The sequence below is a fragment of the Echiichthys vipera genome (assembly GCF_963691815.1).
Source record: "Echiichthys vipera genome assembly, chromosome: 3".
NCBI classification, from domain to species: Eukaryota; Metazoa; Chordata; class Actinopteri; order Perciformes; family Trachinidae; genus Echiichthys; species Echiichthys vipera.
The window spans coordinates 32,493,106-32,565,194 of NC_139828.1; the positions used below are offsets into that span (position 1 = coordinate 32,493,106).

A 72,089-nucleotide genomic window follows, 5' to 3' on the forward strand; every position below is an offset into this window, starting at 1 on the left:
GTAGTGTTCTTTAAAAATTTTAAAAACATTCATTGTTTTATTATCTCATCAGAATCAGAATCAGAAATACTTTAATAATCCCAGGGGTAAATTATTTCGAGCAGTAACAGGCAGCGTGCAACTTTCACACACGTGCACTGATCATGAAGGAATTCCAATGCAACATGCAGCTGATAGATCTCTTTTACAGCACGGTAGACAAGGGAACACATGACAATCCTACAAACAGTAATTATTTATCAGTATTCAAGTTTATTCCCTTTTTTCAGCTTATGCCTACCTTAAAGTTTAATATTTTATCGCTCATATCCTTGGGTCAGAGATGGGATGTGTGTGTCAATGAGGACTATGTAATGATCAAAAGCTCCAGAAATAACTATGGTATGCTTTGAAAAATCAGCCGTGATGCTAAACAAAACATTTGTCTGTATGAAAATCCACAACTAGTGCTGCAAATTAAATGGCAAAATACGTCCTAACGTATGTAATATGTCTCTGCCCTCTAGAAGAGTTACATTCACTTGAGTTGAGTTTTGTTTTTACCTTGACTTGAGCATAAAGGGGGTGGATAATTAATTAAGTAACCAGGGTTATGGCAAAATTGGTTCATCATAAGATCTGTGGATAGTACTACTCAGTTAATGTGAAAGTGTCACACCGTGGTGAGAGGTGTCCTGTCTTTGGTTTTTGTCTCGTGAGATTCATGTTTTATTTTGAAAAGTACTCTTCCTCTTGTTTCCGGTCACTTGACCTTCCTCCTGTGTCACCGCTCTGCTGTGTTCCCTGATTACCTGATTGTGTCCACCTGTGTCACCCTCCCTCATTTGTATATAGTCCTCGTCTTCCCTGGTCTTGTTGTCAGAGTATAGTGTCTTGCCATGAACCACCAGCCATTACCACAGACTTGTCTTTTCTCGTCTCTAAGTGCTGCGTCGCATATATTTCTGTTTCCTGGTTTACCCCTGAAGAAGAGTAATTTTTTTGTTTCTTAAAGTTTTTAGGTCAGCTTTAGTAGCTAGTTTATTTTCATTGTGCCCTTGTTTTTCCTCCTTTTGGAGTGTTTTTGATTTGTAGTGTCATTAGCTCTGTCCAGCATGGGTTTTGTTTGTAGCCTTTTGTTTTCCCCTCATTGTGAGTTATTTACTTTTGTGTAACTTTTCATAAATAGTATTTCAGATCAGTGTAGTTATGGCCTGTTGTCTTTTTATCCCTTTGGAGTGATTTTCAGTTTATTTGTGTGGTGTTTCTTCTGTGTTTATTCCCTTGTCCAGTGGCCCTGGAGTAGATGGAATCGAAACAAAATCAAACAAATCAATCTGGGGCCGTATTCAACAAGCGTCTTAGAGTTTCATTTTACACTTAAGTCCTGAGAATTTGTGAAATTTAGTCCTACTCTCAAACTTAAGAATAAAAGCTATTTATCAACTTTCTTAAGTCTAAGAATCACTCCCGCTCTCCAAGATATTTAAGAGACCTCCAGAGGTGTCCTAAGTGGTTAGGAGTTGCCAGCAGGGGATGGCACTGAGGCGAGAGGGACACGTGCGTGAACGTTTAGGGAGCGGAAGGATGTCCTGGCTTTGTTTGATGACGAGCAGCTGATCACGGTATCGTTTAGACAGAGCGGGTATTATATTTGACACAGATAAAAGTTAATAAATTAATAAGGGCGTCATCTCATCAGCAACATCCCACAGCAGAGCTTTCACAGCAGAACTAAAGGTCATCACAATGCTTCGATATCTCGCTACTCGGAAAATGCAACAGTGTAATGCTGATGATTTGGGGCCATCTCTCCACCATCTCTCTAGTATTTGTACTTTGTTACCTGACACCTCTGGTCTGTTCTATCTCGCTCATCATCATTATGGCATGTGCAATACTGCACAACATTTGTTAATTTCCAGCTTAATTTTTTGTCTCCGCAGTGCCTGCAGATCATCTGTCTCTTCTGCTAAGTCGCTGAATCACTCACCTTGGCCTGAAAAACAAAAGAGATGGCATGCTCAAGATGTGATAAACTTAAGTTGATGTCTTCTTTTTCTTTTTCAAGAATGCGCTGCACAACTTCCGCAACTGCGCTCAAGTCTTTGCCAGGTGGTCCTCAGAATAGAAGAAGAATATACAAATTAATTTATTAGATATGAGCGAATAAGGTGGCATGCAAGCAAATGAAAAAGAAGCACTACATACCAGTGTGCATGGAGCAGGCCGATTTCACTTCTGTTTTTCAAGAGAACGTTATACCACTTCTCACAGTCAGCTGGTGACCAATGGCTGAAGGTTTGAGAGGCGTTTAGTTGATTTGATATGTCTTCCCATGCCTGTTTTTTGTCATGGCTGGTAAGCGTCGGGCTGAACTTGCCTTTAATGATGAGCTTCCTTTCCTCGACTAGCTCTACTAACAACAGTGTCTCCGCCTCTCGCCAGTTTGGTTTTCTTTTCGATTCCATGTTGATTGCTGCATGTGGCTGCAGTGGGCTAGTATCTGGTCTCACTTTTAAACAACAAATAGATCACCTTATTAAAAAAAGTTAACTTTGGTTTTGGTATTTTGTAACATTCCAGGCACAGCTTTACCTCAAATGTAAAAAAACGACTTGTTTCACAACTCATCCTTCCTATCATTGACCGCTTAATATTATTTATAATAAGCTATGTAGATTAATCTTAGGTTGTTTATTTTTTACCCATCACTTGTACTCTCTTTAACAGACTTGGATGGCTTCCCTTCGACAAAAGATGCCCCCGTCCGAACTACGAGTGGCAGATCTAGAGGATCAATACATCGACAACGCCACCTTAGGACTTGCACCTAAAGAGTATACTTTAACTTTAATTTCTCTGAGGGTTTCCAAAAACCACCCATACACAGGTCCCTACACAAATGAATACAGGCATGATGTAAAATAATTTAACAACCTTTATTAGAAAACAATAAAACAATTTCATTTATCAAGTTCTGTCTAAAACATTTATATCATTTAATTTAATTTAATCTTTAACACCAGTGATGTTCCGCCTACACCAATACAGTCAGTCAGGAAGTGGAAGGCAGTACACCCCAGCTAGCTCTGGCAGAGGTCCCTGCACTCAAATAATTCAAAAGAGAAACAAAACAATATATTAAACAAATCACTGCAACTCAAAAGCAAAAGGGGAAAAACCATACAAGAAAAGGTATAAACGTGGCAGGTCCTCAACTATAGGCGCTGCGGTAACCCCTCCCACCCCAACTGACGTCTCGCTATGGGATTGGGGTGGCGCACAGGTGAACTCACCTACACTTAGCGAGAGAGATTGAGTGTCAATGCAAAGACTTAACTGATTACTATTGAGCAAGGCAAGGCAAAAGAAAGAAAGAGAACTTTGAGCAAGTTAGAGGCACGTTAGAGGCAACGTTAGAGGCACGTTAGAGGCAACGTTAGAGGCAAGTTAGAGACAAGTTAGAGGCAAGTTAGAGGCAAGTTAGAGGCAAGTTAGAAGCAAGTTAGAGGCAAGGCAGGGCAAACAGCAGCCCAACGCCAAACAACTTCAGAAGAAAACAAAGTAAACCGTAAACTAGCAGACAATGGCATTTAGCCCACAGCACTGGTTACCTGGATCCTGCACACATCAGTGCTGGTAGCTTCTAGGGGCTACGGCGGCAACAAAAGCTAACCAGACGAGGACGCACACGGCACATACACACCAACCCAAGCCCGACGCGTCAACCTGCAGGACGCACACACATCACTCCGGCCTGACGCTTCAACCTACAACACAGGACTGTCAGCACAGCATCGTATTACCTCTTCACATCATGAGACTACACTACATACCTGTAAGATGCACACGGCACACACACCACCCTGGCCCGATGAGTCAACCCGCAGGACGCACAGCGCATACACCCGTGGACGCTACGGCGTGGCGGAGCTGCAAGCTGGCCGCGCTTGCTTCGGCAGAGGAAAGAGAAAGACTAAACTACCGGGGGGGGGGGGGGGGGTGTATATAAACCCCCCCGCATTAGCGGTTGAGAACTCAGCTGCACTACAAACAAACAAGACTGTGGGACACCAGATAACTGAAAATGCAAACATAATATAAACCATCCGGTTACATTCCTCCCCCCCTTAATTTTATCAGTGACCCACTGATAACCTACACACTGAGACTACTCGTATTAAGACCACGGTCTAAAAATGGCTGCAGCCATACTACTAGAACCCACAACCTGAGAAGCAGTAGCCCTGTCTGCCTCACCCCTTACAGGCCCTGGAAGGTGGTGGAGGTTTGAGTGTTGGCCTGCAGTGGTCCGGGAAGACTTCCTGGGAGCAGCTGAGCCCATGCTGGATGCTCCTGTTGGCACAGGGGAAGGGACAGAGGCCTCTCTTGCCACTGGAGGTGAAGTTGCGTACTCTCTTGGTGGGGAGCTTGGCTGCACTGAAGTGGGTGGATGCTGGCCTGGCCTTCTCAGAACCACCCACAGTCCGTCATCCTCACCGATGTCCGACGCACTTTCGGAGGAATCCTGCAGCTCCTTCTCAGGACACTCAGGAGGCAGGGTCAAAGCCGGCTTCAACATCGTCCGGTGCACAGTCCGCACCCGAGTCAAATCATGCACTGGAGCAATGGAATAGACAACCCCACCTGGCTCTGGCGCTCTCACCACTTGGTAGGTTGTCGAGCTCCACACATCCTGGATCTTACGGCGCCCTCTAACGCCATGGTCCTGCAGGAAGACCCTTTGACCAAATTCCAGTGGCTCACTCAGTGCTCCTTGATCATGCCGCTCCTTCCTCCGTCTGGCGCAGTTTCCATCCGTCCCCTGGCACAGTCGAAGGCCAGGTTGAGAAGTCGTTGATGCTCTGCCACCCAGTCACACACTTTCCCTGCTGTCAGCTCAGGGAGATGGCCCAGCAGGAAATCAACAGGTAAATGAGGTTCTTGACCAAACGTAAGAAAATGGGGGGACTCACCCGTTGACTGATGAGGGGTGGTGTTGTAATGAAACACCAAATGGGAAAGATGGTTGGGCCATTGGCGTTTCTGGTCAGATGGGAGGGTGCGCAGTAGATTATGCAGTGTCCGATTAAATCTCTCACACTGTCCGTTGCCCTGGAGATGGTATGGGGTGGTCCGGGTCTTCTGTATTCCATACAGTTCACACAGCTGTTGAACCAAAGGACTTTCAAAGCTCCTCCCCTGGTCAGAGTGGAGGCGCGCTGGAACTCCATAGCGATGAAAACACTCTCACCAATATCTCAGCCACGGTAGTAGCCTTCTGGTCCCGGGTCGGCACCGCTTGGGTGAACTTGGAAAATACATCTGTCATTACCATAACGAGTTCCCGTCCATCCTGGGCCGGTTCCAGCAGAGTGAAATCAATGGCAAGGACTTGGTTGGGCTCTGCGGCTAATAGATGACCCATAGGAGCCCGGGTCTGGGGCTGTGTGCACTTCGCCAGGATACAGCGCTCACACTGTTGACACCAGTTCCTGATGTCTTGATCCATCCTCGGCCAGTAACACCGCTGCCTCACCAGCTGAGATGTCCGCTCAATCCCCTGGTGCCCATGGTTTTGATGAAGCTGTTGGAGTATTTCCTCTTTCAGACACTCAGGAAGGAGAAGCTGGAGGGTCTCTTCCCCACCATCAGGACGGAAGAGCCGGCGATACAGCAAGCCACCTCTCTGAACAATACGGTCCCACTGCCGCACCAGACCACGCACCTGAGGGCTTAGATGTTCTTTTTCTGCACGACTCGGCACCCGCTTGTCACTCCAGAAATGGCGGAAGGCCCCAATAGCTGCATCGCCTGCTTGGAGTGCCTGGAGATCAGCTGGAGACCGTGAGGGGAGGGCAACGACCGCTGCCTGAATACCTATATGCTGATGCTCTCCAGCGGCTCCCTGGATATCCGGTGGTACAGCGGTACCAGGCAGCATCTGCTCGAAGATCTGGACCCCAGCGGCTGGCTGCCTCGAGAGGGCATCGGCGTTCTTGTTAGTGCGACCTGGTCGGTACCAGACACAATAGCCAAATGCCGATAGCTCGGCCACCCAGCGCTGCTCTGTAGCGCCTAGTTTAGCTGTCTCTAGATGGCTCAAGGGGTTATTATCAGTCCACACAACACACTTATGACCGCACAGATATTCCTTGAACTTCTCCACCATCGCCCATTTCATGGCGAGGAACTCCAGTTTCATGGAGCTATAGTTCTTCTCAGCTGGGTGCAGGCTGCGGCTGGCGTAGGCAACCGGCCTCACTCGTCCCTCCTGCTCCTGTGACAGGACAGCTCCCAACCCAATGTGACTGGCATCGACTTCTAAAATAAAAGGCACGGAAAAATTAGCAAAGGCCAAGATGGGTGCATTTACTAGGCGCGCCTTTAATTCAGAAAAAGCTCCCCTCACGGTCCGCCGACCATGCCTCTCCATACAGCGGCCCCCGTCCTCTTCGTGGCTTACTCCCAGCCAACTCAGCAACCAGTCTGTGCAGCGGGGCAGCCAGCTTAGCAAAACCCTTGATGAATCGTTGATAATAACTTGCAAAGCCGATGAATGACCTCAGCTCCGTGACAGTGGTGGGACGTGGCCAGTCAGCCACAGCAGAGACCTTACTGGGTTCGGTGGACACTCCCTCTCGAGAGATGAGGTGGCCCAGGTATTGCATCTCCTTCTTGAAGAACCTACATTTCTCCAGTTTCACTTTGAGCCCTTCCTGGCCCAGACGGCTCAGCACAACATCCATTCGGCTCAGGTGCTCCTCTATAGAGGAAGAGAAGACAATTATATCGTCCAGATACAACAGGAGAGTCTGACAGTGCTGTGCCCCGAACATTCGCTCCATGAGACGTTGGAATGTCCCAGGGGCATTACATAATCCAAAAGGCATACGATTAAACTCAAACAACCCAAATGGTGTGCAAAATGCAGTCTTTAACTTGTCTTTCTCTGCCACAGGTACCTGGCAAGATCCATTGTGGAAAACCACTTAGCTCCAGACAATGCATCCAAAGATTCCTCAATGCGGGGAAGGGGGAAAGCATCCTTCCTTGTTTTCTTATTAAGCAGGCGATAATCAACACAGAGCCGCAGGCTGCCATCTTTCTTCTTCACCAAAACAATGGGTGAGGCATAGGGGCTACTGCTCTCCCTAATTACCTGGGTTTCCAGAAGCTGATGTATGTGTGCCTTTACCGCCTCATACTCCGAAGGGGGGATACGCCTGTACCACTGCCGCACAGGTGTGTCGTCTACAAGAGGAATGTCATGACATATTAAAGTGGTACAACCAAGGTCACCTTCAAATGCAGAAAACACTGGTTCATGTTTTAATAACAAGGCTCTAACCCTACACTGCTCTGCCTCCGAGAGTACAGATGGATCAAGGTCCCTGATCTCCTTCTGGATGGCGCTTACCCCTGCAGTCTGCGACATTATGGTTGCAGTAACACACCCTTCCTCGCCCTGTACCTTACTCAGCCCTGGAGGAAGACTCACCACCTCTGCTGACACCAACAGGCCTATGGGACAGCGGGGCTTAAGGCTAACTGCAGTCACCCCCACATTAACTACTGGTATGTAGGCAGTGCCTCGAACAACACGTACCAGGGCAGAAGACACCAACAGGCCAGCAGGCAGACAATAGTCAGGACTCAATGGCTCAACCAAAATGGACCTCGGGGTACCAAACAGGTAGCAGCTACAAACCTAGTTGAGCCTGCAGGTATACAAACCCGCTTTCTACCCCTCAACCTGGCTAAACAAGGGCGTGAAGGAGAAGACTGAACCTCTGCTTGCTGACAGAACTGAAAAGCCGGCAGCCAGGGCCCAGATGGCTCCACCACCGCAGAGAGGTCAAACTACTCGGGGCCACACTGACAGATGAGCCCCTGGTAACATCCTTTTATAATGTTCATGCCCAAGATGCCTGGCACTTCAGGGGGGGTTACTTGTGCAGGTGGATCTTTAACCACCAAAACGCCACGCCTGGGGATTAGACAGCCGAGGACCTCAACATCTGGTTCCAAATAACCCAAATATGGAATTTCCAACCCGTTAGCAGCTCTGAGCTCTAACCAGTGGCAGGACTTCAACTTATCCTGAAAGTTCTGTCTGAAGAAGCTCTCTGAGATGGTGGAAACCATGGACCCTGTATCAAGAATACAGTTAACATTCACACCTGCCAACTTAATGACTACCCGGGGAGAGGGAGCAATCAGGCGTTCTTTTACTACAGCATCAATTACACCATGGTCTGAGCCTTGTATGTCCCCACCTAATGTCTGGCTCTGCACATTAGGGGGTGCTAGTTTTCCATCTGTGGGGGGGCTAGTGGATGCTACCTGAGAGGCGCTGACACTGGAAGGGGGACGAGGGTGAACACGCGCATTCTCACAGTCCCTAGCATAATGGCCTGGGCGCTGACATCGTCTACATACAACACTATTTAGGCGGCTGATGTGGGGCGCTGGAGGTTTCTGCATGGCTGCTAGTGTCTGGGTGATTTGGTTTAGCTGCTCCTGCTGCTTGTGTACTAAAGCTGTTAACGCTGCCAGTTGTGAAGAAGTGGAGCTAACCTGTGAACAGTCAAATTGAGGCTGCAGGCTGGTGGTCTGAGTAGCACAGAAAGCAGACATAGGGTGACCATTACCCTTACTAACTGGCCCTCCCTCCCGTTCCCACCTAATGACCCTGACCTAACGTCCAGCAAGGTACGGTCAGGGTCATTACGGACCAGTCTCTTCAACTCTCTACGCAGGTCAGAGTTATTGACATGTTCTACAAAGTGGTCACGTAACAGAACATCAGAATTAGGAACTCTAGTGGGAGAGCTTGCAACAACTTTTGCCATTAAACATTGCAACGCATGAGAAAATTCTTGGAGTGATTCACCTGCCAACTGTTTCCTGGAGAAAAAGTCTTGCTGTAATGAAATATAAGACTTAGGGCATCCATACAATTCTTTCAAGATAGCAAAGACACATTCCGGATCTTCTCGTTCGGCACGGGGCTGGTATTTGATCTCATCCCGAGCCTCACTCTCTAAATGATCATATGAAACATGCTTGGTCGCTGGTTCCCAAATGTCTAGCCCTCATGCTGAATTGAACTTCTTCAATCCACTCATCAATATTAATACCATGACTGCCCCTGAAAACAGGACATCGTCTCTCACGTGGGAGATACACAACACGCTCAGTGGGGGCAGAGTTCACAGACAGTCCTCTTGAACTTGACCCCCGTCCGAACTACGAGTGGCAGATCTAGAGGATCAATACATCGACAACGCCACCCTAAGAGTATACTTTAACATTAATTTCTCTGAGGGTTTCCCAAAAACCACCCATACACAGGTCCCTACACAAATGAATACAGGCACGATGTAAAATAATTTAACAACCTTTATTAGAAAACAATAAAACAATTTCATTTATCAAGTTCTGTCTAAAACATTTATATCATTTAATTTAATCTTTCACACCAGTGATGTTCCGCCTACACTAATACAGTCAGTCAGGAAGTGGAAGGCAGTACACCCCAGCTAGCTCTGGCAGAGGCCCCTGCACTCAAATAATTCAAAAGAGAAACAAAACAATATATTAAACAAATCACTGCAACTCAAAAGCAAAAGGGGAAAAACCATACAAGAAAAGGTATAAACGTGGCAGGTCCTCAACTATAGGCGCTGCGGTAACCCCTCCCACCCCAACTGACGTCTCGCTATGGGATTGGGGTGGCGCACAGGTGAACTCACCTACACTTAGCGAGAGAGATTGAGTGTCAATGCAAAGACTTAACTGATTACTATTAAGCAAGTCATGGCAAAAGAAAGAAAGAGAACTTTGAGCAAGTTAGAGGCACGTTAGAGGCAACGTTAGAGGCACGTTAGAGGCAAAGTTAGAGGCAAAGCAGGGCAAACAGCAGCCCAACGCCAAACAACTTCAGAAGAAAACAAAGTATACCGTTAGTGACAACATCCAACCAAACTAGCAGACAATGGCATTTAGCCCACAGCACTGGTTACCTGGATCCTGCACACATCAGTGCTGGTAGCTTCTAGCGGCTACGGCGGCAACAACAGCTAACCAGACGAGGACGCACACGGCACATACACACCAACCCAAGCCCGACGCGTCAACCTGCAGGACGCACACACACCACTCCGGCCCGACGCTTCAACCTACAACACAGGACTGTCAGCACAGCATCGTATTACCTCTTCACATCATGAGACTACACTACAGACCTGTAAGATGCACACGGCACACACACCACCCTGGCCCGATGAGTCAACCCGCAGGACGCACAGCGCATACACCCGCGGACGCTACGGCGTGGTGGAGCTGCGAGCTGGCCGCGCTTGCTTCGGCAGAGGAAAGAGAAAGACTAAACTACCGGGGGGGTGTATATAAACCCCCCCGCATTAGTGGGTGAGGACTCAGCTGCACTACAGGTGCCGGTACGGGGCGTGTCACACACCTGCCGCGATCGCCATGCCAGCTGTAAAACAAACAGACTGTGGGACACCAGATAACTGAAATGCAAACATAATATAAACCATCCGTTACACATGGACTAGTTTTTCTGCATCTTTCTTAGACACAATGTTCCTAATTTTCACAATATGACGCAGGTGAAAATATGCAGTTCTTGTCGTTAGTTTTATGTGAGAACCAAAGGACATATCCAACATCATTCAGGGTAACACTATCTTTAGATATAGAGTTTCGGAGGCCTCCGGGTCAAGTACAATAACTTCAGTTGTATCTGAGTTTAACATCAGAAAACTGCAGGTCATCCAGTTTTTTATTTCCTTAATGCACATTTGAAGTTTAGCTAACTGATCGGTTTCTTCTGGTTTGATCGACAAATATAATTGTGTATCATCGGCATAACAATGAAAATGTATGGAGTGCTTTCTTATAATATTTCCTAAGGGAAGCATATATAAGGTGAAAAGAATCGGTCCAAGGACAGAACCCTGTGGGACTCTGTGGCTACCTTTAGTGTACATGGAGAATTTGTCATTACAGTTTTTTTTTATTGCTTTGACCTGTTTGAAGAAACTGGTAAGCTCTCAGTCTTCATCATCACTCTCTCAGCAGAGCAAAAGACACCTCTTGCAAAGGAGTTAACCCATTGTCATGGTTTTGACACACTTCCCGCACCCTTTTGCAAATCAGTTAACGCAGATGTCATTCAAGCAGTCCAAACTCCATTGCTTTAGCTGTGGTAACCAAACAGAAAATATATGTTCCCATCTCTTAGAAAGTTCTTGACCAGTATGAAATCACTGAAGCACCTGTTTGACACTGCTTCACACAACTTTTCAATTTGCAATCAGTATTCCCATGATATAGATGCAGAGGCATGCCAAGGCTGGATCAGGCATGCAAGAAGATTTTTCCCAAGGTGCATCGCAAAAGAAAATATTGAGTGTGATGTAGATGAGGCCATGTGGCCTATTTGTCAAGAGAGAATTGACTAGAAGAGATTTTTTTCTTTATATTATATTATTTTCTTTATATTTTCGTTAGATGTGGTTTCTGTTGGAATATTTCATTTCTTAGCCACAATCTCAAAAAAAAAAGAATGAATACTGCATTCAATAAAATTTAAAAAATCATTGTATATGATTCTGGATCTATTTTTTGCAAGAAAGCAAATTGGCACTGATATGTAAGCTGCTGACCAGTAGTGCAGCAATGATTCACAATGAGAGCTGAATTTTGTATATTGATGCCCCTTGTCTAATGACTGATTGAAAGCGCTTATGCACTTGTGTGCAAGTTGTGTTGTTTGAGGGCAAAATTTGATTTTGGTCCATATTTTAAATGTTTTGGCGGAGGTAGAGCCTTTTGCAGGCAAAATGAGTAATTTTGACCGTTGGTGCCACTGTTTAGGCCTTTGCGTTAACATTTTTGAAAAATGTGAATTTTGAGTCGACTACTGCGTAAAAGCAATCAAAAAAAACTGTAACATGTATGGCAAAGAGATCTATCGGATAAATAAGACTTAAACCAGCTTAACACGGTTCCTTTAATGCCAATTAGATGCTCCAGTCTCTGTAGCAGGATGCGATGGTCAATAGTGTCGAAGGCAGCACTAAGATCTAGTTAAACAAGTGCAGAGACAAGTCATTTATCTGAAGCTATTAGAAGGTAATTTTTACCAGTATAGGAGTGCTAACTAAAGGTTACATTTCTTTAAGTAACCTCGCTGGAATAGAGTCTAGGAGACAAGTAGAAGGCGTTGATGTCAAAATAGTCGTCACTGATTGGATGCCGTGGCGTGATATCGCCACGTGTGGCGGCTGCTGGTCTTTCAAGGAGGGGGATGCTCATTTTTCCGGCCTACATCATAAATGTGTTTATCTATTTATATGTAAATTCTACCCTTCGTTCCTTTTCAAGAAAATGATCTGTGACCTTGTCATACCAACTAGGCGTCTTCTCCAGGGAATTTACCAGTGTCCTCTCAATTGCCAGCAGAGCTAGTGTAGAGGCTTGAAAACAGCTAACTGTATAAATAAGTTAATGGAGAAAAAAGGCAGTCACCCCCCTATTTTTCTAATTATTATTTTTATTATTCATAATTCATTTTCTATCTCTTGTTTCATCTTTTCAATTCAATGTAATTGACTCCTCACCCATATAATTTAACTGCAGATAAGCCCACACCATTCATGGTTGTACTGACAACATTTCACATCCAGGCCGCTAGCAGGCGCATTGCGCTTGGGCCGAGAATAGCATTCCTGGCATGCACAGGGGAAGAATAAATCCTCCTGCCGTGAAGTTAACACCAGCTCCTGTGTGTCTCTGTTATTTTCACTACAGGTCAGTAAACATGTCTTAAAATGAGTGGACATGCAATATTTCAACAGTTGAAACATGTAACTTATGAGATCGTTTGCACAGCTAGCCTTGGCCCAGCTGGAGCTGCCGCGCCAGGCTACTGTGAAGTGTGACCGCCTGTGAGTGTGGGGAAAGAAACCGCAGAGGGACAGAACGGAGTCGCCCAACACAATGCTAGTCGTTTTAACAAAGACAAAGTTGCTGGGGATTGGTAAAGTCTCCGGATCAGTTCAAAACAACGGAATGAAAAACTTGGAAAATGTTCTGTCCGGTTGATGTTTATTCTTACAGATTGCTGATTCGCTCATTTAGCTTCAATCAAAAAAGGATTCGGCCTCAGACAGCTCATCCAATCATCATGCAGAAGCCGAGGGTCCGGGCCAGCCCACTGTCCCATAGACCCCCAGAGACGCTGAGCATCCGATGGGCGGGACAAAGCCCAGCATTTATCCAATAAGCGTCTAGTTTGGCTGCAGTGGAACAACCCGCTCTACGCTTCCCCATTGAAGTCAGTAGAAGCTGAGCGTCCGACTATCTAAAGCGCTGTGGTGCTGTGGGGATGAATTAGAAGGACGTTGACCTGGTTACCTGTGATAAGGAGCTGATTCTGAAAAAAAGATGAAGGCTTTCTAGCGCGTATTTAGTCAATGAAATGTCCACACAGCAGTACATATTTCACCACTTTTTTCTTTTTTTTGGAAAAAGAGCTGTCTCACTGATCCGCTGATCATCAGCGAACATTCAGAGTGATACATCTCCTCTGGAGCTTCCTAAATCCCTCGGGGGCCTTTGTGAACGGCCATTTGAGAGGGAATGCCCTTTACTAGCAGACAGATTTTACCCTAATGGAAACGCACGTTATGTGTGTTGTTTTGTTTTTTTTTGCTCTTTTTTTTCAATTTTTTTCATTTATTTTAGCAGACCTTAACAGAGAAACAGGTAAAACACATGTACAGCACATCTGCTTTAAGGTGAAAAAAAAAAGAAAACCACATACAAAAACAGAAAACCCCTAAAATGAATCCCGCTATGCCTCCCAACAACCCACCTCGGACACGGTCACAATAACAAAAAACAAGTAACCAGTTAACATGTAACAAAAGTAGATAACGTAAGGTAAAGTAAAAAATAAATTAATAATAATAATAAAAAAATAAAAAGGAAAAAAAAGAGAAAAACACACTAAAACTAATAGCAAAAATAATTAACGTAATTCAAGAAACAGAAAGACAACAATACAATAAATGGGGGGGGGGGGGGGGGGGGGGGTCTCTCTCCTTCCAGCACTATGAAGTGTCCTCAACATCATCAGGAACAACAGTGATTCTATTGCTAATAAAAGCCAGCAGTGGGTCCCAGGTTTCGTGGAATGCCTCCAAGGATCCCCTGTGAAAACCTCAACCTCTCCAACCGGAGACACTGTAAAATTTCATGCATCCAACTATTATGAGTCAGTGGAGAAACATGTTTTCATTTAAGGAGAATTTTAGGTCTGGTTTGCAGGGTGGTAAAGGCCACGACACGTTGTGTAGCTTACAGCGGTTACAAGCGTCACTGTGACTGGGGTATATCTTAGCCAGTTTAGCGTTGGTGAAATGGGCTCTATGAAGCACCTTCCACTGTAACAGGCCGTGCCTGGCAAAAATCGAGGATGAGTGGACCAGTTTCAGAATGTCCCTCCATTGGTCATCAGTAATGTCCACCCCCAAATTGTTTTCCCCTGCATTTTTAGGTGAGGCAGTGGGGACTGGGCTTAGAAGAGCAATCATAATATAAATGACAGATATCATTCGTTTGTGTTGTATGTCGAGAGACAGGAATTGGTCCATCTCAGCTTCAGGGGGGCGGTTCGGAAAATGTGGGAATTGCTTTTGGATAAAATGTCTCATTTGACGGTACCGAAAAAAGTGGCTATTAGGTAGGCTGTATTTATCAGACATAGAGGCAAAGGACGCAAAAACCCCTTAGTCATACAGGTCCTTAAGAGTTTTTTGGCCCTTATCTGACCATATGCGGAATGCAGGGTCGGTGCAGGAAGGGAGAAACGCATGATTTTTCAAAACTGGGGAAAGGACCGAAGCCCTTTGCAAGCCGTACTGCTTTCTGAACTGGATCCTCATTTTAATGGCATTAACAACAACCGGATTGGATGAGACCTTGTGGACAGTTATGGGGAGCTGTGAGCAAATCGTAGAGTGCAAAGAGCAGGATGAAAATGCTATCTCAGTATGAGCCCATGGTGGGCAGGAGTCTGCCACTTCACCGCAGAGCCAATATAAAAGTTTATTAATGTTGCAAGCCTAGAAGTAGTGGCGGGAACTAGGGAGTGCTCCTTCGGGTCTATGGGGTTGAAGAATATGTTTTTTGATACGGGCTGGTTTATATTGCCAGATAAAGGCGTTAAGTTGTTGGTCCAGGTTAGTGAAGAACGATTTGTTAAGACAAATTGGGAGGTGTTGAAAAAGGTACAGAAACTTTGGTAAAATGACCATTTTAATAAGATTAAACTGGCCTGCAAGGGACAGGGGGAGGCCTGCCCATCTAGACAAGTCTGACTTGCATTTATTCAATAGTGGCTGGAGGTTCTTTTGAAAAAGGTCCCTGAGGGAGCTGGTGACAAAAAAACCCAAATACTTGAACCCCTCGTCAGCTGTTTTATAGGGGAATATGGATTGTGGGAGTGATCTCGCCAAGTTGTTGACAAAGAATAACTCACTTTTCTGAATATTCAATTTATTCCCCGATAGGTGTCCAAACTGATTAAGAATTCATGAAACTGGGGGGAGGGACGTTGTGGGGTTTGAAATTAATAAGGGAGGGTCATAGGCATATAAGGAGAGTTTGTGGACCAGGCCAAAACGAGTGATGCCTTCAAACTCATTCTGGGTTCTAAGCCTGATGGCTAATGGCTCGATGGCTATGTTGAACAACAAAGCCAAATTTCTCCAAAATATAAAATAGGAAGCCCCACTCTACCCGGTCGAAGGCTTTCTCCGCATCTAGCGCCACTACGACCTCAGGAGTGTCCGATCCATGTGAGAATATGATGTTGAGTAGCCTTCTGGTGTTGAAGAATGGATGTCTCCCTCATATGAAGCCTGTCTGGTCTTGTGAAATTATCGATGACATCACACTTTGGAGGCGAAAAAAAACCAACATAAAACAAGACAGTAACAATGTGACCAATCTAAGGGGTTCCCCCATAGAAAAAACACATTCTGAACTCTCCAGCTCAAACTAACCACTAAACTGAACTTCCGGGGTCTCCTCCCTTATCAAACAGTGTTTGACCCCTTAAAGTCACATGAGAATAATAGTAAAGATTAAAACAGAAATAGTATTAATAATTATGCCAGAACAGACATTAAATTAGTCAGCAGAGTGTACCAAGATGCCCTGGGGCATGAGGGTATTTTTCTACCTCAGCTCAGATGAATAGGATACATTTATAAAGCCCTCCGCTTTGCATTAGAATGCACGCCGTATCGATACAGGTCACCTCTGCACATCAGACTATAAAAAGTGTCAGGCTTCAGTAAAGCCCTTTAACCAAACAGAGAACAAGAATACTTCAGATAACACTGTGGCGGTGGGTGATAAAAAGTTTGAATAAAATAAAGAAATATATAATAATGAACAAAAATCCACATGCAGAAGAGCTTCCAGTGCTTGGCATGAAGGCTGACTAAAGAAAATATATGAACTACGGTCAGTCATAGCACAGCTACACAGTCAGCACCACACCAACTCATGGTTATCCAGACAACATTATAGCGGCTCGTCTGCGGTGAAATCAACAGCTCTCATCAGGGCTCCTCTGTGGTAGATGTTATGAAGGTTTTCGCCTCGGTGACCGTGGAGAGCCTTTTCCTGGCTCCGTCCTTCATTGTGATGACCAGACTCGCGGGCCACAGCAGCGTGTGTCTGAAGCCCAGGTTGTAAAGCTCCAACATCACCTCTCTGTATTTCTGGCGCTGCTCCACCACCTCCGCAGCGTAGTCCTCGTAGACGGCGATGGGAGACCCTCTGTATTGTAGCTGGTCTCTCCTGGCTTGGGCTTCGCGTATGATTTTCTCCTTCACCTGGTACCTGTGCAACCTGATGATGACAGCCCGTGGTCTCTGTCCTGGCTTCGATTTCTCAGCTAGTGTGCGGTGAGCCCTGTCACACTCTGGCGGTGATTCCAGAAAGCCTTCCCCGAAAACCTCCATGAGCAGCTCTGCGAAGAAGGCTGTGGGCCGCGGACCTTCAACAGATTCTGGTAATCCAATCATTTTGATTATCACCGGCTCCGGGCCTCCGGGTTGCTGACTTTAGCCAGCAGCTTAGCGTTGCTCTCTTTTAGCACGGCACAGGAGGCCTCCAGCGTTAGCAGACGCTCGTCCTGTAAATTTGCATTTACCTCGAGGGAGCCTATCTTCTGAGCGTGGTTGGACACTGTGGCGTAGATGTGGTCTAGCTTTGCTTTGAGCGTTGAAATGGAGGCTTTGAGCTCGGCAGAGAGGGCTTTGATCTCGGCGCAGAGGGCTTTCATGCTAATCTTGCCACCTGCCTCCTTTGCGGAGCTAGCCTTCGCCCACTGGTCTTTTACAGTATGTCTGTTCTGATGTGTCGCATATTTAGGTGGTGTATCCGTTAAACGAGACAAATATTTATATTGTTGTGACTTTCAGGGTCCTGAAATTATCAAAAGTCGCGAGAGCAAGACTCGACCCGTGTCTACTCCATCTCAGCCAAACCGGAAGTCCTTTTTTTGCTCTTTTGTTAACTTAATTGACACACAGTCACCTCTCTACTTCAGGTCCGTCCAGTATATGTTCCCTTCTTAAATCCATAAACAAACATTGTATGTTCTTATTACACTTCTGTCCTTACTACAAATCTGACTCAGAAGTTGGATATATACGATTTCTGATTATAAGTGAACGCAGCATAAGCATTGGTGACGATCTGGGCCGACAGACCAACCGCTTTCACCAGTGTCATTAACATGGCGGCTTATTTACATCTAGCCTTGGAATGTCATCACAGACACACATTGTACATGTTTATTTTGATGGTGAGAGGTAGGTTCTATATGAACATGGTTTGTATGTTTGCAGGAAAGGATCAAATGTCTTATCAAGCTGCATGCACATAAAATCCCCCTTATAAATTGTCTGGTGCTTCATTGGGACCTAGAAAAGCAATCCCATGCTCCGCAAGAAAGGCTTTAAAGCTCTTCGAACACATCACTGAGGCCTTGTACATGCTTCCTAAAATAATCAAATGCTCTCTTGTAGTTTGTGTAACCTGTGGTGGTGAGTCTATCCTTTTGATCTCTCGCTTGTTTTGGTTTGCCATATAATCTGCACATGAAGTAGAATTCTGCTTTGTCTGTGTGCATGATTGCATGTGTGTGTGTGTGTGTGTGTGTGTGTCATCATGGCAAATTGTGGTCCTGGAGATACCACTGTAGAAGGAACAAGTTTCGAAGAGGTGTGTCCGTCTGTCTGGGCAGAATTTGTCACCACAATAGCGTTGCAACATTACGAAATACAGTCTTGAAGTTAGTGTGGGGGCCGGAAGGAGGGAAGCACTGTTTTTATAAAGCCTACTTTTAATTTACAATTAGTTAGTATTTCCATGTCTATATGGTCCTTCATATTGGAGGGTATAGATGTGGTCTGGTTTTGTTAAGATTCCAATTTGGTGTTTACTTCAAATTAATTGTTTTTTGAGAAGGTTTATTCTGCTGTTCATGTGATCTTCTTCTTTCCTTCAGGGTGTGTTCTTACTCAAACACCAAACACTGTAATAGTTTGACATTCTACCAAGCCATTTGCTGCCTAAAAAGTGAAATATTTGTTGTATACAATAAAACTATATTTGCATGCCCTCAGGCAGACAGAGATGAAAATAAAACCCTTGCTGACTTGAAGTGTTCGATACAAAAGATTTTATTAAAGTAAGCAAGCGTGAGATAAATGCTTCCCATAAGACATCACGGAGACAGACATAATGTCAAAATGTATTCACAAACACAAGCATTTGTCTCCATTGTAATAATAAGAAACCCCTGCAGACATTCATGCTTATGAACGTGTGCACACAATTTTAAGAATTTTTGTTCAACACAAACATTTTGTCTATTTCATGTTCTGAAAAGGGTTGAATAACAGTGACTAAGCATTCGTTCACATTAAAACATTAAATGAATTTAGTTGAAGAGCAACAATCAAAACCTATAAAAATAAGAATTATGTAAAAGTAGATCAACATTAACTCACTGTCCCATGCATTTTCCATTATTAGGAAAAAAACAAATCCAGAACTGATCATGTTGAAAGAAATGTAAACATACTTGCAAGGTTCATGATCAACCTGAAGTTGTTATTTTAATGCAGTTAGATGTGTATTAGCTATTTGCAGAAATGTTGTGTTCTAAGGAAAAACAAGGTCAGATACAGAACAAGACTAAAGGTGCTTTTAGACAGCCAACAGTATAATACTGTTTTTCTAAACAGGCTAATCCTAACTTTGTATAAATGTGTACATGATGCTGTGGATAGCCCACTGAATAGTTTAGGCAGTAGGATCGAAGTTGTTGCGATGTTGCTGCTGCAAATTCAAAATACAGAACACTGACTCGCTATTCCGCAGGGATATGTTGTTTTTCACCGGAAAAAATCCATACTGTCAGACTCCTAGTTACCATCTTTGAGCCTGTTGTCTTGACCCAGAAACGACTGTTATTTATAATACTGTATTTGGCTGGATAAAAATCACCAAAATTACTGCAAAATCTGTGCACATCCATCTGTCAGATTTTTAAATATTTAAAAGGTGAAAGGGTGGCAGGGGGATCACTAACGTCATTGTCTTGGGTGAATGTCTGTGCAGAATTACATGACAGTCCATCCAGTAATTGTTGAGACAATTCAGTCCAAATTGATGGACTGGTAGACTGACATTGCCATTCCTACAGCCCTGCTAACATAGCAAAAAAAACTAAATTCATATGCAGTCAAAGCAAACAAGACCAAAACAAAACCAATGACCCATGTGTTCAAGAATGATGTCAAACTGCAGCATCCTTGATTGTTGGGTCTTACAGATTCCAATGTCATGATATAATGTTATTGTAGTTCAACGTACATTTGAAAATGCAAGACATCTAGTTTGTTGAGGTGAACTGAGCCATCTTAACTTTTATGAAGACTGAACTGTCTACTGTCAGCAACTTTAACTGGCCAATGAGAACAAATTATAACAAATATTAACATTCTCTTGAATAAATTAACTGGGCCTACACTGCATGCCAAATTACAGATATAATGGATTATTAGTCCAGAATATGTTCACAAACATATACGTTTGCATAAACAGTCCAAACAGTGGACAAAAAAGAGCCTAGATTGTAACATTTTATCTAACAAAAGTGAGGATATAAATGTATTCTTCAATCAAATAGCCAGATTTTGCAGTGCACTAACATAATGGTTGCTTGGGTGCAATGCATATGTTGGTGTCAAGTAGAAACTGTGGTTTGAACATGCAGCTACATGTCAAACTGCTATAGCACACCATAAACTGACATAAACATGCAGTGTCTCTCATAAAAAAACTTGAAAAGTTGCATTGCCAGAAGTTTGAACTGCATTTAAAAATGTTACCCACATTACAATTCATTGAATTTCTCTTGCATCACCATCTTGTGGTAAGTAGATGTTGTGCTAATATTGGTACTTTCAGTTTAATTAAAGGCATTGATTCAGTTATTACAGTGTTGAAGGAAAATACATTGTCATGGAGAGTTAGGCTATTTTTCGACAGTGGGGGTGTTGGTGGGCTTGCCATACTTTGGGGATATGTTGCTTTCTTACCGCAGTAAGAAAAAAATCACAGCTCTAGTGACATCCAGACTCTATAGACATGTGAGGTGGTACTTAGACCTTAGACTGTTTAGAAGAGGAGTCAGCCACAGTGACGTCACCCATAAGTTTGTGGACTACTGTTTTGAAGCGTTGAGTTTGGTAGAGGAACCCACCATGCTGCTCTGAGAGCCAGCATATGTGCTGCCCTTGCTGTAGAGGAATCTTTGAGAGCCAGAGACGCCACTCTTCTGGGACAGACCTCCTGCCTCCTGGACCAACTGCCCTTCATTGCTTGTTTGCCCTCCAACCACCAGGACCCTCTGAGATCCTGAAAGCCCTCCTAGCTGCAGAGTGCCCCCCTGCAAGAGGCTGGTCTGGCTCCCTTTCAGGCCTCTCATTGTCCCTGCAGGGACCTTGCCCTCCACAACCATCATGGTCTGGGAGCCAGAGAAGTTTCCGGTGTGGATCAAGTTGGCACCGCCCCCCTGGACCCCGCTGAACACCATCTGGGGCCCCTGGACTTGTCCGCTGGACATCACTGTCTGCCCCTGAACAACCATGCCTTGGGCAGGTCCAGTTTGGGTGCCGTTAAGCAGCACCATGCCTTGCAAGTTGGAGGTTGGTACCTCAGCCAGGAGCACGCTGTTCTGAGCCTGGGGCTGGACTATGTACTGCATCGGCTGCATCACAGGGGCGGTGGTGTAGTAGACAGGCTGTGGCTGCGGCTGTAGCAGGAGCATCTGGCCTTGATTTGCTGTCCCTTCCCTCACCGTGGTCATCCCTTCCCTCACTGTGGTCATCCCTTCCCTCACTGTGGTCATCCCTTCCCTCACTGGTGTCATCCCTTCCCTCACTGTGGCCGTGCTTTCCTTCACCACCTGAGAACTCTCAGATGTCTCCCTGATCACAGTCTGAGGGGCGGTCGGCTGCAGCTTGGGTGGAGGCGGCAGCTTGACACTTGATACTGAGGTCTGAGTGTTGATGGAGGCACTGGGCAGAGGAGTGAACACTTGTTTGACTTCAGTTGGAATCTTCTTGCCTCCGCACACCTCAGCAAGAGTCTTGAACTTTGTCCCGAGGTCATCTAGGAAGTGCAGGTCATTGTCAGACTCCAGCAGGCTGCAGCAGCCCACTGAGCCAGCAGGGGAGCCCTGGCCCTCGTAATCATAAACCAAAAGACCATCCTTCCCTCCAAGGTTCTCGTTCTCACTCGTCACCTTCTGTTAAAAAAGAAATAGGAAATTATTAATAAGGTTACCTAATACAGGCCCAAGTACACATCATGTTTTTTTTATGGCACTTGAGCTATTACAAGTATACCTATTTTTTTCTAGGTTTATTTATTTTTCCAATATTTAAAAAATATCAAATATAATTATGTCCAGAATGACAAAATCTCGCCCTGAGTTACAGAAAGGAAACGAGTAGAAATATTTCAATGACTCCTCACCTGACTGTAGTAATGTCTCAGGAAATGGTCTGGCAGAGCCATGCCATCATACATTCCTCCAGATACTCCTAATTCTCTGCCCTCAAACTCAGAGTAGAAGCCACTGCCACCCCGCTGGTTCATCATTCCCCATGTATGGTCTCTGTTGCCATACTTGGCAAAATCTTCTTCATAGACAGCCGTGTTCATCCCATCCAAACCTGCCGTGGGTCTTATTGCTGAAGTATTGTTAGCCATGCCAATGGTCATATTTCCATCCACTTGTGTTGGCATATTCAGTAGTGGTACCTCCTATAACAGCCCAGCGATCCAAATGTTAGAACAAAGTTAACAGTTATCCTGCTGCCTAGAATGAAAAATTCACTTAATCATCAACATCGTCATCAACTCAATGGCAAGCAACTAGTATGCATGCCAGTATTCCTGTTCTCAACAGTGAAGGTGTGTGTGTTTCAGAGGTGAATATGTTGGTCTTACCGTGTTCTCTCCCTGGCCCTCAGTGCGGTAGTTAATAAGGTGTGATTTGGTGTCGAAAGGCATCTCAGCAAAGCCTCCTGGCAGATCCCCAGCCCCTCCACATCGGCAGAAGAGCAGCATCAGAAGAAAGACTGTAAAAACAACAACACTCCTAAAGTGTGGTGGTGGTGGTGGTGTGGGGATTACAGCAGGGGTCTGAGATCTTCCAAAAAGAAGGTGCAGTTTCAGGTTACATGGCACAATAAAATTTGGTTATGTTTTCTTTTCAAAAAGGTGACCACATATTTCTTAATTAATTATTACTGACAAGTGTAAGTTGCAAGTCGTAATGTGTCTGGTTGCCTGAGTGTGAGATTTGGCTTCTGCTGCCACCTGTTGGACACACCAATCCATCTAAAAGTACAAAACTGGACTGTTGAAGACTGAGATTTTTTACTTTAATTGAGGGGAGGAAGTCCTTTATGTTGCATTTCAGTTAATCCCTTCCAGTGTCCCAACATTAATATGATGCCAGAGCGTTTATTTATTTTAGTGCTCGGAGGCAAATGAGAGACGGAGAAGGATTTGTGGAGTGGAGACCTGGAAGTGCTGACCAATCAGAGCAGACTGGGCTTAAGTGGGGCTTAAAGGGGACCCATTATGCTGTGTAAAAAAAATACCAGTCTTCATTTCAGTGTTATTTCAACCCTTATACATCCACACCGTCTTTGACCTAGTTTTGCTCTTGTTTGTCTTGAGCACAGCAAAGGTATTACGTGTTTGATTACATCACATCATACTTACGTAGTAACAGCAGCAGGCCCAGGAATAGTAGACCGATACCTGCAGGTCCAAACTCTGCTCCTTTTCTGGGCTGACCCTTGCCGTCTCGTTTTCCACACACCACCCCATCCTCACAGGTACATACTTGGACGGTCACTTTCTGTGGTTCTGGACAGGCCTCTCCCTGCTGGTCCCTCACCTCAAATTCCACCTCATAGACACCAGGCCACATGTGCTCCTGGGCCCTCAGGATAGCTGCAGTGTCTGCCGGCAACAAAACAAACATACGAAAAGTGTAGCTAGCCAAAATGCTTTACAGTCGGCAAGATTTTGAAGCATTGCGGCCCCACAATTTCATCTGGTAAAATAAGGTATTTATCTTAATCCTTTTTAAGCAGATTGTACTCGTTTTTTACACAGTTCTGTGCTCTTCACAGCTGTGCTGTGGGCATTTGTGTCGCGCTGCATACACATCCCATGTTTGGCTGTAAGATGCATGCCAGGTACCCGAGTCAAAACAAGCATAATGCTAGTTTTGAGCTCATAAACTGCTATTTGTGAATCTTACAGCATGGTCTTTTTTGGCAAATTCAGTCATCTAATAAGCCATTGAGACAATTTTTTGCGTGTATGAACGGAGAAATACGGTACAGTTGGATGTGGCTATCACTGATTAGCTCGGGCAGCACGGTGAAGGCAATAAAACGTCTTTTTTAAACTCTAATACTGCTCAAAATAACACCAAACCTCTGCAGTAGCATGATAAGTTGATTACTGCGATGGCATTAACAGATGGTCTCGTCCTACTGAAAAGCTCTTGAGAAGGCATGGTTGTCAACACAGCCATTCTCAAGACTTTCTATGAGCTTACTGGGATGAAGGTTCAGCACAGTAAGTGCCATGGATTCTGGATTGAAAAGCTGTGTGGTCTTTCTCAATCAACAACTGCAAATCGTGGAGGTAGTTGGTTGGATTTGTCCGGATGGGCCTTCTAAGTACCTTGGGGTCAGTACATGGACAGGGATGGTCCATGGAGATATGGTGGGAAAGATCCAGAAATGGTTTGTTGCAATCCGGCAGTCACCTTTGAATCCAACTGAGAAGCTGATGTTGTTGTGTGACTACCAAAGGGGGATAGCTTTGCAAATCACTGCATGCTGTTGACGGAGGCCCTGACAGAAATGTTTGGTTGCATAAAGTAGGCAGTGAAACTGAAGCTTCACCTGCCAACTTGCACAACAATTTGCTTTACTCAAGCACAGTAAGTAGAAGCCTTGGCATGCCGAAGTTGGCAAGGATTGTACCATCGATACCAGCCTGGAGGATCAATGGCCTGTTCCATTTTAGTGATGCAACGGTTAATTGGATGCTTTGTCAAACGATCAGTAGGACAGTATTCAAGTGGCTGAGGGCTGGCAGGGCTCTGGATAATATCCAAAGTCTACACCCTCCTGCTTGAGTTTCCCTTTTCATCTTATTTTGTCAACCCCATTTCACGTTATTATCTTCTCTTCCTTTTCCTCTTACATGTCCCCACTTTCTTTTGTTTAGTGAGAGTTCTAGTTTGAAATACCCAGATTTCATTGTTAGTTCATATAATAAATAATACATTTAAGAAAGAGACTGCTACAGTGTGAAATTTAATTAACAAAAAATAAGGAATAGTTCTCTCAAGCTACACTTTATATTTAATTATAATAATTAACTTTTTCAAAAAGCTCTGTAATGTTTTTTTTCTTAAATGTAGCCCTTATTACTTGAAATGTGAAAATAAAATGTATTTATTTTCTGAGTACTTATTATGTATAATTCCCTCATTTCAATGGGAAAATGTAGCGACAGAAGAGAGAGCCCAACGACAGAAGAGCTACTGAAACTGTCTCTTCTTTCAAATTAATCAAACTTATCATGCTCCAAAACCAACCAAACTTACAGCTCACTAAATATTGTTAAAAGTTGCAATGAATATTGTGGAAAGAAAATTAAATTGTACTTTCTTTATTTGATACAGATGTTGATACTACTACAATGCCACTTTAATGCATATATATGGCACTGAATCATAACACAGGCAGTAATTAAGGCATTATGATTTTCTCTAGCTAGTTATCTTTTTAGTGTAGGCCATGTGAAATTACTTTTCTCTTACTGTTTTTCTTTTTTTTAAGATTATTTTTTGGCAGTTTTTTTTTTTTTTATTATTTTATAGGACCGACAGGAAATGGGGTGAGAGAGAGAGGGGGAGACATGCAGCAAAGGGCCGTAGGTCAGAGTTGAACATGCGGCCGCTGCCTCGAGGACCTTGTGGCTCTTTACATGGGGCAACTGCTCTAACCACTGTTCCACAGGTCGCCCCCTCTTACTGTTTTTCTGACTGTTGTGATATTGTGATAGTGCGCACACACACACACACATATGCCCAACCCTGTAAATAGTCATATTTTAAGTATTTGGCAGTTTTCTCCTCACCATTCAAATGCTCCACCTTCCATTTGCCCTGAGTGCCCTCTGGGATGATGACGAAGTCAAATGGAGGCCCATTAGGGAACAAATCCTCATCTTTAGCATTCACAACAACAGCATCACTGGGTGTACACATAGTCTGGATGTTACTTGTCAGGGTGGGGCAGTTGTCATTAAAATCTTCCACCTGTATGGCAACTGTGCCGGTGGCTGTTTTAGATGGCATGTCTGTGGAAAAAAAACAGAAATAAAAACAGATCATTCAGTATTTCCTTTGTTTCTTAGTGAACAGGTTGTAATATAACTTAAATATATACCTTCCTTGACTTTCTCAGTTGCCTTTAAAATCATGTAGACTGACTTTTATGTGAAGAACCAACGTTCTGGGAAAATCAAAAGGATGGGATGTTTTTGTGCGCTCTCAAGTCCCTTGTCTCTCTACAGCTCCTCTACAGCGAACAGTGTGCAACACTAGCTAACGTTTGATAAGAAACGTTAGCATACAACCAACCCACCACAACAGTCCACATGCAGTTTTTATAAATTTTGCAGCAGCGGCCCGGAGATTGTCCAGCAACTGTTTGCTAATCTGCTAGGATTTATACTGGCTGAGGGTCTGTGCAGAGCCAAATTGCACATCCCTTTGGGTAAGGTTTTGAAGAAAATGGCTCTCCATAAGTGTGTGTAGGGGAGGTACAGCATATATTGCTGTGTTGTGGTGCTACAACAAAACCCTTTTCACCCGGTGCTGATAAAAATCTTAGACAAAACACTCACAAATATAATACGGTGTTTGCTTGCTTGCAACAAATTGCTAGCTAGCTGACAGAAAAAAAAATTCTTGAGTGGAAAATGTCAGCTAATTCATCCAGACTCCCGGGCTAATCCGGCTGACTTGCCCTTTGCAAATAATTTTTTCAGCTAATGTTACAACGCACACCAGAACCATGCAGCATAGCTAAGTTACAGCTAGCTAGCTAGCCTTAGCTTGCTTGCTCACTAATTTTAGCTCAACAAAACTTAAGCTAAGGTTGGCCCCCGGCTGTATCTTGGCTGTTTGGGATGACTCCGCTGTCGGTTGCTTCGTGCTACTGCCTGATAGAGTGATATGTATGATCAACATCTATCAACCTGATGCTGTTCAATCATCATGGGCCACCAGTGTCACTAATAACGAGGGTTTTCTGAACGTTACACAGATAACCTTAATGTTTCATACCTTCCAAGAGCTACTTTTCTCTAAGTATTATTCAGTAGTATTACAGTTAAACCATCTGAAGCTGGAGCAGAAACAGAGTGGAGTAGAGTGTACCTTCTGAAATGCAGAGTACTTTAGCCATATATGTCCCATTGACCAGGAATGTAGACTCTCTATCAGGCATCTTGTTCAGTTTGATCTCAGCTGTCACTGGGTCGATGGTCAGCCAGTTGTCAGGGTCTGAGCCCTTAATATACCTACAGCAGAAATGGGCTGTCAGTTATCAGTGAGTTAAAAAAAAAATGAAGCTCGTGTATGTGAGATTGTGTATGAACTGACCTGACGTTCTCAGCTGGTTTCCCCGTGTCTTCATCTATTGCCTGGTAGCGGGCAATGACGTCTTTAATGTTGATGGAGCTGCCTCCCTCTGAGACAGGAATAGCTTTGACTTTGGGGTCAAACGCTGGCCCCTCAGGCTGGTTCTTCACATTGATTTTGATTGGATAGGTTTTAAATGTGGTCCCGCCTTGCCATGATGATCCTCCAGACCAACTTCCTGCACCAGCACCACTTCCGCCCCCTGCCCCACCTCCTCCACTTCCTCCCCCTGCCCCACCTCCTCCCCCTGCCCCCCCTCCTCCACCTCCCCCTCCTGCCCCACCTCCTCCCCCTGCTCCGCCTCCTCCACCTGCTCCCCCTCCAAAACCTATGCCACCTCCAGAACTTTCCCATGATCCACCATACAGTGGAGCCTTGTTCCTCACAGCTAGTTGTAGGTCAAGGTCCTTCACGTCCTCATAATCTACAGCCTGTGAAATGGCACACACAAGCACAATAAACACAGATTATTATTATTATAATAAATATCAACAGTTTTCAATACTAACTCTACAAAAACTGAGTAAAATGAGGACTGAATGGCAGCAACATGTGCTGGTTAGCGCAACAATCTGTGAGTCAGGCACACTATGGCGAGCACAGATGAAAGAACAGAGCTGAAATATCTGCCTGCAGTTTCCTGGTCTACTACAACAGTAACGGAAAGAGACTTGTGTATAATATGTATTGATGTTGTAGAGGATATTAATGGAAACACACCCAACGTGCTAATGTACATTCAACAGCATCCTTATCCCTGCTGCTTTCAAGCTGCCTTTAGATGCAAGAGGTGGCGAAATAAAGGTTAAAAAACAAGGCAAAGGCTATTTACTGCCCGGAAAAATATCAATGTATACTATTTATATCTGGGTGTCGGTTTCCAACAACAGTATTTTCACCCAATTTTTTATTTATTTTTTGCATAACCCTAACCATGTAAGCCTGTGAATATTCTCATTTGTCCAGGTCATCGTTATCTCCAGAGCAATTTAAGTCAAAAGCAACTGGACTTGATTATTTGTCCAGGAAGACGTTTCACCTCTCATCCTAGAGGCTCCCTCAGTTCAGGAAGCCTCTTGGATTCAGGCTGGGACTGGTCCAACTATCTGGTGGCCAATGGACGACCCTTTCTGCTCCAAGTGCCAACGACTGTCGTTGGAGTGACAGTCGTTGGTGGGAAGTTGGTTTCGACTTAGTTAGTGCTCTACAGTTACAACGACAGTCGTTGGAGTCACTGGAGGCCCTTGGAGAAGAGGCCTGGTGTCCAGGCCTGAGGAGTTAGCTCTCCTGTGTTGGGCCATGTGTTTATGCATGGTTGTTTTGTTTCACCAATGTATAGATCTTTGCATTCCTCATTGCATTGGACAGCATAAACCAGATTGCTTTTGTGGGTGTGTGGTGTACTGGGTTTGAAAACCAATGGATGCAGTGTTTGTTAAAGATCCTCATGAGTTTCCCTGATACCCCAGCCACATACGGGATGACTATGTTGTTTCTCTTGTTTTCTTTTTTCAACCCCTTTGGTTTTCTTACTGGAAGCAGCTGCTGTTTTCACAAAGGTCCAGCTGGGGTAACCACAATTTGTTAGGGCGCCTCTCAGGTGCTTGCGTTCTTCCCCTTGGGCCTGTGAGCTGGTGGGAAAGTTATCACCTTTGTGTTGCAGTGTTCTGATAACTCCAAGCTTGTGTACCAGGGGGTGTTGAGAGTCAAACAGTAGATATTGATCTGTGTGAGTGGGTTTTCTGTATTCCCCAAAGTGGAGGCTTCTGTCATCCTCCATATGGATGTCACAGTCTAAGAAAGGCAAACTGTTGTCCTTAACTTCTTCTCTGGTGAACTTGATGTTTCTGTTCACTGAGTTTATATGTGTCGTCCACATATCTGAACAAGGCTTTGAAATCCTTTAAAGGAATAACACAGAGCCATTGGCCCCAGAAACTCAGGAGGATCTTCAACAAACACTGCAGCCATGTGTATTTCAAACCCAGTAACACACTCAGACAGAGACTAGTACATCCCAAGGACAGAACACCACACACCCACAAAAGCAATCTGGTTTAAGCTGTCCAATGCAACGAGGAATGCTAAGATTTATACATTGGAGAAACAAAACAACCAATGCATAAACGCATGGCCCAACACAGGAGAGTTAACTCCTCAGGCCTGGACACCAGGCCTCTTCTCCAAGGGCCACCAGTAGAGCACTAACAAAGTCGAAACCAACTTCCCTGCGACTGTGTCTCCAACGACGGTTGTTGGCCCATGGAGCACAAAGGGTTCTAGTGACATCATCAGCCTTGTGAGAGGTTAAATACCTGGATCTCCACACCAGATAGTTGGACCAGTCCCAGCCTGGTCAGATGTGTACATGAACTGATGAAGCCTCTTGGATGAGAGGTGAAACGTCTTCCTAGACAAATAACCAAGTCTAGTTGCTTTTGACTGAAATCGCTTTGGGGGGCCTAATTGTGTAGGTTTGTTGACTAAATCTAATCAAATAAATCAACAAAACTTTGAATTGCATCCCAGACTGGATTCAAACCATAGATGAAAGTCCAATGTTTAACTCACTCACCCACAGTTAGCTACCATATTCAATTCAATTCAATTCAATTCATTTTTATTTATAGTGCCAAATCATAACAAAAGTTATCTCAGGACACTTTACAGAGTAGGTATACACCACACTGACTTATTTATGATTTACATAGACCCAACAATTCCACCATAGAGTATGGTGGCAACGAAAACCTTCCCTTTAACAGGCAGGAACGTCAGACAGACCCAGCTCTATGGAGGACAGACATCTGTCTGCACCGGTTGGGGAGGAAGAAAAGGAGAGAGAAAGAGAGAAAAGACGAACAGATGGACAGAGAGAGACAAAGAAAGAGACAGACACACTTTGTCGCTCTTTGGGGCGGTGGATTAGGGGTCAGGTGTAAATAGCCAGATTGCGCAGTAAAGGCTATTTTCACCTGAGTGTAAATAGACACTCCGACTAAATAAATAAATAAATAAAATAAATCACTGCATTTACCATGTTTATCCCACAAAAAAAGACCGACTTTATTTCCTCTCAGTTGAAATTGTAGGAACAGTACCTTGTCGAGCATCAGAATACCCTCGTTGGTCTTGGGGTCTGTTCTAATGCTGAAGTACCCGGCCTCATTGCCTTTGACAATGTCAAACACAGCTTCCCAGTTGTCTGTGTCCTTCAGGTCCAAGTCCTTTGCTTTAATCCTCATCACCTCCACATTCTTTGTGTTCTCCTCGATGTTGCCTTCATACTGTAGGACGATCACATTAAGAGATGAATAGTAACAGGCTTCATTTCCGCAGTATTTGTTTAAACAACATGTTTTTTCGTTAGCATTTCTTTGACTATGATGTGTGGTCTGGGACATGAGCATGTCAACATTTCTACACATTATTTTTTTCCTCAAAAGATACATTGAAACCATTAAACTATTAAATCCGTCATGAAAACCATTTTTGGCACCAATATACAGTTACACCTGTTGATTTATAGAAGAGTGTGAGAAAGAAAACTACCTGCTCTTTTTCCAGAGTGGGAAGGTTGTCATTCACATCTCGGACATTAATGACAACACTCTTGGTTGCACTGTTTCCCCCTGGTTTGCCATTTAGGTCTTGACCTCTCACCGTGAGAGTGTATTGATCTGTTCTCTAAAAATAGAAAACAGTCATAAATACTTAAACAGACTGTATCACATTGCTGCGAGATGGGACTAATGTAAAAGGTGTCAATTCTGAAAAGTGAACTTATTGAGTCTGGTGAATATGAATGTATATTTTGCATGCAAAATACATTTGTTGCAAGATACCCCATTAACTGATAGTGTAAGGGAAGGAGATTATGTAGTGCTGTCGGTTTGAAGTTGGAGAACATTAGCTGTATTTTCTTTGTAAGCCTTTATGAATATTTGGATCAAGCCTTGTTGCCAGATAAACACTGACATGAATTTATACAGGGGTAGAGAATGATCTCTCTAAAGATAAGTCTAGTTAAACTTAAGCTAGTGATGGGCAAATTAAACTTAAATTAAAGCTACACTATATGAAACATTATCTTTATTTTCTAAGCCCTCTAGAGGGCACTTTATGTTCAACAAAAGGTTGAAAGCATACTGAATCACCATTCATTGAGCCATTTTCTTTAAATCAAGAGCTCCATCTAGTGGGTTCATGAAGCCGGATTTACCAATCACTAACTTCAGCTAAAGCAAATGATCAGTTAATGGAAATAAGTCTCAAACAGTGTAGCACATATGAGTTATACTCTGATATTTGAATCCTACAAAACATCTCATCTCATCTCATCTTCAACCGCTTATCTGGGGTCCGGTCGCAGGGGCAGCAGCTTTAGCAGGGGACCCCAAACTTGCCTTTCCCGGGCCATATTAACCAGCTCTAACTGGGGGATCCCGAGGCGTTCCCAGGCCAGTGTGGAGATATAATCTCTCTACCTGGTCCTGGGTCTTCCCCGAGGCCTCCTCCCAGCTGGACGTGCCTGGAACACCTCCCTAGGGAGGCGCCCGGGGGGCCTCCTTACTAGATGCCCGAACCACCTCAACTGGCTCCTTTCAACGCAAAGGAGCAGTAATTAATGTTGCCTTAAAGATGCATTCATTTAACTCTGGGGCACCGTGACAAGCTGTAAACTAGGGCTGCGTATTGGGGAAAAAAAGCCTGACACTGCAAAATATTCTGCAATATGCATTGCATTGTGAAAAAATAGCCAATTTTTAATTTTATTTTGTATTATAAAGTTAAATACATCATTATGGTGCACTTTGTGCTCTTGTAACCCATTTTAATTTGTGTTCAAGTAAACAATTTAATCATAAACACATTAGATGTATAGATATGAATGTTGATGACACGGCAAAAATGTCACACTGACAAAGCATGGTAAAAATGAGGTCCGGCGGTACTGTCATCATCGATGAAAACCGTTTGTGTTTCCTTGTCGAATATGAGTGTGGTGTGTCAAACAACATATTCAAAGGGGAAACATCACCAGCTGCGGCTGATGAAGGTACCCGGGGCAGCTGCGAGCATCTGTGGCTGCTGTTGGGTTCGGTGCTCTGCCCATAAGCAGGACTGGAGAAGCAGACCTGCTTCTATCTGTAGCAGTTAGCAGCTACTGGGGTCTGCTGCAGCCCAATGGAGCTGCGACTGCAGTTTAAGGAGGCGATGTGTTTTCCTCCTTTGTGGGCTAGAGACCCCCTGTAACGGCTTGCTTCCTCGGTCCTGCTGATAAGTCAGAGCCATCATCCTGTTGCCTAAGGCAGAGCTCAGTTTTACTTGTGACTTTAAACTTCACTTTGAATCAGAAACTAACCAGTGTAACACGAAAGCATGGTGGATCATAGATTATTATGTTTATATATCTATAGCATGTGGTGGAATTAGCCAACTAGCAGCCACTCTTGTCAAAGCTCTCCTCCTCCACCACATACACCTGACCGATTATCTAGAAACGACTGCTTTTCCTTGGGTTCCCAGATGTTAACACTGAATTTTATACATTGAATTTAAATTTGGCCTGTTCAATTTTTTAACATTTAATTTTTTAATATTTATTTTTTTAAAGTTGAATTTTTAACTCTGTATTTTATACATTGTATTTTGCATCTGAATTTGGTATATTGAAATTTTAAAGTTTAATTCTTAAACGTTGAATAAAGAGTTAAACTCGGAGTCAAACCATTCAGATACATCATTTCATTGCATAAATATTCAGTGCCAGAAATTCAATGGCTTTTTAATTTCAAAACCGATGTCACAGATTTACTTCCATAGTCTGGGCTATTAAATAAGCAACACAACGCAGAAGTGGCTCAGTCTGCCCCAGTCTCAGTGTTTTTACAGCTCAGAGTGGGTCTATCAGAGGGGAGCTCCAGAGTCGGGTGATAATTCATTTTCAGCAACACCTTTCACATTACACAAAGTCATTTGATACGCTGGTGAGTGAAAATGTTGCTTTGTGCAGCTTACATAAGTATAGGTCACCATGTCCTGATTTAGCAGTAATAAAAGTCATGATGGCAATAATGTAAAGTAAATTAGAAGAGGGGAAGGACTCCTTGTTACCAACTTTGATCGATTGATTGATAGAATGTGAATTGGTTATTGGATTAGCTGACATTGATCTTCTTCTTGAGCTGATGGAGTGCAGGATTTCAGGCCTCTGGAATTTGCCCTGTGTTGGCAATTCATACTGTACCTCTCTGTCCAAGGCAGAACTTCTGACATGGATGGTCCCATCCTTAGTAATGTAGAACATGTCATGAGATGGGTTCTGTTCTACGATGGTATAGGCGATCTGAGAGTTCTCTTTTCCTGGTTCATCAGCATCAGTTGCAGTTATTTTCATAACTGAAGTTCCTGTAAAAAAAGCATTTAATGAAACAATCACCACACTTATAGTCCCGTGTAGTTTTGTTTTAAACAAACAAAAGTTATGTTTACATCCAGTGTTTTTCATCAAAGATTGAGACCTGAAAAAAAATGCATTGTTTCAATTTCAAGGGGGCTCAAATGACCTTGCACAATCGCAAATCCCTCCCCTCTGTGGTACAGAGAAAACCCTACAGTATGAGCACCTTTATTAAAAACGTCTAATATAAAGGTCCAACAATCTTCAAAAACCCCACATTACCTATTTTTATGGCTGCCACTATTCCCCAGGAATTCCCCAAAGGAAGTTGCCTAAACAATGTAGGTGAACTACTTACATACCAGCTACACCAAATGGTGACATTATACACATTATTGTCAATGACTGCAAAATATTCCACTGAAGGACAGGTGGTGGTGATGGCCCGAGAAACACAGCAATGTGCCTACAAAGGAGAAGAAGTTAGTAATCATTGATGTAAAGAATCCATCCATTATCTATAACCGCTTATTCTTAGAGGGTTGCAGAGGGATGGAGGCGATGCCAGCTGACACTGGGCGAGAGGTACTGGTGTAAACAATGCAAGATTTAAAATACTTTCAAAATCGGTTTTGTTTTAAGAGGAATGAAATATGTTTGTTATATCCAGTAGGCAATTTGTTAAGTTTTAGAATATAAAATAATAGAATCACATAGAAATACTTTATTGATTTATATTTTATACATAATATTTTAATATGGAAGATGGCCCAGTGGAAGCATCTTGGTGAAGAGAAGTCTGGTTTCATTTAAGTAAACTGCTGTGTAAGCTATAGTTTATGGGATGGAGAGGTGGATGTACGGTTAACTCCCACCGTAGACCCATTTTTGTCTTTTTAAGGGGTTACAGGGGATATTTAGGGGGAGATGACAGGTCAATAGTAAATGCTACATGGAAGTATACACCAACCGAAAGCTAAGAGATTCATTCTCCTCAAGTGTATAAGGGCTGTTAGCTAATCATAACTACATGTCAATCCACAAACGGTGAAGTGTGGTTTTATATGACCGCTGTAGCTAGCTAGATGCCAAAAGTGACATTTGATTGGATTCATTTTTGTAAACGCTCCTGAATGCACGATGAGTGATCACACATTTTGTTTTACTTGGTTTTACAGGAAGAGAGAAGACAGGTATTTAAATTTATGAACACGAAACATTATTAAACATGTTTTTTGCATATATTTTGCATGCATCGAGAGATAACACAGAGACACTGGAATAAAAATGTGAAAATGTATTTTTCATTTCACTTATAGGATGAAAAGGTTCTCTAGGGCACTTATCAATAACCAATTTTTCTACCAAACTGGGGCCTTACGGTGAAGGCACCAAACTCTCTAAAACACTCTAAAACAGACCCTGCTACTGCCTTTTAAAGACAATTATCTCGACTGAACTTTTAAGATGTAAATTATATATTATAAATGTGTTATAAAATTTAGTGAATGAGGAATAACTAAAGTAAAGTTAACGAGTCAAGAGAGAATGAGAGAGACTGAACAGAAAAAAAACTATGACAGATTTTGCTGTCATTGCTGCTCACACTGCTTCTTCCCTCTGGTCTGCCATGTGTGAGAGTTTCACTGTGTGCGAGGCTCAGGCAGCTCCTATACAGTGAGGATGAAGTTAGCAGCAACATTATAGCTGAACGTAGCAGTACAGTGTGTGCACAGTTTAGAGTTGTTGCATTTATCCACAGACAAAAAGCTTAAACATTCAAGTCCCAAGCCAAGTTCCTGTGTGATTAGTGATTTTTAAAACATTTAAATCACTATCAATTGATTGCGTTCACATAACAGGATAGAGAATTGTGGGAACTGTACAGAAAAGCAGAAAGACTAACCTGCAGCACTGAGCTCATTCACTTCGCCAGGCTTGATGACTCCAAACACTGGAGCGTTGTCGTTCTGATCTTTGATCTTGAATTTTATGTCAACATTTTTCTCTGCAAGTATGCCATTCCTGTACCTCGCAACACCTGACAGCTGAAACAGAGAAGTCAAATGTTTTTGTCTTCAACATCTTTTTAGCAGGTACATTCGCAAATATTTTAATATTTAATAAGCAGAAGAGAATCTGTCCTCGCTCACATTGTACGTATCGATGAGCTCCCTGTCGAGGATCTTGGTTACACGAATCTTTCCACTTCTAGGGTCGACTACAAACACATTGAAGGGAGATTGGTTTGCACCAATGCCTTCTAGAGAGTAGACAATATTCCCAGTGCCATCATCAAAATCTGAATGAATCTGAAACATAGTGCACAGAGCTAGTTAAGCTAAACAGTCTAATTCACACAGGAAACAAGAGAGAACATTGACACCAGGAAAACAAGAGCAGAGTTTGAAAATTGATTGATTTAATAAGGAGAAAAACAACAAAACTCTAAACCATCATTTCAACATCTCAGCATTTTATAGTCTCTCCAAATTGTCTGGCCTCCACCCTACAGATAGATCTTTGGTAGTCCCCTCTTTGCTGAGGATGCTGAAAATGCTCCAGAGGTCTCTTCTTCTGACTGATTAAGGATGGGGTTAAGAACTGGTTCCAATCGAGAACAAGTAACAAATTTAAATTGTATGTCTAATAATTTATCAGTTCCTGTTATCAACACCGGCATGTTTTTCTGACAGTTGTGCATGGCAAAACAACGACATCAAGCAGCAAGGAGTCATGGTGGAGAGGAAGACATGACCCAAAGTGTGCTGTTTAACGTTAGACAGACAGACAGACTTTAAAAAAAAAAAAACTTAAACAAAAAAAAACAATTCTGTACATTTCATTTACACTGTGCCCAAACTCAGAGATACTAAAATAGTTGCATTGACGCTGAAAACCAGTGTAGGACAACCTTTCCCACAAAAAATGCTCAGGAATCAATAGGGGAATCGAAAAAGAATTGGACTGATAAGTAGAATTGGTATCATTAAAATCCCATCCCTATGACTGAGTGACTTTTTAATTTCTTATTGCAGATTTTGTCAACCAAATATTGGTAACTCACAGAATTTACACTCCAAACCTAGTGGAAATGATGTTTATGTTTTTATATGTGTGGCCATGAAACCTGATATGGATCTGCAGTTTCAATTCAATTCAATTTTATTTATAGTGCCAAATCATCGACAAAAGTTATCTCAGGACACTTTACAGAGTAGGTAAAGACCACACTCTATGACTTATTTATGATTATGATTTACATAGACCCAACAATTCCCCCGTAGAGTACGATGGCAACGAAAACCTTCCCTATTACAGGCAGGAACGTCAGACAGACCCAGCTCTATGAAGGACTGACATCTGTTTCGTCTCCTGCTTAGAGAAAGCATGTTGTGTGTACAGAGGGAAGGAGTACTGAACATTTGCTAAAATTGATCCGACAATAGCAGACATTGTTAGACTAAAAAAGAATCACACATGGTTTATTCATGACCAAATTACCTGAGTCTGACCCTCATCTCATTCAGGGGTTTGCCCTAATTTGGTACTTGGTGGGAGGTTTTAGTTATTTAGAGATCAGAGATAAAACTGGAAACTAAAAAACAAACAAAAACAAACAAATAACATAATTATTGACTTGATAAAAAATAAACAAAAAGATCTGAAATCAATTCCTTCATATAAACCTAAATATACTGTTGCTTCAAGTTCGTGCACACACATTATCCCAGCCTGAAATAGAAAGTTAGAAATAAATACAAATAAATAGTTTAACGCATCCCAAACCTTCCATTCTTATACGTGAAATACACACAAAATCAATACGTGAAAATGCATAAATTACTGCACATTAGTCATTGTTTTCATACATACGAAAAATGCTTGAGAACAGCCTGCAGAGAAACACCTTTAGGCCCATATAAAAACAAAAACATGGGAAAACAAGATCATGGTGGTTTTACAGTTGATACAATTATGAATATAAAAAGAAATGCTGTTGTTTCTTGACTTGCTCTTGGCATTGGAGCATAGATTACATTGAAGCACCTGTCTAGAACATAAGACTATTTTTTTCCTTTTAATAGTCAGATGCTTTTTTTATTGGGGTGCTGAGTATGCAGCATAGACTGTAAAAAAAGATGGATCTGAAAACTTAAGCCAATGCAGAAGTGCCTTTAACCTGCATTCTTTTCAATGTCCAGCAGGGGGCAGCTTCTTCAATACAGCATGGTCTTATATTGGTTTAGTTTTTTTCTGGTTTCTGGTTTTATTTTGAAACCCACTCTCCTCTTGTGTCTTGTTGTCTTTGTGTTTTACTGTCTGTTTTCCTCCACACCTGTGTTCCATTAGTTTGTTAGTCCTTTTGTAATTTGTATAAAAGTTTAGTTTAGTTTTAGCCTGTGAAGTTTTTATCTGCTTTGCATTGCTTTTCAGTTTGTATCTGTATCCCTGCAGCATGTCTTCTCGTGTACACCAGATTTGTGTCTGCCCTTGTCAGCCAACCTCCCTATGAATTCCCTTTCCCTGCCCACTTCATCTGTGTCTTGTTCTTGTGACTTGTCCTCTATCTACGAATACCTGTGTCCCCATCCTTGTCAGTTTGTCTGCAGTTGTTTCTATGTTAAAGTTTATATTTGACCTTCATAATAAGCCTGTATTTTCCCCCGTGTTTACGTACAGTGTGGATGACTTGTTTGAGGTATTTTTTAATCCTGTCTGCTGTCTGTGCATTTTGGTTCAACTGCCTGCCTCAGCCTTGACAATATGATGTTGATGATGGTCCCATTTAAAAACTTGCAAATAAAGCAAGACATGCTTTAAGTGAGCGGTTACACGACCTGTCAATCAGGATAAATTCTTAGCCATACATACTCACTGCACAAAAATACAATTTGTACAAAAAAAAAGCTGTGAAGTTGCTTTTAGGTGGTTTTAGTGTTATCATTTTTAAAATCGCCCCTCTCACAGTATGTTTTACTTTTATCAGTTGATTGTAACAATTTTGTCGCCCTAAAATGTCTTTATTTTTAACCAGCTCTTTGTCTCTGCAGTGCCTGCAGATTAACGGCACTGGTGTCTTTAGCATTAAGCCTAGTGAAGTGACATTAAAATGTAACTTGTATTGTGTGTGTCCCAGCTCCACCCTACTTAAAATATGGTCACTGGTGGCTCCAAAATACCAAGATGGCGATGGCTAAATGCCAAACTCGTGGCTTCAAAATAGTAATCAACAAACCAATGGGTGATGTGACGATGGTTACGTTCATTATTTTTTACAGTCTATGATCTGCAGTGATTCAGAGTCAAAGTTAGCCAGTAGCATTACAGAGAGTTAAAGAAGATAAAAATGACTCACCATGGCAATATCCTCCTTTTGAGTGTAGTCTTCATTTTCCGTCAGTGGTTTTGGCGGGGGAATCCATTCTCTTTTATTCCTTACCAGATTGTCTCGAGAGTTGGACTTGAGCACAGCAACAGCCTGCATCTGTAATACAATATACGGAACTACTTCACAATCAACCCTTGACAGATTAATCTATGATCCACACATTTAAAGTAGTTCCTCTCCGGGAACCATCACCTTATCGTGGTGGAGAGGTTTGTGTGTCCCTGTGAACCTGAGGGCTGTGTTGTCTGGAGCTTAATGCTCCTGGTAGGGTCTCCCATGGCAAAGTGGTCTCAGGCGAGGGGCCGGACTAAGAATGGTTCACAAAGACTCAATGGACAAACAACAAAGAGGAAGAGAGACCCTGCCCGGAGGAAGCCCGGGGCCCCCGTCTGGAGCCAGGCCCAGACGGAGGGCTCGCCGGCGAGCGCCTGGTGGCCGGGTTTGCCACGGAGCCCGGCCGGGCACAGCCCGAAAAAGTGACGTGGCACCTCCCTCCTCTCCATCCTGTGGGCCCACCACTCGCAGGAGGAACCACTTGGGTCGGGTGCGCTGCTGCACGGGTGGCAGTGAAGGTGAGGGGCCTCGACGGACCAGACACGGGCAGCAAAAGCTGGCTCTTGGGACGTGGAATGTCACCTCTCTGTCGGGGAAGGAGCCGGAGCTTGTGCGGGAGGTGGAGCGCTACCAGTTAGATCTGGTGGGGCTTACCTCCACACACAGTCTCGGTTCTGGAACCGTTCTCCTGGATAGGGGTTGGACACTATTCTTCTCTGGAGTTGCCCAGGGTGTGAGGATACTCACAAACCCCCGGCTGAGCGCCGCGGTGTTGGAGTTTACCCCGGTGGACGAGAGGGTCGCCTCCTTACGCCTGCGGGTGGTAGGGGGGAAAACTCTGACTGTTGTTTGTGCATATGCACCAAACAGCAGTTCAGAGTTTTCGGCCTTCTTGGAGACCCTGAATGGAGTCCTGCATGGGGCTCCAGTAGGGGACTCAATAGTTCTGCTGGGAGACTTCAACGCCCACGTGGGCAATGATGGAGACACCTGGAGAGGCGTGATTGGGAGGAACGGCCTCCCTGATCTAAATCCGAGTGGTCGTCAGTTATTAGACTTCTGTGCTAGTCACGGATTATCTATAACTAACACCATGTTCGAACATAAGGATGCTCATAAGTGTACGTGGTACCAGAGCACCCTAGGCCAAAGGTCGATGATCGATTTTGTGATCGTATCATTTGATCTGAGGCCGCATGTTTTGGACACTCGGGTGAAGAGAGGGGCAGAGCTGTCAACTGATCACCATCTGGTGATGAGTTGGATCAGAGGATGGGGGAAGATTCTGGACAGACCAGGTAAACCCAAACGAGTAGTGCGGGTGAACTGGGAACGTCTGGAGGAGGCCCCTGTCCGAGAGATCTTCAACTCACACCTCCGGCGGAGCTTTTCTGGCATCCCTGTGGAGGTTGGGGGCATTGAACCGGAGTGGGCAATGTTCAAAGCTTCCATTGCTGAAGCTGCAGCGGTGAGCTGTGGCCTCAAGGTCTTAGGTGCCTCAAGGGGCGGTAACCCTCGAACACCGTGGTGGACACCGGTGGTCAGGGAAGCTGTCCGACTGAAGAAGGAGGCCTTCCGGGATATGCTATCCCAGAAGACTCCGGAGGCAGTTGCAAGGTACCGACAGGCCAAAAGGGCTGCAGCCTCTGCTGTGTCAGAGGCAAAGCAGCGGGTGTGGGAGGAGTTCGGAGAAGCCATGGAGAAGGGCGGCTTTCGGGCGGCACCAAGGTGCTTCTGGAAAACCATTCGACATCTCAGGAGGGGGAAACGGGGAACCGTCCAAGCTGTTTACAGTAAAGACGGGACGCTGGTGACCTCAGCCGATGAGGTGATCGGGCGGTGGAAGGAGCACTTTGAGGAACTCCTTAATCCGACTAACACGCCCTCTTTTGTAGAGGCAGAGCTGGAGGCTGATGGGGAATCATTGTCAATATCCCTGGCGGAAGTCACTGAGGTAGTCAAACAACTCCACAGTGGCAAAGCCCCAGGGGTTGATGAGATTCGTCCAGAAATGCTGAAAAGTTTGGGTTGGGAGGGGCTGTCTTGGTTGACACGCCTCTTTAAAATTGCGTGGAAGTCTGGGACAGTGCCAAGGGAGTGGCAGACCGGGGTGGTGGTTCCTCTTTTTAAAAAGGGGGACCAGAGGGTGTGTGCCAACTACAGGGGTATCACACTACTCAGCCTCCCTGGTAAAGTCTACTCCAAGGTGCTGGAAAGGAGGGTTCGTCCTATAGTCGAACCTCAGATTGAAGAGGAACAATGTGGATTCCGTCCTGGACGTGGAACAACGGACCAGCTCTTCATTCTCGCAAGGATCCTGGAGGGGGCCTGGGAGTATGCTCATCCAGTCTACATGTGTTTTGTGGATTTGGAGAAGGCATATGACCGGGTTCCTAGGGAGTTACTGTGGGAGGTGCTGCGGGAGTATGGGGTGAGGGGGTCACTTCTGTGGGCCATCCAATCTCTGTACACCCAAAGTGAGAGCTGTGTCCGGATCCTCGGGAGTAAGTCGGATTCGTTTCCGGTGGGGGTTGGCCTCCGCCAGGGGTGCGCTTTGTCACCAATCCTGTTCGTGATTTTCATGGACAGGATTTCAAGGCGTAGTCGTGGTGGGGAGGGGTTGCAGTTCGGTGGGCTGAGGATCTCGTCTCTGCTTTTCGCAGATGATGTGGTCCTGATGGCATCGTCGGTCAGTGACCTTCAGCACTCACTGGATCGGTTCGCAGCCGAGTGTGAAACGGCTGGGATGAGGATCAGCATCTCTAAATCTGAGGCCATGGCTCTTAGCAGGAAACCGGTGGATTGCTTACTCCAGGTGGGGAATGAGTCCTTACCCCAAGTGAAGGAGTTCAAGTACCTCGGGATCATGTTCACGAGTGAGGGGACGATGGAGCGTGAGTTTGGCCGGAGAATCGGAGCAGCGGGGGCGGTGTTGCAGTCGCTCTACCGCACCGTTGTGACGAAAAGAGAGCTGAGCCGGAAGGCAAAGCTCTCGATCTACCGGTCAATCTTCGTTCCTACCCTCACCTATGGTCATGAAAGTTGGGTCATGACCGAAAGAACGAGGTCGCGAGTACAAGCGGCCGAAATGGGTTTTCTCAGGAGGGTGGCTGGAGTCTCCCTTAGAGATAGGGTGAGAAGTTCAGCCATCCGTGAGGAACTCGGAGTAGAGCCGCTGCTCCTTAGCGTTGAAAGGAGCCAGTTGAGGTGGTTCGGGCATCTAGTAAGGATGCCCCCTGGGCGCCTCCCTAGGGAGGTGTTCCAGGCACGTCCAGCTGGGAGGAGGCCTCGGGGAAGACCCAGGACTAGGTGGAGAGATTATATCTCCACACTGGCCTGGGAACGCCTCGGGATCCCCCAGTTAGAGCTGGTTAATGTGGCCCGGGAAAGGGAAGTTTGGGGTCCCCTGCTAAAACTGCTGCCCCCGCGACCCGACCCCGGATAAGCGGATGAAGATGAGATGAGATGAGATGCATGTCACGAAAGACATTCTGGAAAAATTATTACTGTTCTTACTGTTTTCCCGAATATGACGTCTCTGATTATAAGACCACCCTCCTTTTTTAAGAATAATTTTCAGAAAAAGAGTTTTTGAAGACCAAATCTTGTTTAACAACAGAATTTTATCTCATTCAAATGATTTCGAAAACAAAACTGAGTTATCCCTTCTGTGTCCAATAGATCAGCTATGTAAATCTCAGACAGCCCCTTGTGTCTCTGCTGTTTGACAGCTGTCTGGCTCTGCTGCGTTAATCACCATTATATTAAACGCCATCATGACTCCTCCTCAGTGGTCGGCTAACTTGGCCAACTTTTGAGCAACTTTTTTGGGGCGATCACTGTGTCTCTCCATGTGTCAGGCCCCTGTCACGGTAAGCTAAGCTAACGTTAGTTGTCTCTGTAACAGTGTAGTTGATCAGCTCTCTTTGACTGGGTGATTGAGTTAAAGGCTGTTCCAGTCGTTCTTCCTGCTAGTTGGGGGAGCTGGAATTTATCTTTATGTTTAATGATTCTGAACAAGAGGCTTTTTCAGAGCTAACAGCACAGTTAAATTGGCAGCGAAACCCGGTCTTGTCAACTCCTAACCGATGGGTGCTACATTTGGTGTCAGAAGTAAAAATTTCCCCTACATGATATTACTTTACTCCACTTGCTGACTTCTATTCAACATGCTAGCAGGGGACTGCATCGCGATGTCCGCTGGTGACTAAGGGCGCTTTCACACCAGCATATTTTAGTTCGGTTGAATCGAACCTGAGTGCGTTCCCTCATTTGCTATGTATCGTTTGTGTAGGTAGGAATGCAGCGATCGTTCTCGGCTGCGCACCAGAAGTGGACCAGATAAGCGGACCGAGACCGGGTAGAAATGGTGGTCTTGATGAGTGCGTGATCTGACCTGGGTCTACACTAACTGCAGAAAGCACTGCACATTTTTTTTAATTCTCTTTCTGCTGCAGATCTCAGCTCCAGCTGCTCATGCAGGGTTCAGGATGGCTGAAATTTGACCTGCCAGTTGTAGAGTGAGGGTGGGGCTGACCTGTTGCTTAGGGTGAGCTCACATTGAGGGCCTGAGAAAAAGCATCCAACTGTCAGGTACTGTGCTGTGTAGCTGCTAATGTTAAGAGAAGAGGCTGGCACACCCTACCACACCTTAGACATTTAACAAAGCGTCAATCAGCCTGTGCATTGGCATGTAAGGTTAACAGAAGAGGAATCATCAGGTAATTCACATGTATGACAAACTGTATTCTATTCATCTAAGAAATGATCTCAAAGGTCATTACTATCCTTCCCTAATTATTCAGTGATGAGAAAGACCTACACACTCACTACGCTACATTGCTCATGTGTTAGTTTACAACTCTGATGTGAGGAGGCAGAACTATCCTTCTGGTCAGGAAAAAGGGGGAAAAACACCATGGAAGTGTTCTCTCCTCTCCAAGTTTGATGTCAGCAGCTAACAGACATGTTCTGTTGATGTGTCATTTGTGGTCTATCTCTGATACCTGACAAAAGTAAGTAATACAACACGTTCATGTACTGTTGACTGTTATGCACAAGCAATTGTATAATACTGTGAGGACAAGAAAGCCAAGGACTAGAAGTCTGTGTTATTTTTTATTTTCTACATGTTATATTTTCTACAATTTCTTATTTACAGTATGTTATTAACATTAACTTATCTTGAGGTTCTATAAAAAATATTCCATTGAATAAATATCTCATTCTGTTCTGTCGCTCTACTTATTGTTAGACCGACTCTAATAGAGGTGAAACGATTACTCAAGTTACTCAAGTTACTCAATTCAGAAGAAATCCTTAAGGCAAAATCTCTGCCTCGATGATTCGTTTAATTCCTATCTCCTGCGTTCTGTGGCCTGTTCAGCGCAGGGATCATTGTTCCACACGGAACGTTTTTGCGGATGCACACCACTACGGCCCGGAAAAGGCAGAGCATAAGTGTGGGGATATTTCACAAAAGAAGCCAAAACGGTGCAGTGTGTCCACTGTGAACTAGAACGGTTCTACCACAACAGCAGGACATCGATGATTCAGCGTCTGTGCCCAAAGCAGCCCGTTGTTAACGCCACTTCACCGAGCGCTCCTGTTCAGGTTTAAGGAGGGAGGTTGCCTTAGTGACGACAGGTGTTAAAAGCAGGAAGCAAATGCGTAGCTGTCCTTGTGAATGACTCCTTTTTTTTTTTTTCTCGACAATGTTAAACATAATGTCACCTCCCTGATCAGTCTTTATAGTTTTGTTTGAGTAAATGTGTCAGTGGATTTGTTCTATATCTAATTCATTTTCTAAATAAATCTATTTGTCTTTAAACCTGTAAATATGTGTGTCAGTGTCACATATAATTTTATGCACCACTTTGAATTGTTTAAGTAGTCACTTATTCATGGTAAATTTTGTGTATTGCCTTCAACACACACACCTCTCCTCTCTCTCCCCCTCACGCACGCATGCACACTCAAACACTAACAAACACATGCACACACACACAAGAGTCGAGTGCAGGCACTCCACTCTAGTGGAAAACACACCGGCTCCGGAAGGGAAGTGCAGGCATCACTTATGATCTATGATTTAAACTGATATTCAAAACAGTACCATGCCCGTAGACTGTAAAACACCGACCCTCACGGCCCAAATCCTCCTGCTCCAGATTAGCATCTAGTGGCTGTCTCATAGATAGCAGGCTGTACTTCAAGTCATGGTGCAAGTGCTGCTATTTAATTAGCATAACAGAGCTAATGCTAACACGGTGTGTTCCTTAACCATCTGTTGTTTCAGTTGATCGAAGAGCAAACCATCTTGTCTCTTTTAGAAACACCACCACACAAATGACCACAGTCCAGGTTAAAGAGGGCTAATGAGTTAGAGGGCTAATGAGGCCAATCCTGACAACTAGCCTCCGAGCAGAAGTGAGGGCCAGAGGCTAACTGTCACTCAAGCGAATACGCCCCTAATTATTCATAGACTTTAACCTCCAAATAAATAAAAACTAGCCTGGTACAAAAGAATTCACCCCCCTCAGTGTTGTCATGGAGATATGACCTAAACATACAGACTAGAAAGGTGTTTTGTACCAGGCCTTAAACGTCACCTATTATACCACTTTTCTGGTCTTAATTTATTCTTCATGACTCCTATAGAGCAGCCTGACAGGATTCACCACCCAATAAACTATGTCCATTTTGGGGAAAGTCTTCTTGTCCTCTGTGAACTTTCTGCAGTCTCTGTAAACACTCTGTCCAGGTGACTCCTCCCCCTGACCCTGTCGTGCAGAGCCCCTCCGTTGTCATTGGTTACCTTCCGTGAGACCTTCGAAGGGCAGTTTAGCTTTAACCGCTCAGACGTACCAAAAAATGAAATTCATTCAATTCGCATCACATATATCACTGCAATGCAATGTTTATGTCCATGTCACAGTTATCACGATAGAAAAATGTATGCTCCTGATTGGAGTGATCTAAGGTGTTACAACCGTCCCCTGTTACAACTGTACCTGTACTGTACCATGTGTTTTTCAAAGGTGGCAGTAATGAAGTGTGCACTTATACAATCATATCCTCCACAGTAGAGATGAGATGTGGCCTGAAAATCATGGGTAAGATGTTTGTGAATGTGACGAGAGAGGCTGAGCACAAATGCTGCTGTAATAGAAACACAACAGAAACCACAAGAGGGTAACACCAGCTCACACTGATGACTGTACCCGGGGCAGATGCGAAGCTGCTGTTGGGTTTGCTGCTCTACTCATAAGCGCGGACTGGAGAAGTAGAAAGTTAGACGCTTCAGGGTCAGCTGCAGTTTAAGACCGTGTGTTTTCCTCCTCTGTTGGCGAGAGACCCCTCCCACACACGCACACACCACCGCCGTAGCGGTTGCTTCCACGGTCCCAAGTGTGATTTTCAGTAATGTAATCTTTTTTTAACACTCAGGTGTGAAGTTTAAAAAAAAACACAAAAAAAACACTCATTTTGACCCTATTGTTGGCCGGGAATCACCCACTACCCACTTTTGCCTGATGCTTGGGTCTTAAGGAGAGCTAAAGAAAAACTAGCTTTCCCTCACACCCAAACAAAGACTTTTTAGAAGATATTTCTACCGATGTCCTAACTGAAGTGAAAAGAGCCAACGGTCGGTCGCCAACTGCAGAGCACGTCGGCAGGTGAGGGTACGGCAGTGACGGACCTGAGCGTGCCATGTAGGGAAGTCTGGCATCTTCTACGTTGATAAATTAACGAAATTCTGAGAAATCGCTAATAGCAACCAAATTCTAGCGTTCAGAGCTGAGCACAGCTGAGCCAGACAGTGGACAGGGCTCACGTATAAATGCATGTTCATCATTGTTTGATAAATAGGTTTAATGATGCTGCGAAAACGGCCTGTTTAACATGGTGGTCAATGAGAATAGACATAATATATCTTTTGGTAGTAATGGTGAGTAATAACGCAAAATTATAGAATTCATTTTTTTTTTATCCTATTCCGCCAATATCGATGGAATAATCGGTAGAATACTCGATTACATAAAGATTTGATGGCTGCAGCCCCCGCAGCCCTGCAGACTTCAATAATGAATCATTATTTTGAAGTCTGCAGCAGGTCTCAATTTAATTGAGTAACGCCACAGCAGAGTAAAAGTAGTGAGCCAAAAGAACATTACTGTAATGCGGCCTGTCAGTCAGATTACAGCTGGCGTACCTCAGACATGTGATGCCTAGGGCAACAAAACTCCTGTGTTAACTTGTTGTGATGGAACTGAACTTCTGAATAGTTTGCCAAATATTTGAGCTGGAACAATAAAAGTTTATAGCTTACACTTATCGAGACAGATCAAGACACAAGAGCTGTCTTAAAATTATAAATACATTTTTATGATCCAGAAACACACTGGTCCCTTCCACAGAATAATTGCTATGATAAGAGCAAAATTCCATAGAAAACTTAAAAAGTATAGGGAAGCTCTGTAATTCATGTGTACAGAATGAAAATATGTGAAGAATGATAATGAATCTTCAGCTTTTTTTATAGTTATAAATCAGATTGGCCTTGTCTTTTTAATGATTTAACATTTCATAACTTCAGACAAGCTCACAAGACATAACAAAGTTTCTGAATATGAAAGAAGGATTCCATGTCACATCTGTGTTGCCATGGCAGCCAGGTCATGTTAACTGAATGAACTGGACAATTAGCCTGAGAGGGAGTAAACAAAACTAAACTCAGTATTTCATGAGCATAGGATCATTCAAACATGATTTTATCACGTCTGACAGCAGGCAGCATTGAGAATTAACAAAACAGTTTGTAAAACACAATTCAGGCTGTAACAGCAGAAAACACTTCTGTACTCACTGCAAACAGCAGCAACAGGAACAGGGGCGGAGAAACCCGAATCATGACCGAGAGAAGTCCCGCTATCCAGATCAAGTGAAGCGATAGAGTTCCAGACAGACTGTGAGCTGATGGGGGTGAGGAGGAGGCTTATAAAAGAGGAGTGCTCCACCACAGCACACACCCTCAGGAGTGTGTGTGTGTGTGTGTGTGTGTGTGTGTGTGTGTGTGTGTGTGTGTGTGTAGCTGGCAACAACCGACTGGTAGAAGATCTCAAACATCTTGCTGCACAAGTTGAAGGATCTCAGCTTCCTCAGGAAAATAGAGTCTGCTCATCCCCTTCTTGTGCACAGCCCTGGTGTTCGATTTCCAGTCCAGTCTGTTGTCAATCACCACTCCCAAGTATTTGTTGTCCTCCATCTCCTCCACCACCTCCCCCCTGATCCGTACTGACTGTGAAGGCATCCTCTTCTTCCTGCTGAAGTCGATCACCATCTCTCTGGTCTTGTTGACGTTCAGCCTCAGGTGATTCTGTTCGGACCACTCTACAAAGTTGTATGTTATACAAAAACATAAAACATATCAACCTGTGTTATTTTTGAGTTTTCATTAAAGAATGATTGTGTCTGCGTCTGGCTTTCACTAACAGGAGCTGAAGTCACCCTTCTTCTGTGTGTTGTAATCTGAGTTTCTCTGTTTTGATAGCCGGTCTAGCTGGGCGTGCATGTTAGTGCATGCGGCTGTTGTTATTTCACTCATTGGGTATTTCGAGCAGAGCACCTTAAATAATCTTCATCCTCTGTACTAGGGCACTCAATACATTTATTGTACAGTGAGCAGTGAATTGAGATTTCTGACACTTGTGATCCATCATGATCATCATCGTTTTGCTTCATCACTGACAGCTGTTAAGTCACATGACTTTCATGAATACTGTCAACTGTCAAATATGAGGTAGCAAACATAGTGTACGCACCAACACAGGACACTATATGGTGATTAAATTCATCACACTTTAGACTTAAATGAAATTATGCTTTTTATTTCAAGTCATTTCAAACACAGCAAATGACCAGAAGGATGGAGGTTTTAGGTCACTCTCTCACCTGTATTTGGGGAACATGATACATGGTGGTCCAACACAAAGTAAATATCAGGCTATATGGACTGACAGAAAACTCATTGAACTCTTTAACTGTCACCCTGCATTAGCAGCATTAGATTGACTGAGTGTCACATTCATGTGTCAAATAGACCTACACAAGATACAGCATGCAGGGACATGTAATGCAGCTTCGAGTTTGTCAGAGTATTTACTGTAACAGGACTTTTAATCAAGCACATCTTTTTTTCCCCAAAATGTTTTATCATCTAATTTTGTGTTATTGTAATTGTCTGATTTTATTTCATTGCAGTTCTAAAATATTTTGCAAGCATGTAAATGACTTTATGTTTTGTAGAGTGGTAGACCTGTCAATGTGACAGGTCTACCACTCTACAAACACTTTCACAATGGTTTGTAAACTAGAAGAAGGGACAGGTTTCTACCAAACGAATCGTCTCCATCTTTTCATAGCTAATTCTGTTTGTAAAGAACCACGGCAGCATGGTTCAGCCAGCGGACAGGTCACTGTCTCTTGTTGGACAGGAGTAAGTCATCAACCGCATTATACAACGGGTATCGTCCTTGATTGTCGTGTTTTTCTTGTTGTTTGGAATGAAGCCTTCAGAGATTCTCATCACTGTCAAAAAGCTCTCTGATCTTATTAGTGTGTCAGCCTTCACCAAGAAATGGACAAGCTGTGAGAATGCAAACAACTCACATACCCCTTTTTGACCAACCCAGACCTAGTTCTAGTGCTTGGCTGGTGCTGGTTCACTGTTGGTTCAACCTGGGAACCTTCTCAGAATCTGTTTGGTTTTCCACAGGCTAGAGAGCCACGTCATTACATCACTGCCTTACCTAGCACAGACTACCTACAATTGATCACACTGGAGTTAAAATAAATAATCCACTTATGTCTTTACGCTTCATGTTTTTTTTACAAGCAACGTCAGAATCAAATGACAGCTGGAGCTGTGTTCAATGAAAACTGCTGTTACAACAGAAATGTACATGTTTATGTTCATGTTTATGTTTGCTTTCCGAGTTGTTAATAGTTCTTTGATTTTCTGAAAGGAACTGTGTATAATCATTGTGTATAACTGTGAATAAACTGTTTTGTTTTTTTAAAAACTTGACTTAAACCGCGTTTCTCTGTTCATTAAGCACACTAAAGAAGACATGTCTTTGTCAACTTTAGAAAAGTTGTTAATTTTGACAGAAAATGTTCCCAGCTTTGTATTTGACGGGGGGAACATAGGACCCTTTAAAAAAAAAAAAAAAAAGAAGTCTGATGCTTTTCACAGAAATGGTCTTATGTTCCCGGTCTGTTATTTTTTTCCCACAATCAGTGCTGGATTTCCTGGCAAATAGGCTTATGTATACCCTAACACTACCCCCTAACCCTTACTCCAACTCTGACCCTAACTGTGACCCCTAACCCTAACAAAATGCTGAATTAAATCTGCAAAGGCGGAGGCATAGGGATGACTCCGGCTATTCATCCGCGTGCTTCAATGACACAGAGCTGGAGCCAGAGTTAAGTAAACAGTTAATGCTGCCTCTAGCTTGGTTAGCAAGATGCAACCAAACACTGAGCAAGACATTTTAATTTCCACATTTTTCAAATCAAGTGAGAAGAAATTTTTTTCAATGACTTATAGAGGCTATACAATCAGACTTCTTTTTGAAACCAGTGGAGTTGCCCCCTGCTGGACATTAGATGGAATGCAGGTTTAATGCACTTCTTGATTGGCTTCACTTTTCAGACGTCGAAGCTACAACCATCTTTATTTTACAATCTACGCACAAGACAAAGACAATAGCAAATACTTACCATTTTGTTAATGAAACTGGAAGGTGTTTGGTATGTTTTGTTAGAAAAATTACTCAAACAATTAATACATTTTTAATATAGTAGCAAATTAGTTCTGCGCTGCCATGCAAAACCTATGGCAGCTGGTCTGAAGATTTTTGTTTAATGTTTTGCAGTGAATTGAAGATGGATAAGATGAGAAGATGGACCTGCAGCCCATCAGTAACAGAGTCCTACGACATGTTAACCTATTCTTACAAATAATTTAATCCTGATTGAAACACATGAACATGCTTTTTGACACCGAAAAATTAAATTATTTCGGTGAGTGGGAATCGGCCCCTGTTTGGTGTGTTTTCGGTCTTATACCTGGTTCCTGGCAGTCAAGGTTCCATCCAATCTTTTATACTTTGTCTGTATTATCATTGTATTATATTTACCTCAATTGACAAGAGAAGTAGACCTTAACCTCTAAGAGTAAAATCTTGTCCTTCCCTTGTAAGGCTCTTACTCAGTGCCTTTACATGCACAGCAGTTACCCAAAAGTAGTCTTCCTCAGTTAAGAGAATAACGGGATTGTTGAAGTTCCCCCCGTTTAGAAAATGAGAATCAACCCATCTGGAGGTGTCAGGTTACCATTTACATGAGCAAAGGAGAATGGGAATATGATGGGAGTAACTCGACCTCCGGTACAGTTGGTGGCGCTCTGCCAACATACAACTGGTAGGAATACTTTTTTTTTCTGGTAGACCTTTCTCAAAATCACAACAACTTGGAAAGCAGGGGAAAATGGCTGAATTTTGGACAGAATTATGAATGAAATGGCTCTTCTTGGTAGTGGTCTTGCCACTGCATTGGGCAACTGTGGCTAAGTGTTAGAGTGGGTCCTCCTCCTTTCGAGGGATCGTTGGTTTGATCCCCAGCTCCTCCGGTTCGCATGTTGAAGTGTCCTTGGCCAAGATGCTGAACCCCAAATTGCTCCCTGTGCTGCGCATGGGTGTGTGAATGTGGTGTCAATGGTTAGATTAGATGGTATATGGTATGTGACTGTGACAAAACACTGTGAAAGCTCCTTGAGTAATCAGAAGACTAGAAAGGGGCTATATAAGTACAAGTCCATTTAAGTCCACTGCTTAATCCTTACTTGGTTTAAAGGTAAAGCACGTGTTGTTGTTTTTTCATGTTGTTTTCAGCGCTGTTGCTTCCTGGTTTATTCTATTTCCGGGTCAAAAAGCCACTGCCGCGGAGTGGGGAGGGGGAGTCATAACCCACGGAGTATGCATAGACACATAACCCGATAATACTCTGGGTACGCTGTTTACATGCATGAATACTTAGGTTACTGAAGGAGTTCTCTAGGTCTGTTAACCAGGAATGTACAGTTTTTACATGGCGTTTGAGAAACTGAAGTATTTCCTATCCGAATACAATCAGGTTTTTGAACTACAATTAAACGCACTGATTTTGAAACATCTTAACGTAGTGACAGCACTGTAAAAAGAAGAATGTTGTGTAGACGGAAAATCAGCTCCATTTGAGCCATTACAGTAATTGCGATAAACAAAGAATAAAGAACATTCCAGACAAGTCAACAGCTCCTCAGGTGAGGCCTACCAGGGACCAGCTGTCAAGCCATCAGTCTCACAGTCAGTGTGCATTTAGTCTATTAGAAGGCCCCTCCCACTCAACCTCAATTCTGCTTTCGATAGCATCAATCAGATCATTTGGTTTCCTTTTAAACAGGCCAAACCAGTATGCTTAACATGTCTAATACAGCACCTCCGTCTTGTCGTGTCCCACAGGGATCTGTTTTGTGTCCAGTACTGTTCACCTTATACATCATACAATGAAGCATTCATATTTGTGCACGGCATAATATTTGTAATTTAGGTGTCATCTTCAACCAGTCCCTGTCTCTTGAAGATCATGTTATCTAATTTGTGCTCCGGTTTTTTTTTTTCTTTTTTCAATTGAGGAACTTTGCTAAATTAGGTCTGTGATGACTAAGGTTGAGATGAAGATAATTATTCATGCTTTTCATTTCTTCTCTTCTGCTCTTTTTACCTGTTTACATTTACTTTCCTGATCAATCTTCATACAGTCCAAAATGCAGCTGCTTGTCTTTTAAAACGACAAGAGATTAGATCACTGACTTTCTATTGTGACTTTGTATCTGTGAAACAAACTCTTCCTCTTCTCAATGTAGGGTCCTCGGATTCCCTACCGAAGCAGACTAGCTACAAGCAGTTTGAGCATTGTTGCCTAAGGACATTTTCTCATCCACACCTTGAGTAGGTATGCATGACCCTTCACTGTCAGGGTTTCACCTTTAAAACTTGTACATCAGGTTTCTGTTGTTCTAAGAAGAAGCATTCATCTTCACACATTATTACTCACCACCTTTTCCTCGTCTTTCTAACTTTGACATCTGTGTGTGTGAGGTGTGTGTTAGTTAACAGAGACGGGTGTGGTGTTAATTGCAGGTGTGTCTGTCTGTGAGTCATGGTTTGATCTGAGACGAGCTGCGTTGTGAGAAAATTGAATCTTCTCTGGTGTGTCAGTGGGTGTCTGTTGGTGCCTTCAGCCCTTTGGCACATGCATTTTGGTTAAAATGAAATGTTCCTGGCGCCAGGGCGGGGCCTTTTAGAAATATGCAGCTCCCTGCCAAACGAGATGCGTCATTTTTCATGATGCAGTAGAGATCATGCACTCTCACGTGACACAAAATAAGTTCACACAAATATCTTTTAGGATGGTGCAGAAATAAATCAGAGCTGCGCATAGATCTGTGCGTGAAAAAAGGCATCCATGTCACCTCCAGGGCTCCGTAGATCTGAGCCAGTTTCATGTAGAAGTACAGACCTATACAGTAGTGCGTGATAATGTCTTTTTATGAAAGGCCACCAGGGACATTATTCAGAACTACCTCTCACAAACACATTTGAAATGCTCTTACATACACTACTGAAACACTCTCACATAAACAACTGAAAGATTATTTGCTCACACACACTACTGAAAAGCTCTCACACATACAAGTGAAACGCTTTCATATACACTACTGAAACGCTCTCACACATACAAGTGAAACACTTTCATATACACTACTGAAACGCTCTCACACATACAAGTGAAACACTTTCATATACACTACTGAAACGCTCTCACATACAAGTGAAACGCTTTCATAAACACTACTGAAACACTCTCACATATACAAGTGAATCGCTTTCATAAACACTACTGAAAAGCTCTCACACATACAAGTGAAACGCTTTCATAAACACTACTGAAATGCTCTCACATATACAAGTGAAATGCTTTCATATACACTACTGAAACACTATGTAAACCATATATGGTATATACACCTACATAATATTTCACTATAATGTGTGAAAGGATTTCAGTATAGTGTGTGAAAGCATTTCAGTATACTGTATGAAAGGATTTCACTATAGTGTGTGAAAGCATTTCAGTATAACCGGAAGGCATTTCAATCAAAACGGAAGGCTTCAATCAAAAAAAAAAATTCACAGCGTTAGCAACGTTGTCCGCAACAGTAATGTCTGCCCAACATCCTGCAGGCAGCCTAACCGAGGCCTCAGCGTTACTTCACACAGTACTAGCGTCAGTGGAGACTATCAGATCCTTGTCAAATGCGACAACAGTCGGATAGCAACCGACCGTTGCAACTCCAAGCCGCGACCCGCTGGACAGTCACATAGCATCACTTTTCCCCTCCGGACAGCACCGCAGCATGACTCGGCCACCTGCAGCTGCAGTCCAGAGAGAGTGCAACGCTTCAGCTCTTGGACATCAGCCACAGGGAGGAAAAGGTAATTATAAAAAGTTTTGTTTCTAAATCTAACGTAAAGTAATGCAATGCAACAAGACACGGCAGTGAGCTAACGTAAATAGTCAGCTGTTTGTGCCTCCACTACAAACATGCGGGGCATTAAGCCCTTGCTACCACCCCAACACAGGGTTTCTGCGGGTCCTCAGAGTCTCAGATATCCTGCAAACTTGGCATATGTACTGCTAGGGGTCCAGATAGATTCACTGTCGAATTAAGTGCATGTAGGTGCCATCTAACTTAGTATTGCTTGTAGCGTTGTTGCCACGGTAACATACGGCAATGTGAGTCACTTAGTGGTACGTCAACAGGTAGTAAAATCAGCTGTTCTTCACCCGGTGTGTGAATGTCGCTTGATATCGATAGCTTCTTCATCACTTCCATCATTTCTCATGTATGTCTCAGCATAAAGGAATGACTGTTTATTACATATCCCATTTTCACAGTACAATGATATCCCTCAGGGTGGCTGCTGAGTTCTGACCTTGCGACTGACACCTCAGCTGACAAATCATGAACTTCCATGCCCTGTCCACAGCCTACAATAGCTAATGAGTCTGTGTTAAAGGGAAGGGCAGATATAGGAATTTTCATGGTAGATTTATGGCTCAGTGAGAAATCACGTAAATAAGAGTGTTCAGGGCTTGAAGTGATAAAATGGGTTAAAGTGAAAACCCGACACATGCGACATGAGGCTACGGTTCATGTGTCGGGTTTTAACGCTAGCTTTGGCGTCAGCCACTGGAGGTGTGTGTGTGTGTGTACGTGCGCGCGCGCGTGTGCGTGCGTGAGAGACTAGCGTGTTTGAGAGAGAGAGACGTGTGCGTGTGTGTGCGCGTGTGTGTGAGCGAGACTAGCATGTTTGGGAGAGAGACTAGCGTGTGCGTATGTGTGTGTGTGTGTGTGTGCGCGCGCGCGGCTAGCGTGTGTATGTGTATTTATTTGTGAGAGAGTGTAAAGTGTGTGTTTAGTTCCTACCTGACTGACTCACTCTATAAGTGCACTAAGCTTCCCCTTGTTGGCCAAATACTTTCACTCGTTTTGTATTTCACAGAGCAAATCACACTGAACTGAATTTAGCATCAACATAAATTGGATTACTTATTCTAGACCTGTACATGCTGTAAACTAAAGATATCTGCATGGGTTTGGCTAAAAGAAAATGTTGGTTTCGTCAATACTACTAGGTACTTTATTATATTGATTAAATATAATTGCATCCCTAAAAAGAGACTAATATACAATTTTTGTCGACTAAAACTAGACTAAAACTAGACTAAAATGTCATAAGTTTTAGTCGACTAAAACTCTCAGACTTTAAGTCGACTAAAACTAGACTAAAACTCAGACTTTTAGTCGACTAAAACTAGACTAGACTAAAAGTAAAACAGGCCGCCAAAAACAACACTGCCTCACATTGCCGTATGTTACCGTAGCAACAACGTTACAAGCAATACTAAGTTAGATGGCACCTACATGCACTTAATTCGACAGTGAATCTATCTGGACCCCCAGCAGTACATACGCCAAGTTTGCAGGATATCTGACACTTGAGGACCCGCAGAAACCCTGTGTTGGGGTGGTAGCAAGGGCTTAATGCCCCGCATGTTTGTAGTGGAGGCACAAACAGCTGACTATTTACGTTAGCTCACTGGCATGTCTTGTTGCATTGCGTTACGTTACGTTAGATTTAGAAACAAAACTTTTTATAATTACCTTTTCCTCCCTGTGGCTGATGTCCAAGAGCTGAAGCGTTGCACTCTCTCTGGACTGCAGCTGCAGGTGGCCGAGTCATGCTGCGGTGCTGTCCAGAGGGGAAAAGTGACGCTATGTGACTGTCCAGCGGGTCGCGGCTTGGAGTTGCAACGGTCGGTTGCTGCCCGACTGTTGTCGCATTTGACAAGGTTCTGATAGTCTCCACTGACGCTAGTACTGTGTGAAGTAACGCTGCGGCCTCGGTTAGGCTGCCTGCAGGATGTTGGGCAGACATTACTGTTGCGGTTATTCTAAATAATGTCCCTGGTGGCCCCTCATAGTTTTTACTATGGCTTTTTTCAAGTCTACCCACCACTTGCAAGGTGCCACCTGCTCATCAGGAGCGGTCAGGGTTAGGAGTTCAGTGTCTTCATCAAACATGAGCCTGTCAACAATTGTGAGAAATACACCCTGAACTCACTGTATGGAAACATGCCCACATATAATTTTTTATGATCATATTGTGGAAATATGTCGGCAAAAACTAAAATGACAGAAATGTGAAGTAGGCCTATGTAAAAGGACTGCAGTGTTATGCATATACGATGATGAGATGACTAAAAAGGGAATGAGACACAGAAACATCCAAACCTGTTCTATATATTTTTAATATAGTTACAACAACAATAATAATAATACGACTACTAATAATAATAATAATAATAAAGTGTAACAAATAACTAAAGAATGCACTAATCCAGTGTTCCAATGGCAGTCAGACTTCTTAACACAAATCTAATGCACTTTTGTTGTCTCTGTCACCATCACCCACTTACATCCTGTTTATCATGTTTATAGATGTTTTATTTTTATTTGTATTTGTCTTGTTTTTATTTCTCGTTTATAGTCATTTCATTTTATTTGTACCTTTGTCATTGTTTCTATTTATCACTCCAGACATTCTTTTTTCCTTTGAATTCTCCTGATGTGGGATCAATAATATCTTATCATGTGAAATGTAATGAAATAAAGTGCAACATAGACAAAATAAATACATCAAAGACACAAAACATCTAAACATGTTTTATATTGACTAATATATTTACAATAATAATAATAATAATAATAACTATTATTATTATTATTAAATACACCTTTAATGATCCCCAGCAGGGAAATTTTTGGTTTTCACAGCAGAAAGAAGTCACTACAGATATATATATATACACAGAAAACGTTTCTGATAATTAACAGCAGAATTTCAACATTGATCTGTTATTGGTAAATACTGCATTTTATTGTTAATACAAAAGAGATTTACTGTAAAAAATTATGTTCCATTTACCATTTTTTCTAGTTCAGTAGTACAGTTCTATAATATATTTCTAAAATACAGCACTTTACTGCTGCCAACTGTAGTTAATGGTATTATGCAGTATTTTATGCATTTTGAGTTCACCAGATCTGCACATGTGAAGAATACTCCCCCTGCAAGCATCAATCTGATGCATTTTGAGAGAAAAATTTAAGAACTATAAATATATATTAGAGCAGGGCTATTCAATTAATTAGTAATTGAGGCCAGTTGACAGAAATGATCCAAAATGAGGGGCTGGAAAAACATGAGCATCACATTAATGGATACTGTAACACTACAGCCGACATAGGAGTGCATATATTATCTTTATTTTATCAATATAAATAGTAGTAATAGGCCTCAAAGTGCAACAGCCTTTAAAAACAAGTAGTGATAGGCCGACTCAAAGTGCAACAACCTTGTCAAAAAACAATCCCTGAAAACAATAAATGAACAAACCTGTTAACCAGAGGTTTTCACTCAATTATTGGACTAAAGTACAAGTTTGAGGCTCTCGTTCTTTACCTGAGTATTTTATTTACCTGCTACATTATACTTCTCCCTGCTCTAACACGCCTGAGTCTAATGATTATTAAACCCCTGACAAGCTTCAGCTGCATGGCAAACGAGCAGAGCATTAGAATCAGGCGTGTTAGAGCAGAGAGAAACCTAAAACATACAGGACAGTGGCTCTCCAGGAGCAGGGTACCCCACCCCTGATCTTTATCTATATCTTTCTATCTATCTATCTACAATACATACAACAATATATGAGGAGCTCTTTTCCAAAACGCTATAAATCCTTTCTAATAGTTTTCAGGGAAATTACATTTTTTTACCTAGACCCACACATTTGGTTAATATTCAATTTATCTTGTCAAAATGGTTTATGGCTCAGTCTGAACATGTTGAATGGACGGACAAAACAAAAAACTCTCCCGCTTCAGAGCGCCGCCATGTTGGATCGCATAGAACGCTCTCTGAATTCTGATAGGTCGAGAGGACGTATCGCATTTAGGCTAAAAATAGGTTTGGCGCTTGTCGCGGTTTGGAAAGGAACTGCATCTTGCGGACCATTTTAAACAAGGAAATATAGCGATAGGAGCGTTCCTCGGGGCGCTCTTCGGGGCGCTCTTCGGGGCGCTCTTCGGGGCGCTCTTCGGGGCGCTCATCGGAGCGCTCCTTAAACATGCAAACCCAACGCAGGGGGCTTTCAACTCATTCCAATGTAAGCAGCCAGTCCTCCACCCAAAAACGACCACATAGGTTGTTTGATCAAGGAGCTTATTACGACCCATAGGCACGTTTCGAGTTTAGCGGTCGTGTACATAACTACAATAAACGGTGTGTTGGGTATGTCGTCATCGCCTACCCTTTAACCTTTGGCACCAATCAAAATGTGATGCGCCAGAAGGAGGCGTGGCATTCACGTTTCACTGGACGTCGTAGCATTGGTAAGTCCGTTTGTTTACTCAATCTTGACAAAAAAATGCTACCTTATCTGATTTTGTGTATTTCCGTCAGTATTAGGACATCTGTTCACTATTTATTTTGGTAATAAACAGGTGAAAATGCACTGTAAGCGCTAGTGTTAGTGTACTCATAACTTTTGTAGGCACACCATTTATTTTTATTTTTTATTCTTTTGATAATTTACTCTACATTTTGCTAAATTTTTATTTTTAGTGGCAATAAGTAACTTATCTAATGTGTAATGTAAAGTGTTAATTTATGGAAGTGCAACTAATCCTGCTTCATTTTTTTTATTATCAAAAAAAACTCTCTTCATATATCACAAATCCAACGGTTCTTTTAAGAGCCTATTTCTTAATCCTTCTCCCTGTTACACTAATTTAATTTTCTGAGCTTTGCTTTGACTGTAGCCTTTGTTTGGTCTTCTGTTTGTTAGTTTTTTCTCTCTCTCTCTCTCTCTCAGGAAAAGCCCTGATAGCCGAGTTGGAAGCAAAAAGGGTTAAGTTTCCCTCCTAATGCAATTATTAATTTATTGACTTATCAATCACTGAAATGTACACTTCTACACATAACTGAAAAGGATGTGTGTGCCTGAGTATAGGCAAATTTATCACCTTATGTTTTTTACTTTTAGCCTCCGAAAAGAAAACAGAAAGGGACTAAAGTTTCCAGAGTTACCTTGAGGAAGAGGGACAAGAATGGGAACATGATAGCTCAACACTTTAGGAAGAATCGATCTGGTCAGTAAAATTTAATACAGTTCTACTGTTAATCACAAGTTGGTCAGCAGTAATGTTTCCTGCATTATGTTTTGTGTTTATATTTAAACCTTGTGGCGCTAGGAAGCCCCCAGAAGTGGAGGAGTTGCTGACAGATGACATTCCTCAAGATGTCCTAAGTCTTGGTACACATATTGACATCTGATAGCTTAAATAGCTTAAAGACGACCTTTATGTTTCCATTTAAAAATGTGAAATTTAGGCAACTGTCTTAAGTAGTGGCCGTGATTTTCTTATGCACATGCAGTAACAAAGCCATTATGGAAATTACTTTTCTGTCTTTAAATACACTGTCCTTTACATCAATTTTTGTGTTTTATTATTTTAGATCAACATCTTCAGAGACTGAAGTGGAGGAGACATCCACAATGTCAATACGGACAAGAAAACAGTTAATGTCTGAAAAATAATTCAGAGCTGCAATGCCAGAGCTCTTGAATTCGAAATTGGGCGCAGAGACTTTAACTCCACATTGCTGTCACCAATGTAAAACAGCTGATGCTGGTTGGTGTGTAGTCAGAAAAGGGTAGGCTTGACACGGTACCAGATTGTAAAATTTTTCTGAATTTTGATATTTTCTGGGGGGTTTTGTGTGTGTGGATATTTTTTTTACAGGCAGAGCAGAGATGATAACTGTGCTTGCCATGGGATGGAACAACAGGACGACAGAGAGTCTGCACAAGACCCTGGCAAAAAGAATTTTCAAAGTAAGAAGTCTTTACTGCAAGTTAACATTTGTCATTTCATGGTTACTTTCTGTGGGCTTGAATACTGGCATCACAGGTTAATGGAGTGACAACTTTGTTCAGCTCATGTCCTGTGACTGGTGTGGTGTGGAGGCATGGCAGAGCCATATGCTGGTTGGCTGCTGGCTTGCTGGATCACTGTGTTTTTGTGCTGCATTGGCTACAAAAAATGAGCAGAACAATGGGCTTATGGTCCACTGACTCACTGCTACTGAGTTTAACAGTCCCTTCTCCTCACACCTTCCTCTGAAGAACATCCTCCCAACTAGCTGTGGCACACTTGACGGCCCCACTGGCGTGTGTTTTCATCATGACAACTCACAAAAATCACCATAAAGTGTTTTTGACATCAAATGACTGCAGCAAACAACTCAATGTCCTTTCTATCCAATTAGCATTCTTATATACGTATTGCATTCTTTCACCATAAAATAGCCTTTGTTATAACAATGAAATAATTGTTTCATGAAGCACATAGTCTCTTTTGAGGACATACCTTTAAGAATATCCTCATCAATTTGTGCTTGAATGTTTTGCATGTTGTCATTTAGGTTTTTCAATCATGATTAGAGATACACTCACTGATATTGTCCCCTTTTTTTAAAATAACATATTTTGTCTGATACTATGAAATACTTTTGGTGTATTAAATTCCAATAGATAGTTGTCCTACATCTTAAGCCCCTGTCACACATGCACTGCAAACCTGAAACTATCTGAACATTTCCTGGTACAGCTGTGTGATTCAGTCGGACCGGGCATCAAATGGAGTTTACCCTCCCAGCTTAATAGTGCAAAGACTGGGTAATTCCAGAGTGTGCATATGTGTGAATACAGCTGCACGCTCCCCTTGCCTAAACCAAACTAAGTAGTTACATTAAGTGTGAACACATCTAAGTGTGTGCTGCATGTGTGAAAGAGAAACTCGGGACTATCTCCGGACCTGATTCTCTGACATTATTCTGGGTTCAAATGTGAAAACATCTTTATTCTCTTATCTCTAATGCCCTATGTTAACATACCTTTTTACGGATCACACCATGACTTATCTATGTTTTTTTTTTTTTTTAAACATTCTAAATGGACTAAACAGGGAGCAGAAACCGAAGGAGCTAATCTTGAGAGTCTCAAGCAGGAGCTCAACATCTCTCTGGAGGACACGGAGGAATGGGTGTGTGACGTCCAGCAGTGGGCAGCCACTGGTATGTGTTATGGTCACGGGTGTATAGATTTGGTAGTCTTGCCATACATCTGCTTAATGTTTTACAATACTATTTTTTTATGGTCAATTTTGCTAGTTTCTGTTTTTCAAATGAGACATGTAGCTCATAGTAGGAGTACTTGGGAGCTGGCCAGGTAAATTCCACTTGATGTCCAGTCTGACTGGATCAAGTATTTGTGTTTTCACATACTGATTGTCTAGATCATTTTATGTTTGCAGTGTATATGTGAAAGGGGCATAAGTGTTTTACTTTTGTCCCATCTGTTCTCTTTTCCAAAACAGTGGTGAGTCTTCGCCTGAAGAGGCGACTTTTTGACCAGGTTATGCTGGTCAGGCCTATGGAAGAGGAAAAAGTTATAATTGTGAAGGAGATGACCCAGCATTGCCAGTACCTGAGAAAGGCCTTGGACAAAGTATACAGCCTCCTTCGTCACACTCAAGAGAATATCACAAACATAGTATGGTATGTAGTAGTACAGTCTCAGAGCTGGGCAGACAATCTGCATTTTAATATTCATAAAGAGTAGCCTTATTTTCTATCTGATTATTATTATTTATTTTTTTTATTACGTTTTATTTTAGCACCTCCAAGAGAGCTGAGAGAAGAGGGGGCTGCTCTGTTGTCTGCTGCACAAGCTGCACATTCTGCAGCAGAAACTGAGCGCAGTCACCAGCACTTACACCCATTTTGACACTGAACCCTCCTTTTTCATGTTGGAGGAAGACAATGAGGACGTTGAAGAGGACAGTGACCAGGAGGACAACAGCACTCCAGATATTTCAGAGGAAGAAATGTAAAGCCTTTGAGGCTGTGATTCTGTTGTGGACATAAGGCCGCAGGCCGTGTGCCTTTTACATATTCACAGCTGTGATGATGTTCAGCACAACCTCACTCCCTCTCGTGTGATATTGCTTTTATACATCCTTTCTACAAAGCACCAGACTGAAACTGGACTGTGGCTCAGCAACACATAACCATTTGACTGTGCAATAGCTTGATACTTTGTGTAAGCTAGGAACTAACTGTTGTATAAAGTTTACATAACAGGTGACGAAAGTTGTGCTCAGTTTTGGGCAGAGTGCTGTACTTGTTACTCGTGGAAGTTCAGTAAATGGCTGCATTTATATAGTGCCTAGTGCTGGACAGTGTGACCAATTATTTGTTCTAAAGGTTCTGTAAGTTTTACAGTATATCACAGTGGGATGGGTTTTATTTTGCATGAAAGTGGCATATTCTAATGTGAGTACATAGAATATAAAAACATAGTGTTTTGAAATGTAACATTATTCGTGTCACAAATTGTTGTGCCATGGTGTTCTGGTTCATCCAGTATACCGGTGGCTCATTCAAACATTACTGTTATTACAAACGAGGTATTTTCATACATCTAACATGTCTGGAGATAATCTTTAAAAATATTGTATTTTGTATGTAATAACAATGTAGACATGAAGAATTAAGCCTCACAAATAAATGTCTAATCTACAGCTTTGTCTAGTGAATGTTTATGATATATTATTTATGAGTTATTACAAAGCGAACAAATAGTTGGAATGCACAGATGCATCGTTTTCTATTGTTGCTATGGTGGTTGCCACGCACGCTGCGGAAGCCGAAAGTGGTTATAGAGACGGAGCCAGTCCGCTGCATGCAAACCCTAATTTACTTAAAACTAATAAATATTGTTCAAACACCTAGCATCTGAACTGTTTCTTAACATAAAGACCATATATATGAAGAGAAAACGGGAGTCAGTCTATATTCAATATTTAAAGTATACGGCACATTATTTACTACCCTTTTTGCAAACCAGGAGACTGCATACCTATTTCAAGAATACAACTTTACTTTTTGTTGACATAGATCATCTTTATGTAATCTAAATACTAATCCAGCTGTTCTAGATATATGATATATGTAATATATATATATATATATATTGTGAACCCATTTATTTACAAACCGGAAGAACTACAGAAAACTACAACTATGGCAGATAGTAGTACTTAGCGTTATTGCGTGGCTCATTGGAGTTGTAGTTCTTTAATTAAGGTTGTATTTTTCATAGAATTGGAAGTTGTAAATGTTGAAATGAGAATACATTGAGGAGTTTAAGGGCATAGTTAACACATTGATGTAATCAGATTTTTAAAATCAAATTATTTCATAGGTGAAAATTAATTTGACCCATAATTGACAAAACCCAAAATTGTTGATTGTACTCATGTTATAGCTGGGGTCAAGAGCTCTCTATAACAGTTGGTCCCATTTCTGTATTTCTTTTTATTGCAGAATTATAAGCCCTGAAACAGGCCCTGAGGTCAAGGTTCAAAGTTCATTATTTCAAAACAGGAGCCATGTAGAATATTAATACTAACATATTATTAGTCCCCAGGTCGAGACCTTTCCAATGATGTATTTGGTTTAGCTCTACAGAAAAGTCTTAATTTTTTCATGTCATGGACTCAGGTCATCCAAACCCTACATCCAGACAGCACTTTGAAGGCTCTACACATAAAAGTTTGTTTGTTTCTTTCATTCTTTGTTTGTTTCTTTGTTGACTGACATGAGTCACCTTCATATATCACAATATTCACTGTGTATATGTTATTATTAGCCAATGCAAGCATTAAGAATGATGTTTTATGTATGACACACAAATGCCACACACACACACACACACACACACACACACACACACACACACACACACACACACACACACACACACACACACACACACACACACACACACACACACACACACACACACACACACACACACACACACACACACACACACACACACACACACACACACACACACACACACACACACACACACACACACACACACACACACACACACACACACACACACACACACACACACACACACACACACACACACACACACAAAGTGCTTTGTTTGATGATGTAGATCAAATATCCTCAGCAACATATTATTACATATATAGATTATATGATTTTCAAACCTGTGACAAGCTTCAGCTGCTTGATAACGAGCACATCATTAGAATCAGGTGTGTTGGACCAGGGAGAAACTTAAACATGCAGGACAGTGGCTCTCCAGGACTGAAATTTGGGGAAGTTAACAAGGACCAAGGCTGTTGCCTAGTACGGGAATTACATTCAAATGTCTATGGCCTGTTATCTATTATTTAGTATTTACCTTTTATTTATTTTTTGGTCTTTTTCATTGACAATATGATAATAAAAAACCCATTCTGATTCGTATGTGGTTCAATATTAATTTAGGAACAATTTTTACGATTTTATTTTAAATATACTCAGCCATATATTCTTAAAAATATAATATTCAATTATATTAATGAGCCACTTAATATTTTACAATCACTGGCTATAAAATGTCTCATCAACAGAGCTAGTGACGCTGACCGGCGGCAATTTGAGTTGGAATGCAACCCATCCACGGAGGACAGCTCAAAATAGTATTCGAACACACCACGCTGACCGGCGGCAATTTGAGTTGGAATGGAGCCCATCCACGGCGGACAGCTCAAAATAGTATTCGAACACACCACGCTGACCGGCGGCAATTTGAGTTGGAATGGAGCCCATCCACGGAGGACAGCTCAAAATAGTATTCGAACACACCACGCTGACCGGCGGCAATTTGAGTTGGAATGGAGCCCATCCACGGCGGACAGCTCAAAATAATATTCGAACACACCACTTCCGCCTGCAACACAAGCATAACAAGCGCAACGGTGGCTGGGGGTAAAAACGTAGCCTTCCATTATCCAAAACTGACAAAATAAAACTATATTTCTCAGATCCGAAAGAAATAATTATAATCGATGGCCATTGCATTAACCCATCGTATTGTGAAGTTATCAAGGACTCTTTATCACGAGATTGTTGAAAAAAATGCTTCCGGGAGGCGGGTCCTCGGTTCTCCAATGGGACTGCAGGATGATTTAAAACCCATGTCAAGTCATAAATGTATTCAAAAACAAAAGCCCAATTATTTACTTAGTAAAGGAAAACAATTATGAGTCTAAGCTAAGTGATTCTACGATAAAAACGTTATCCCTCTCTGGCATCTTCTTACCTTATCCTTATGGGTGTTATTACACCGGCCAAGAATGAGCATTTCAGATGAATCGATAAGGTGCCTGTAGATCATGGTGATTGTGAATACATTTAAAAGTTTATTTTTAGCTGTGTGAACAGGATGTACTCTTCCTTTTGTCTGGGTATTGTCTTCAGCGTACAAATACATAATACATGGAAAGAAACCCAGGGGATGGAAAAATATTTCTGCTTTAAGAAATGGTGAGGGAATAAGCCAAAAAATAGTTGTTTTACATCCACCTTTTTTCAGTAAATCATTCTATTTCTCATGTTTTTAAGATGGTGACTGAACACTAAATTTGCCAACAGTAAAAATAACACAAAATGTTCGTTTTTTTTGGGAAACGGCAACTACTACAATTCTCTCTTGAAAGGTTCTGAACGATCATAGAAATCAAGTGTATATGAAGGAACACAGCCAGTAACTGGTATATGTGATTTAAAAACATTGATTTTTGCAAAACATTTTCTTTCGGCTCCCAGGAGGTTTTCCATTTGTCCCCACTGTAAGACAGAAACACAGCAAGAAGTATTACTGTCAAATTGTTCATAATTTTTGAGAATATAACTGACACTGTACTATTTACAATGAGATATGGATTCTACAGGTATGCATGCATTCTTTTTTGAAAATGAGCTTTTCAATATCATATTTAGACAGTGTATAACAAAACTCCCCAACGTCTGTGTGAAAGGTATGGAGAAGGAATGGGGGCAACAGAACTGTTACACCTCTGAGCTGGCATTGGAGGTAGTCACAGAGATGCAACAGCACAGAGTCGACGTCTGTGTAAATGGGAAATTTGTATGGGGGAAAAAAAATTATAAATTTAGGTTTCATTTGACTAAAGAATGTATTGCCAGTATGAATCTTTTTTCTTCATGTTTGTGGGCCAAGTTAAATCTTGCAGTTTTGTGCCGTTTTATGAGGAATGTTTTTTTCTTAGATTGCATTAGACACCAGGCCGAAACTGAGAAAATTGTGGCGTTCACTTTTATAAGGTGATACAATTTTGAATCATTTCACATTAGTGATATTGCACAGGGGGTTTCTTGATTATGTTATATACTGTGAATTTATTTCAAGTCCAATGCACAATACTGCCCAAAACATTTGACTGCTATGTGACTTGCTTGACCCTCAGACTTTGCTGTCCCTTATTAAACTGCAGTTAAAGTTGAAGACATTTTACTATTTTTATTAGTGGATTTTCCTCATCTACAGTAAAATAAACTTAAGAACATACACACCATCCAGAGCAAGGCAGCCACTGCACCAACACCTTGGCACGGTCCTTAAAAAAGAAAGAAAGATATAAGGAACAATAAGTGTGTGACACTTGATTAGAGCACAAAACAGTTTGCTGTACAAACTGAACATGTCAGTACCAAATGAAAGAGACATAATACCACTATGGAATCAATCATGATTCATTATTCCGTATCAAATTGTGGAAGGACACAGTTAAAGACTGATGGGTAACCAGGTCTGCATTTTCATCCTAAGCCATGTTGTTCACATGTTAACAAAGAAAAAAAGACTTTGCTTTGCTATATGCAGAAATATGTTGCAAAGGCAGTATTTCAAAGGAGTCTTGAAAATATAGCATGCACTGTGTACATTACCGCGAAGAAGACTTTCATAAATCCTCTTAATTGTAATAAGGGCATTCCTGGCATCTTCTGTGTCCATTTCCCATGGACAGACACACTCGGCTGTAAACCCATCTGGAGCTCTGCTGGCAAGGAGGATGGGATGTCGATTGTGGAGCTGAAACAAAATTGGCACAAAATCACAAGACAGAAAATTGGATACATAAATGGAAGGTCATAACACATAAAAAAATATATTTTATGCTTTGATACCTATACATATAAGCTATACATTGAGACTCAGAGTGAGGTCACTATAAACTGTTTTAGTAGCAATGTAAAAAACAAAAAACCTTGGTAAAAAAGACAGCTATTCCAATTCAGTGTGAGACAAGGGAAGCATCACATGCTTCTATATCTAAAAACACAGCTAACACTACAAACTATCCAATTAAATTTTATTCATGGTATCTAATCATAACAGAAGTTGTCTCAGGACACTTTTCATAAAGAGCAGGTCAAAACCACACTATAAGATATCAAATACCGTCAGATATGCGTTAAGGAACAACTTCCGAATTCTAATCCTGCAATGTAAATGTTCATTTTCAGGTTTTGCTATGTATTTGAAAGTAGCTTGAATCAATCTTGCATGCTATTACATACTTTCTATGTCTAAAATCTTGTCAAACAATACAATAGATCATATGTTTATACTCAGCTAGATTGGGCCCAGTTAATGTGGATATTACATATTACTTTTTTTATTTGATCCCAAGAATTTTCTATTACATTTTCTCCTGTTTTGCCCAGTTAATCAGTCGAACAACTGTGTTTTTACTTGCCCCAAGCAATCTTTTAAAATATATTTTTTAATTATTTTTGAAGCATGAATTTAAGATATCTAGCAGGCTAAATATCTGGAACTGTGGGGGAATCCAGGAGCCAATGAGAGTGCAAAGCGGGTTTTGTTTGCGAGGCTTCCTCTATTTTTTTCTGAACCTCCGCCGAGGCCGAGGACCATATTCCTAGGAGACAGTTTGTCTCCTCCACCGAGCACTGCTTTGATTTTGCATCCATATTTTATCCAAAATTGATAGATAGCAATGTGTTTATATATACGCAATAACAGCAGGCTCTGATCTAGTAGTACATAACCCTGTTCACCAGTGACTTAGGGCGCACTCACACTGTCCTTCCGCACCGTGCCTCAGGCTTTAGGATACTTGGCCCCCTCCCTCTCCCCCCGCACCCCAGGCCCGTTTGTACTAACACTGCCTGGGCCTCGCGCAAATGCTTCACATGTCACTTGCATTGATTGACGTCATCGCCATGCGTCTCTTTGTTTACAAATCTTTCCATAGACCTCAGAGTTTTTGTGCGTCTTGTCCGACTGTTTTTGAATATTTTCATCGACCAAATCTGCAGTAAACACTCCACCTCCGCATCACACCAACGTGAACCTTTCACCGCCATTGTTGTTGTTGTTAAATGTCCGCGCATGGTCCGTCCTTCTATTTACTATGTCCGAACAGGCGCACATAAATGACGTCAGAACCGCCGTAGGCATCGTGCTTGGCTCGTACATGTGCAAACAGGCTCTACAAAAGCCCACCTCTCTCAGGCGGGCTGTGGACGGCCGACTGGCCGCAGTTATACCCGGAGCGGGTGCACTCACACTGGTCAAACGCACTAGGCTTTAGCCGAAAAACCAGTTTTGGCCCGGTGTGGAAGGACAGTGTGAGTGCGCCCTAAGGTAGAGTGAAAACAAGACAACAAGACAAGACAATTGGGAGTGGTACAGTAAATCGAGAATTCAGGATTGTCTTGCACAATAAAACAAAGATGAGTGTTAAATTGCTGCAAAAGCAAATGATATATAGCAATGTAAATGTAAAGATCAGCAATTAATTACTTATTATTTATGACAACTGTCTGAAAGAAGAAAAAAAAACCTACCAGTAAATTTGTTGCATCATACATTTTGTTGATGCTGCAGTTTTTTTTTGTGTTTTCAATCGTGGCCAAATTTCTTCTTTTGATTTTCAAATTTTTTTTTGTAAGGCTGCTTGGCCCCGCACTGCTTACACATCTTGCTGGCCACACCAATCGTTTCCTTGCATGTGATGCATTGTTTTTGAGTAGGCATCTGGAGACAGTAACAGAAATAAGAAATGAGAACACTGCATGCTGTGTTACCAGTGAATAATAAATGAACACAATAAACACAGTGCTCTTACATGTTGGCCTTCAAAGAAAACTGCTACAGCATAATACTACTCAGGACCTGTGTCCCCAAATTTGTTTTTTTTCCAAGTCAATTTATAAAAACTGTATATTTGAGGGCTCTAGAAGGTAACAATAAATGCTTGTTATGAATTAAGAAATACCTATAGACCTTTTCAAAGATGTAAACTTAAACATTCCTAAACAGTCCTAGTTTATTTCCTGTTGCAGTGTATGTGAATGACACCAGCTGTCAGGAAGTAAACAAGGAACAAGGCTGTTGCCTAGCAATGGAATTCCGTTGAAAAGGTCTATTGAAAACAAAATACGTTAGGTGGTATATTAACAAATGCATTCTTCCTTAAAACATGCACAAATAGTCACAAACATAGTAAATGGGTCACATATTTGACGGTACACCTGTTTTGTCTGTCCTCTACCATGTCTTATGTATTCCTGGCTTTGCACCTGTACGTGTCTTTAAGTAATCTAGGGTGTCTAAAAATATATTTTAATCTCAACTAGACAGCCTGATTAAAAGAAAAGATTAAATCTAAAATACATATCATTTTAGCTTACCATTTCATGTAACGTAAGACTAATTGGGAGCGTGTAAACGCATATAACGTTAAACACCTAAAACAATAACGATGAGCGATCTCTTTCAATTAATATTAGCTATTGTGAAAACGGATATTTATACAAATCATCATCAAAGTTAAATATCACGTTAGCGGTTGTCCACGCTAGCTGACTAGCTTTATTGCCTAGTTAAATGAATGTTAACTGAGCTCTTAAAACATTATACAGCCGATAATAATCTAGTTTCTATTACATTAATAGACGGCGAAAGGACATAGAATGCAATGATTTACACATTTGATCGTTCTCAAATCGTTTTTAGCACTATTTATTACTAGCTACTTACCTTTAATAGTCCGTGTTTCAAGCGATGAAAAAAGATGTAATCAAATAGACCCACAATGCACCATGGACCCATGCGAAAAGAGGCATACGTCCTGCCTACGTTCAAACCCGACGCAGGGGGCTTTCAACTCATTTAAGGACTGCCCTGAGCTTCAAATATGGACGTTTAAGGAGAGCCCAGAGCTTCAAATATGGACGTTTAAGGAGAGCCCTAAGCCTCAAATATCGCCGCGGATGGGCTTACACTGGAATGAGTTGAAAGCCCTCTGCGTCGGGTTTGTACGTTTAAGGAGACCTTTTTAGTCAGTAACTAACGCCAAAGGGCCCCTGACCAATCGTCAGTTTTTGACGCATTGGGAGTGAGACTGTGTTGCATTTATCGACAAAAATCTTAAAATCTCCCTGATGATGCTGAGGAGGGTTAGCTGCTGGAGAAGAGAGAGAACCAGCCTGGGATGCAACTTTTAATTTTCTTGACTTATTATTTTTCGCAGTTTGGTTGGATTAAGACAACAAATAGCAAACATTGAGAGCTTGCACCTGAGCGTAGCACAACTAGGCTACGCCACTGCGAGCTAATGCAGTTGTTTTATGTTCAGGTGCAACAGATGATTTCTGTAAATGACTGATGAAAAAAAACAGAAGAGGATGACATAACATGGACATTGAGATGGACTTTTTCAAAATTAAATACAAACTTGCATATTTTTTTATGTTTACTCTTTAGGCTGCAGTTATATGTTTTATTTTCATCTAGGACTACTTAATATATTTTATTTATTTATATATACAAGTGTATCCTCTTCATAAAAGTTTGGTGTTTTCCTTTGTTATAACAGTAATAATAGGAATAGGAATTTATTTATTGTCATTCTGTAATTTAATAAATGCAACAAACTATAGTTTGTGTATATTTATCATATAACTATATCTAAAACTTTATAAGCTATGATATAGAATATGTTTTGCGGCTCAGAAAAATGTTATTGATGGAAGAGGGTGCAAATATGGCTCTTTTGATAGTAAAGGTTGCAGACATCTGCCCTTGTGGAA

The 72,089-nt window shown here is 42.4% G+C and overlaps 1 protein-coding gene across 1 annotated transcript; it reads right to left on the minus strand.

The window, feature by feature from the left end:
* Positions 1–18,774: 18,774 nt before the first annotated feature.
* Positions 18,775–48,308, minus strand: LOC310966720 (desmoglein-2.1-like). Its single transcript, XM_083940566.1, has 14 exons — positions 48,146–48,308; positions 39,190–39,318; positions 35,984–36,142; positions 35,737–35,878; positions 33,678–33,838; positions 30,980–31,114; positions 30,529–30,714; positions 27,389–27,858; positions 27,164–27,306; positions 25,858–26,079; positions 23,410–23,652; positions 22,627–22,757; positions 22,150–22,440; positions 18,775–21,919 (listed from the first exon to the last, which is right to left on the minus strand). Exons 1-14 carry the CDS (start codon positions 48,188–48,190, stop codon positions 20,834–20,836), a joined length of 3,543 nt encoding a protein of 1,180 aa, XP_083796692.1. The 5' UTR covers positions 48,191–48,308; the 3' UTR covers positions 18,775–20,833.
* Between the last annotated feature and the right edge of the window lie 23,781 nt (positions 48,309–72,089).

What these genes read in the sequence shown, in the direction of transcription:
- LOC310966720 (XM_083940566.1), bottom strand. Translation starts at nt 48,190, where the DNA reads ATGATTCGGGTTTCTCCGCCCCTGTTCCTGTTGCTGCTGTTTGCA. An exon ending in TCCTGTTGCTGCTGTTTGCA is followed by an intron (nt 39,319 to 48,145) that starts GTGAGTACAGAA and finishes ATTGTATTACAG; the next exon opens with ATGCAGGCTGTTGCTGTGCT. An exon ending in GTATTCTGATGCTCGACAAG is followed by an intron (nt 27,859 to 30,528) that starts GTACTGTTCCTA and finishes GCCATTTCACAG; the next exon opens with GCTGTAGATTATGAGGACGT.